The sequence below is a fragment of the Nicotiana sylvestris genome, chromosome 6, assembly GCF_000393655.2.
Source record: "Nicotiana sylvestris chromosome 6, ASM39365v2, whole genome shotgun sequence".
Classification (NCBI taxonomy): Eukaryota; Viridiplantae; Streptophyta; class Magnoliopsida; order Solanales; family Solanaceae; genus Nicotiana; species Nicotiana sylvestris.
The window spans coordinates 83,510,050-83,582,138 of record NC_091062.1 but is presented as its reverse complement, the minus strand read 5'-3'; the positions used below and the strand labels follow the sequence as shown (position 1 = coordinate 83,582,138).

General features: G+C 40.0%; 3 protein-coding genes across 3 annotated transcripts; 1 reads left to right on the top strand and 2 right to left on the bottom strand.

Annotated features, from left to right (window-relative positions):
• The first annotated feature begins 38,587 nt into the window (after positions 1-38,587).
• On the top strand, positions 38,588-39,976 carry LOC104243509 (CASP-like protein 4D2). The gene is made up of 3 exons (XM_009798704.2): positions 38,588-38,778; positions 39,281-39,416; positions 39,525-39,976. The coding sequence occupies exons 1-3, from the start codon at positions 38,633-38,635 to the stop codon at positions 39,762-39,764; spliced, it is 522 nt and encodes a 173-aa protein (XP_009797006.2). The 5' UTR covers positions 38,588-38,632; the 3' UTR covers positions 39,765-39,976.
• Positions 39,977-43,547: 3,571 nt separating this feature from the next.
• Positions 43,548-44,159, bottom strand: LOC138870863 (uncharacterized). The gene has a single exon (XM_070148702.1). It carries the CDS (start codon positions 44,157-44,159, stop codon positions 43,548-43,550), a length of 612 nt encoding a protein of 203 aa, XP_070004803.1.
• Positions 44,160-44,798: 639 nt separating this feature from the next.
• Positions 44,799-46,768, bottom strand: LOC138870861 (uncharacterized). The gene is made up of 3 exons (XM_070148701.1): positions 46,448-46,768; positions 45,893-46,330; positions 44,799-45,617 (listed from the first exon to the last, which is right to left on the bottom strand). Exons 1-3 carry the CDS (start codon positions 46,766-46,768, stop codon positions 44,799-44,801), a joined length of 1,578 nt encoding a protein of 525 aa, XP_070004802.1.
• Positions 46,769-72,089: the final 25,321 nt, after the last annotated feature.

Sequence of the window (72,089 nt, the reverse complement as noted above, 5' to 3'; positions counted from 1 at the left end):
ACTAGGGCTTGAGAAATTAGACTTTTGAATTAGGATTTGAAGGACCATTTGAGGTCGAAATTGAGAACTTTTGGTATGTATGAATTCGTGGGGTGTTAAGGAATCTAATGATGTAAAAATTTCTGAGTTTCGAGAAGTGGGCCCGGGGCTCGGGTTTTTGGTAATTTCGGGATTTGTGCCCGTTATTGATTGTTTTCGCTTGGGCTTTGTTCCCTTAGCATATTGTGATGCATTCGTTCTGATTTTTGGATATATTCGACGCGCGTGGAGGCCGATTTGAGGGGCAAAGGCATCACGAGCTAGAGATTTCACCGGTTCGAGGTGAGAAATAATTGTAAATGATATCCTGAGGGTTTGAAACCCCAGATTCGCACATCATAGCGCTATATTGAGGTGAGACACCCGCTTAATGATGAGCGTGGGGTCATTTACTATAGGGGATTGTGACTTGGTCCGTCCTGATTGATGTTTTTACCATATATTTGATTGAAACTTATTTGTTATCATCATTATTTGGACTGATTGCCATATTTGGGCTTCGAGCTAACTATTTGAACCCTCCGGGGATTGTTATCACTATTTCCTCACTGTTTTGACCCACTACTTGAACTCAGTCGTATTGTTTTCCACTGTTGTACAACTTAGCCACTTTTACTCGGTTTTGAAACTAAAATGATATATTAAATGATGTTTTGAGGCTGAGAACTATTGTTTTTACTAATGCCTGAGGGGCTTATGTGATATCTGGACTGAGTATGGCCGAGGGCCAGATGTGAGGATACTATGAGATCGGGCTGCGCGCCGCAACAGTGTTATACTGATATTGATATGAGGCTGAGGGCCTAGATTTGATGCCACGAGATGGCTTGATATTGCGCTTGGGCCATAAGGGGCCCCTCCTGGAGTTTGCACACCCCCAGTGAGCGCCGTCGATGTAAAATATGGATCGGGCTGCATGCCGCAGCGATATATGGATTGGGCTACACGCCGCAGTGGTGCTGGTACCGTTCTATGTGTTTACTTTATTTCATTTGTCTGCCATTACCTATTGTTTGTGCTACTTCATGTGATATCTATCTGATTGCCTGACATTATCTGTTAATTGAGTGTTGTGCCCGAGGGGCGGATTTCCGTGCTTAACTGTACTATTTGCTTTGCACTCATTTGCGTAACCATTGAAAAAGGTCATTTTTAAAAGAGGTTTAAACTGAGCTAAGATGTTTTTCCAAGGATTTCACAGTTTCACTGCTTTTACTCAAAGGGTTTTAGACTGCTCTATACAACATGATGGTTTGCTTTACGTGATTTCTTACTGCTCAGTTATTATTTACCTTTATTACTCACTGAGTTGGAGTACTCACTTTACTCCCTGCACCTCGTGTGCATATGCAAGTATTTGTTCACCCGGTAGCGGGTTTTGAGCTGGTTGGAGGCTAAGTTATCAGAGTTTAGTGAGGTGACTGCCAGCGTTCGCAGCACCGAATTTCTTCCTTTTGTTTATCAGTCCTATTTTATTTGTTTTCAGGCCTTGCAGTTGTATTTATACTCTAACCCATCTCTTTCTCTTTTAATCTCATGTTGCCTGTATTGTTTAGCATTTGAAATGTTTGGTTAGTATATTGAGTATGAGTGGGATATCAAGTAGGAAATTGAAGCTGTTAAGCGATTTGTTTCTTCTGTTTGGTTCAATTTTGTTTGAGAATGATTATAAGTGAAAGAGGTGCTATGATTTGAAATAGCAGTAATTTTTAGGTTGGTTTGAATGATTTGCTAGCCATTGAATGCTATGTGGCTAGGTTTGTCCTTGCATTAGTTGTTTTGATAGCCTGCTGAAAGGTTTTGATTAAGGCTTAAAGTCTAGCATGTTTGTTTGTAACCTGATATAGGAATTGGAATAATACACAAGGCCAAATAGTGCTGCTTTGAATCAAATTCAGAAAAAGTGATCATTCTTAGGCATGTGATCTAATCTTATAGCACTCCAAGCTTATTGGTTCATATAAAGGTTGTTAGATATCTGTGCTTATTCAATAGGCTTCAAGGTTTCCTTTCAGGAGATTTAATTGTTCAAACATGAAGTGTTTTGAGTTTTTCATGCATTTGTATCCTAATTAGTTCAGGTTGCCCTTGCTTATATCAATGAATGCTGTGTGATTTTAAGTTTGGATCGTGAGGAGTTTTGTTTTAAAACCCAAAGTTTTTTTGAGCTTAGAGTGGTTTGACCCTTCAGAGACTCGATCTCTGGCCAATACATACTGATTTCCATTCTTTTGTTAAATTTGGACTCAATCTGGGCCCAGAATCTCGAAAGCATTTGGAGACAGAAAATGGTAGGCCCTATTCCATGCGTTTTTGCTTGCTTCAAAATAGTCTCTCCTGTTGATGGCCATTGTTGGCCTAATTAGTATCGAATAATTGGCCCAATTCCCCGTCGATATAAATCAGCTAAGTTTGGTTTTCATGAAATTGATGCATTTCTTATGCCCTTTAATCAATTAGCCAAACCCTTTTAACTAGTGGAGGTGATCCATATTAGATAACACAAATAGCTTATAACCCTCCGAAGTTTAGTTTGAATTCCCTTTAAAAATTGAAAATCGAGGTGTGCCGTGCCAAATAACATTTCAAAAATGCATGGCCCTCATTTAATTAATATTTTCATCCTTAGAAATCGAGGCGCGCCATTTAGTGGATTTTCCATGGCCCTCACAAAGTTGAATATGCATAGTTACTTTAGGCGCGTAATTTAAATTTACCCTCCTAAACTCGGGTGTGCATTTCATGTGACCCAAATCCGAATCTTAACAACGTTAAATAAAATGTATCTCGGACTGCGGGTGCATTTTATGTGGCGTGCCTAAAGACGTGGTTTAAATGACGTTGAAATATTCCTAAAAATGAATTAAAAGCTGTTAATAGGTTAAAATCTACCATAGGCCCAAAAGTGTTTTAAAATCAGATAATGAGCCAATAATAACTGTTGAGCGACCGTGCTAGAACCACAGAACTCAGGAATGCCTAATACCTTCTCCCGGGTTAACAGAATTCCTTACCCGGATTTCTATGTTCGCAGACTGTAATACAGAGTCAATCTTTTCCTCGATTCGGGATTTGAACCGGTGACTTGGGACGCTATAAATTATCCCAAGTGGCGACTCTGAATCTTTAAATAAATAAATCCCATTTTGATTGTCCTTTAATTGGAAAAACTCCCTTATACCCTTTACGGGGGCGTAGGTAAAAAGGAGGTGTGACAGCTCTGGCGACTCTGCTAGGAACCAGAACCCAGAACTTCCGGTTCAGGGTTCAAGAATTCGAGCTTGTTAATGCAATTTTTATTTGGCTTTATTTTTGATATTACTGTATTTTATGGACTTAATATGCTAAATGTTGCTTTTACCGCTTTGATATGGTTGAACTGTATATATAAACTGCTACGAAACCCTCCCTCTTTCTGAGTCTTTTAAATCATGGAGAATGGTGCACTTCGTGTGGCTTCTCTTCTGTCTAGAGTCTTATCCCATTTTAGAACGAGGTTCAGACAAGTTGCTAAGCTGGTGAAGCTTCTGTATTCCCGGTACGCTCCCCCCCCCCGGCTCGAGTTGTCCGCTCGGATAAGCCAGGTCTAGAACAATAAACCGAGGTTTTAAACCTAGAATAACTCAGCCTCATACCGGATCCCTAGTAGGAACGTTTGATTGCATCATGTGCATTTGACTTAGGGGACTCAACACAAGGGTTGGGTCCGTCTAGGACAGGTGTACCCATAATCAAAGACCATACTGATGCATATTTTATGTGCTACTTGTGCATTTATTTGCTTTGGGTTCGCATGCTGACCAACTTTTGAATGATGAGAGAAAAGTTGGAAAAGAAAATAGCGGTATAAGGGTTGAGTGAGTTAATCACCTGTTTTGAAAAAACACCAATGTCCAAATAGTACTGAAACTCCGCCGAATTTTTTTTTTGAGAAAAATTAAATGAAAAAAAAGAGTTTTGTTTTCAAAAATAGTTTTATTTGCCAGAACTACGCCGGTTTGATTCTCACCGGATGTGGGATACGTAGGCAACCCTCATCGGGTCCAACTTTCCCTTTTTGCAAGAATAGCCCAAAAACAACAAAATTTTGATCTGTGTCACAAATAAGTCGGGTGATGCCGTTCTTGTTTAAAATAAGCCGAATGTCCCCAAAAGGGCGCCGGAAGGCTTTTTTTGCAAGAACATCCACCTTGGGTCATTTTTAACGATTAGGAGGCACAACCTTAAAATCTTTCCCCGAAGTGCTGAAAGGCCGTATTTGCGAAGCCGAGTTTGTTTTTGAAATGAATTTTTTTTTGAAAAATGGTGTTACTTTTTCTTTTTGGGTCAAAATAATCACCTTAATAAATGTGCAGGATGAGCACAAACAAAATTGAACCCTTCACAGTCCTTAATGAGATCCCCTTAAAGCTCCATATGTGGTGGAATGATCTAGGAAAAGGTAGTAGAGAAACAGTGGTAAAAGTTCTGGGAGGATTCGTCGGACTATTGAATGTCAAGCTAAGGTTGGACATAATTGAAGCTTTAATACCTTTTTGGGACCCGACTCGCAATGTGTTCCGTTTTTCTAACTTTGAGCTTACACCTACATTAGAGGAAGTTGCGGGTTATGCAGGCCTTAACGGAAACCTTAGAAGTCTATACCCATTGTCATCAAGACCGGTATCCCCCCACAGATTTCTGGATTTGCTGGGTATTAGTCGGGATATTCAGGACGGGAACTTATCTAAAGGGTATTGCAAGCTCCAGTTCTTGTATCATCGATATGGTAACCCCCGAGGTTTTGAAGAACCGAACACTGGTCTAACCCATGCCGGAAATAAAGACAAATGGGAGGCAAAGAGAGGTTTAGCTTTTATGGTAGCCTTCTTGGGTGTTGTGGTTTGTCCGCGAAAAGATGGTAATATAGAGATAGATCTTGTGCGAATGATCGATGTTGCAATCAAGAAAGCCAACAACACTGTGGTTCCTCTAATCTTATCTGAAATCTACCGAGCCTTGACTATCTGTCGGGAAGGGAGAAAGTTCTTCCAAGGCTGCAATCTGTTGTTACAATTATGGATGCAAGAACATCTCTGCCACCGGGTTGGGTATATGAATTAAGGTTTGACCGGTTTGAGCTGCATTGAAGAATTCGGAAGCCGGGTGGCAGGTATTGAATTCCTCGAAGGAACTAAAGCTTGGCTTACACATTTGAGTTCCTTGACTGCTGATAAAATTGAGTGGGCATTCGGATGGCTTCCTGTCACTGAAGCAATGTACACGTCAGCTGAAGTATGTTATATCCTCTTGATGGGCATCCGGAGCATTCAGCCTTATGCTCGCTTCAGGGTTTTGCGCCAATTAGGAAAATTTCAAACTATCCCCAATGATGAAGATTTGAGTAAATATGCCATTGAACTGGGCCCAAAAGCCGCATTTCTAGAAGGGAAAATTTGCCAGATATGGAATGAATGTAGGTTTCTTGAACCTAAGACCATGTTGCAAGATTTAGCTAGAGGTGAAGTGGACCCTAAGTACATTTTCTAGTTCAGCAAAAGATTCCAGATCCCCGAGAGGCCCGCAAAGAGACCCCATGTCCAACAATTCAATGATGGGGCACAAGTGCAATGGGACTGGTTGACCAAAGAAAATGAATACAGGGCCAAAATAAGCCAGTTAGAAAGGCGAGTCATGGAGCTTCAGTTTGAAAATAGTGTGCAAGCCGCTGCAGACAAGGGAGAAAAGAAAAAACTAGCTCATGAAAATGAGGCCCTCAAAGCTCAGATCATGAAAATAGTTGCCAGAAACCCAGAAAGAAGCCGGTCTGATAAAAGACTTATAAGCGGTCCGAAAAAGAAAGCCCTCGAGTGTCAAGAAGACCTGGAAAAATCTGAAGTTAGTCTAGCAAAAATCTGGGCAAAATGGACAAAGAAGGAAGAAGAGCGGGCACGGTTTGTGCAACGAATGAAGAGGAACTATGAAGGGACCATCACTATCCTAAGAAGAAAGATAGCCACTCTCGAGAATGAGGCAGTTAAGCAGGCTAAAGATTTCAAAGCTGATAGGGAGCACTGTTATGATCTGATGGCTCAGATGGAGGAAGGAATGCAGCAGTTGCAAAATCAACACCTTCATGACTCTCAAGTGTTAGAAGCCCGGAATCAGCAGATAGGGCGGCTGCTTCAGGAAAAAGGTAGAATTAGATAAAGGATCAAAACCATCGCTGACTACATTACCATGAAGTGCCAAGCGTGCAAGGACATGACTCGTACCACCTTTTTTGCTGCAGTGATGACTTTCATCTGCCAAGTTATGAGTGATTTGGAGCGACTGCAAGGGGATCTCACATTTAGGCCCGCGGCGAGACCGAATGATGTCCTGCGGGCACCAGTAGTATTAATGTATTCTTGATTTTACTTGAGTTTGTACCTTTCTTTTTCTGTTGGAGTCTGTTGTTTCCTTTTTGAGTCTTTTAGCTTTGAATCGTTGTAATGCAAAGAATTTCCTTTTTATGAGAAGAATTGAAAATATTTTGTTATTCATTTTTACACTTTATTGCCAGAACTACGCTCGGTCTGAGTCATACGGGGTCATGATACGTAGACAATCTCCATAGGATTCAACCACAACCAAAAGAAAAGAATAAAATGGAAAAAGAAAAAAAGAGAATAAAAGATAGGCGTGAGTAACAATAAAAGGGAAAGGTCAGGAAAAGCCAGGATGACACAAGCAACCGAGCAAATACATGATAGAAATGACTAATTTCCTAGGTGCATTGCATTCCTATGTGCGGTTGCCTATTTGTTAAAACTCTAATCACTAACAAGTTTTGTTGTTGTTTTCCAGAATTCAAGAAGTTAGTTCACCTAAGCATACTGGCAAGCCACCCATACCAAACCAGATCCAAAGGTGAAATAATCATGTCTATCCCAGATGTAGACACCAGTGTTATCGATCCTTCGAGAGAAGAAGAAGAGTTGGATGTCAATGCCATGAAAGAAGAGATGTACAAATCGAAACAACAAATGGCCGAAATGTATCAAGCCTGGGCTAAAGGACAACCACCATCAGCTTACCCGGCTAACCCTACCTTCACCCTACCCCCAGCTCAACCACAGGATCATCCTGCCCCCGATATCTCCCCGAGCTTTCCCATTTACCAACACTACCTTGGAACCACTTCTCATACACCACAATCTCCACCCCCTAAACCAATTCCATACCCTCCTCCACCAGCAACTCCTATCTTCGTAGCACCACCACCAGCTACGCTCCACAAATCTCCTAGCGAGCCAATATTCCATGCCCAGGACAATCAATACTACCTATCGGAGCCCACTTTCAAAGCTCCAGGAACCCATTCCTATACTCCTCGCTTTGACTTCCCGAAAGAAGCTGATAAATCATCCAAAAATCCTGAACAGGAAGAGATGCTCAGGAAAGTCAAAAGCTTAGAACAATCATTCAGGGACATGCGGGGATTGTGAGGTCAAGTAAGTGTGGCTTACAAGGACCTATGTCTGTTTCCGAATGTGCAATTACCGGCAGGTTTCAAGATGCCCAAGTTTGATCTATACAATGAGCACAGTGATCTAGTAGCTCACTTAAGGGGTTTTTGCAGCAAGATGAGGGGAGCTGGAGGAAAATATGAATTGTTAATGGCTTACTTCAGTCAGAGTTTGAGTGAATCAGCATTGGAATGGTATACCCGCCAAGACCATGGAAGATGGTACACATGGGATGATCTGGCGCACGCATTTGCTTGTCACTTTCAATAAAATCTTGAGATCATTGCAGATCGACTGTCCTTGACTAAATTGGAGAAGAATCATGGTGAAAGCTTCAAGGAATATGGTTTCCAATGGAGAGAGCAAGCTACAAGAGTAGACCCCCCAATGAAGGAAAATGAGATGGTGGATTACTTCCTACAGGCTTTAGAACCTACCTTCTATGGCCATCTAGTCTCAGCTGTGGGGAAGTCATTCAACGAAGTAGTGAAGATGGGAGGCATGGTAGAAGAAGGCCTCAAGTCGAATAAAATCATGAGCTATTTGGCTATCAAAGCAACTACTCAGTCTATTCAGGGAGGCATAGGAGGGATTGGGAAAAAGAAGAGAGAGGACGCGACAATGGTTGATTCAGGAACTTGGTCTAGATCCAGAGGTTCACCTTACCACTACAATCAACCTCGACCCCACCAACAAACTTATCACCACAATCCACCCCAACACTACTATCCCCCACCAGAACCTCATTTTTCCGTCCATCATGCACAAGAATACAACCAACCTCCTGCCCACACACAATGGTGTGCTCCCATTCCACAAAATACTTACCCACATCCACGAGCCTACCAAAACACTCCCGGACCATGTTTCCAGCCTAATCAAGCATTCAAGGGTGAAAGGTTGCAGAAAAAGAAAACTTTTACTCCGTTGGGAGAATCATACACTAGTTTGTTCCACAGGTTAAAACAACTGAACATGCTGAGGCTGATACAGTCCAAACTGCCAAATCCTCCTCTAAAAAATCTTGACTATACTATCAGCTGTGAGTATTGTTCTGGTACTCCAGGTCATGATACAAAGAAATGCTGGCACTTGAAAAGTGCGATACCTGAGCTCATTGATACCAATAGAATTGAAGTTCAAGCTCCCGAGGCACCCAATATCATCAGGAATCCGATGCCAGCCCATCAGGAGGCAAATATGATTGAAATAGTACATGAGGAGGGGGAACCCAAGAAGCCATCACAGACTGTCATGATGATTCGTTCTAGTGGAGTCAAGACAGTTGGACAATCAGCAGGTGAGGAGTCGGTGCTCAAATCGATCAAAACGATTGTTGGCCATCTGTGGCAATTGAGATGGGATCTTCAAGCAAGGTTGCAACGAAGCAGGAAGGGGTGAAGGTGATTGTACCAGGAGCTGCTAGCAAACCTGTCATAATTGTGGAAGGTGCCCGTGCAGATCGGGTTTTTATCAAGACAGTAACCCAGTTGCCAATAATCAATAGCAAGGTCGTTCCTTGGAATTATGAACAAGTGGTAGTGACGTATAAAAGGAAAGAAATTAAAAAAAAAAGTCTGTGAAGCCCAGGGTTTGACTCGCTCGGGAAGGTGCTTTACTCCCGAGGAGTTAAGAAGAATAAAAGATAATCAGGCGCTGGTAAAAAGGGCCGTAACTGAAGGAGAAGCAGAAGAATTCTTGAGGAAGATGAAGCTACAGGACTACTCTATCGTGGAACAATTAAGAAATATGCTTGCTCAAATTTTGCTATTGTCATTACTAATCCACTCGGATGAGCACCATCAAGCTTTAATAAAAATATTGAATGAAGCGCACGTTCCCGATAAGATCTCCATGAATCATTTGGAGAAAATAGCCAACAAAATCTTCGAAGTAAACAGAGTTACTTTCTCCGATGATGAGTTGCCCGAAGAGGGTACTGAGCATAATAGGGCCCTTTATCTGACGGTAAAGTGCGAAGATTCTATGGTTACCAGAGTTCTAGTCGACAATGGGTCTAGTGCAAACATTTTCCCTCTCTCCACGTTGAACAAGCTGAAAGTGGACAATGATAGAATTCACAAGAATAGCATTTGTGTTCGGGGGTTCGACGGCGGGGGCAAAGATTTAGTAGGCGATATAATACTAGAACTGACAATAGGTCCCGTTGAGTTCACTATGGAATTCCAAGTGTTGGACGTGGCAGTTTCTTACAATCTTTTGCTGGGGTGACCCTGGATTCATGCCGCCAAGGCAGTGCCATCTACTTTGCATCAGATGGTTAAATTTGAATGGGACAGACAGGAAATTGTGGTGCACGGTGAGGATAATATGTGTGCCCAAAATGATGCCATCATACCTTTCATCGAAGTTGAAGACGACAAAAAGCCATGGGTATATCAGGTCTTTGGCACAGTATCAGTTGAAAAGATCCTAGAGGGTAAAAGCATTCCAGTTCCTAAAGTAACAACCGCGTCAGTCATGATGGCTTCTGAGATGTTGAAAAATGGCTTCGTACCTAGTAAGGGTTTGGGTGCTTCGTTGCAGGGCATCGTACAGCCAGTATCTCTGCCCAAAAACTTGGATACCTTTGGTCTTGGGTTTATGCCCACAACTGCATATGTAAGAAGAGCCAGAAAGTTGAGGCAAAGGGCGTGGGTCCTCCCAAAGCCCATCCCGCGGCTATCCAGATCATTTGTTAGGCCTAGTGCCAGAAAGCGCCCGACAACAACGGTTCCCGGTTCATTGATTGATGTTGATGGAGATTTGGATAAGGGGTTCGAGAGGTTGTTCAGTGATGTTAACATGGTGGAAACTGGAGAAGGATCAAGTCAAGCGGATGTACAATTCATTGGACAAGTGCAAAGATCAGTAATTGGGAAACTACTCCTCTTCCTACTCGGAAGGAGCTTTGATAGTGGGCTTTGATTTTTCTTTCAGTTTATCTGGATTATTCCAGGGTTGTAATCCAGATTCTATGTTCCATCCATTTGGATGTGTTAAACCTTGTTATCTTTAAAATTCAATGAAATACAATTTCCCCTTTCTTTGTCATTCCTGATAATTTCCTTTTTATTTTTTTTCTTTTCTTTTCTGTACAGTTCTTTTTACGTTGGCTCTAATGACATGGAATGCATAAGAAATCCTCAGCCTAGTCTTAAAAATCAATCTGATTCTGAAATAATAGTTCAAGAAGTAGATTGTGACTACGAATCAGAATATGATGAGGATGAAGCCTTCGAAGAGATTAGTAAGGAGTTAATTCACTTCGAAGAAAAACCCAAACCCAACCTGAATGATACAGAAGCCGTCAATTTAGGGGACACAAATAATATCAGAGAGACTAAAATAAGTGTCCATCTCGAGCCAAAGATCCGGGAAGAGTTAATCAAAGCACTCATTGAATACAAAGATATTTTTGCGTGGTCATATGACGATATGCCAGGTTTAAGCACTGATTTAGTGGTCCACAAATTTCCCACTGATCCAACGTTTCCTCCCGTCAAGCAAAAATTGAGGAAATTCAAAACTGATATGAGTGTGAAGATTAAGGAAGAAATCACCAAGCAGTTGGATGTAAAGGTCATTCGGGTCACTCGATATCCTGTTTGGTTGGCTAATGTCGTGCCTGTGCCGAAGAAGGATGGCAAGATCAGAGTATGCGTTGATTACCGCAATCTCAATAAAGCAAGTCCGAAGGATAACTTCCCACTACCTAATATCCACATTTTGATCGATAATTGTGCCAAGTGTGAGATTGGATCTTTTGTGGATTGCTATGCTGGGTATCATCAGATTCTAATGGATGAAGAAGATGCAGAAAAGACGGCATTCATCACGCCATGGGGAACTTATTGCTATCGGGTAATGCCATTTGGTTTAAAGAACACCGGGGCAACTTACATGAGAGCGATGACTACTATGTTTCATGATATAATACAGAAGGATATTGAGGTATATGTGGATGATGTGATCATAAAATCAAAGCATCAGGCCGACCACGTTGGGGATTTGAGGAAATTCTTCTAGAGGCTTCGCAGGTACAACCTCAAGCTTAACCCTGCCAAATGTGCATTTGGTGTTCCATCCGGAATGCTGTTGGGATTCATAGTCAGCCGGCGAGGCATCGAGTTGGACCTATAAAAGATCAAAGCCATCCAAGAATTGCCACCCCGAGGAACAAGACTAAAGTGATGAGTCTGTTAGGGAGGTTGAACTACATCAGCAGGTTTATTGCTCCGCTCACGACAACTTGTGAGCCTATTTTCAAGTTGCTGAAGAAGGTTGCTGCGGTCAAGTGGACTGATGAGTGTCAAGAAGCATTTGATAAAATAAAAGGATACTTGTCAAACCCACCTGTGCTGGTTCCGCCAGAACCAGGGAGACCTCTGATTCTTTACTTGACAGTCCTGGAAAATTCATTTGGCTGTGTACTGGGGCAGCATGCCATCACCGACAGAAAGGAACAGGCCATCTACTATCTTAGCAAGAAATTCACGGCTTATGAGGTTAAGTACACTCATATGGAAAGGACATGTTGCGCCCTAACTTGGGTGACTCAGAAATTGAAACATTATTTGTCATCCTACACTACTTACCTCATTTCATGCTTAGATCCGTTGAAGTCTATCTTTCCAAAGCCTATGCCGACAGGAAGACTTGTGAAGTGGCAGATTTTGCTCACAGAGTTTGACATCATCTATATGACTCGGACTGCGATGAAAGCCTAAGAATTGGCCGATCATTTGGCCGAGAACCCGGTTGATGATGAGTACGAGCCATTGAAAACTTATTTTCCCGATGAGGAGGTGATGCATATCGATGAACTGGAGCAAAATGAAAAACCAGACTGGAAACTTTTCTTTGATGGGGCTGCCAACATGAAAGGAGTTGGAATAGGGGCTATGCTCATTTCTGAAATAGGGCATCGCTATCCTGTTACGGCTTAGCTTCGGTTCTATTGTACCAACAATATGGCTGAGTACGAGGCATGCATTTTGGGTTTAAGGCTAGCTGCAGACATGGATGTCCAGGAAGTCTTGGTCTTGGGAGACTCAGATCTTCTGGTACATCAAATTCAAGGAGAATGGGAAACACGAGATTTGAAGCTTATACCGTACCGACAATGTTTGCATGATCTTTGTCAACGGTTTAGATCAGTGGAGTCCAGGCATATTCCGAGGGTCCATAATGAGGTTGCCGATGCTTTGGCTACCCTGGCATCAATGTTACACCATCCAGACAAAGCTTATGTCGATCCTCTGCATATTCAAGTCCGAGACCAGCATACTTACTGTAACATGATAGAAGAAGAACTTGATGGCGAACCATGGTTCCACGATATCAAGGAGTGTATCAGAATGGGGATATATCTAGTGCAAGCCACGGGGAATCAAAAGAGAACAATTCGGCGGTTGGCAAGTGGGTTTTTCTTAAGTGGAGGAGTTTTGTATAAAAGAACTCCAGACCTTGGATTGTTAAGATGCATAGATGCTAGACAAGCTATGACTGTCATGTCCGAAGTACATTCGGGAGTTTGCGGACCACATATGAGCGGATATGTGCTGACGAAGAAAATTCTCCGAGCAGGTTATTATTGGCTCACCATGGAGCGAGATTGTATCAGTTTTGTACGCAAATATCATGAGTTCCAAGTACATGGATATTTGATTCATTCTGCACCATCGGAATTGCACACAATGTCGGCACCATGTCCCTTCGTTGCTTGGGGCATGGATGTCATTGGACCAATCGAGCCAACAGTATCCAATGGGCACATATTCATTCTGGTAGCCATTGATTATTTTACCAAGTGGGTTGAGGCCAAAACTTTCAAATCGGTGACCAAGAAAGCATTGGTTGATTTTGTTCACTCAAATATCATCTGTCGATTTGGAATCCCAAAGGTGATCATCATGGATAATGGTTCTATTCTTAACAGCAATTTGATGAAAGAAGTATGTCAATAGTTTAAGATTACACACCGCAATTCCACCCCATATCGTCCCAAGGCGAATGGAGCAGTCGAGGCAGCCAACAAAAACATAAAGAAGATACTTCGGAAAATGGTAGAAGGTTCCAGACAATGGCATGAAATATTACAATTTGTGTTGTTGGGTTATCGCACTACTGTCTGTACTTCAGTAGGTGCAACTCCTTATTTGTTGGTATATGGCACTGAAGCAGTAATACCTGCAAAAGTTGAAATCCCGTCCATTCGGATTGTCGCTGAGGCTGAGATTGATAATGATGAGTGGGTCAAAACCCATTTCGAGTAGTTGAACTTGATTGATGAAAAAAGATTGGCAGTAGTGTGTCATGACCAGTTATATCAAAAGATAATGGCAAGATCATACAACAAAAAGGTGCATCCCCGAAAGTTTGAAGTGGGTCAGCAAGTGCTGAAACGTATCCTTCCACATCAAGTTGAAGCGAAAGGCAAGTTCGCCCCAAATTGGCAAGGGCCATTCATTGTAACCAGAGTATTGTCCAATGGTGCTTTATGTTTAACAGATATCGAAGGAAAATGCATAGACATGGTTATCAATTCTGATGCAGTCAAAAGATATTATGTATGATTTCTTTGTTATAATTGTTGATTGTTTGTACTTGGCATTGTTTTGAAGAATGAAATGACGAGTGCAATTTGTTCTGCTATCTAAACACTTTACCCTTTATTCCCCTTTCGAGCCATATTTATTTCTTTCATCCCCTCTTTTGGAATCAATAACGAAAAAGAGAGAAAAGAAAGAAAAGAAAAAAAGAGAAAAGAAAAGAAGTGAAAAGAGAAAGTATAACAACAAGGAAATTCAGGTGTGAACTACGTTTGACCTGATTCCTGTTAAGGATACGTAGGTAGCCTCACGGCTCGGTCATATCATATCAAAATAAAAATAAAAAATCCCCAAGCAAGAAACTGGGGCAGAAGTTGTGATTGTGGTAAGAGATCAGATTCCAAAAGTTATAATTTTGACCATTTAAGTTGCTTTGAACCTTTTTTGATACCCTTTTCTTTCCAAACATATCCAAAAAGCCCACATTACCATCCAAAGAAAGACCTCCCGATCAGTCTTCGAGAGATGCCAAGTCAAGCAAGTAAAGAGAATTCATATCAGGGGCAACACTCCGGTTTAATCAAGAGATATCAAAAAATGAGAGAGTCTTATTGGTGAAAACCCTCGTGGGCACCATGAGGCAACGAAAGCTGAGAGAAAGTAAAAAATGAGAGAGTCTTATTGGTGAAAACCTTCACGAGCACCATGAGGCAACAAGGAATTGAGGAATGAACAAATGAGAGAGGTTTGTCAGTGAAAACCCTTCAGGGCACTGCAAGCCGAACAAGGTCTGTAGCTGGCGAAAAGCAAACATCGGGTTGCGGAGATCTTGGAGCACAAAGTAAAACAATTGGAAAAATGATTGGTTAAATAGACTGCGTTAATTAATCCAAAATGCATACCATGATTATTGGTGCCAGTTACTCCACTCAGATAAGTTTCTTTTTCTCTCTCCAACAGTCATCCAAATTTGGATTTTCTTCTTTATTCTTAATTCTCAAAATCGTCGCATTTCATTGTTAATTTTACTCCTCTAAAGCTCTTCCAAGGTTAACCTTATTTCAACAAATAAGAAAGAATTTCAAAGTTTACTACCAGTTTCAAAATTGCACAAAGCAAAATGCGGCTAGGACATGCCAGAGATAATATGATGAAAAGTGGGACATAGGGTGTAAGCAAAAGTTAAATCGATGGAATGGTTCAGTACTATCGTGGGAGATGTACTAGTTCAAACAGAAAGGTCAGAAATGAAGAACAACATTTGGGGATCCGGCAGTTAAGGATCAGTCAGAAGGTCAAAACAATACTTCGACCATGTTCAAGGCAGTCGATTGAAGCAAAGCATGGCAAAGAGAAAACCATACCCAGCAAGAATGCCACAACTAACCACCACGTTTTTAACAGGCAAGATTTTCTTTGATTTGAAACAGGGGCAAAGATGACATTTGTTTCAGGAAGCACCCTGTAAGGAAAGCAAGTACCATGCAGGTTTGATCACAGAATTCTCAGGACCCTCCTAGAAAATGGGAGTTAGTTTAAGATCTAAAATAATAATCAGTAGCAGAATTACAAGTGGAGCTTCGAAGTTTTGCATGCTTGAAATACATTTTGGACATTACCCCAGAGGCCTCGGAATTCAACATAATTTGGGAGACCTTCATAGCCCCGGTCTCCCGGGCTGGCCAACAAAGGGACCAAAAAGAACTCGTTTCTACTTTATTTTCAAAAAAAGAAAACACCGTCTTTTTCCACCTTTTCCCCCCAAGTAGAAACACCATCTTTTTCCACCTTTTTCCCCCAAGAAGAAACACCATCCTTTTTCCACTTTTTTCCCCCAAGTAGAAACACCATCTTTTTCCACCTTTTTCCCCAAAGAAGAAACACCATCTTTTTCCACCTTTTCCCCTAAGTAGAAACACCATCGTTTTTTCACTTTTTCCCCATGAGGACAAAGATTCTGACTTCTCTTCTTTCCCAGACTGGTGGCTATAATTTTCTACTTCCTCAACCTTTTTCCCAAGCAGAAACACCATCTTTTTTCTGCCTTTTTACCCTATGAGAACAAAGATTCTGACTTCTCTTCTTTCCTAGACTGATGATTATGATTTTCTGCTTCCTCAACCTTTTCCCCCAAGAAGAAATACCATCTTTTTCCACCTTTTCCCCCATTTAATTAGAAATTTTTAGGACCCTCCTGGATAACGGGACTTAGCTTTAATTCGAAATATTCATGAGTACAATATCTAGCATAAGCTCTACTTTGTGAAAATATAAGTTGGTTTGAATTTTTCATTTTTTAAGACAAGACTCAATTCGAAACTTCAGGACCCTCCTGAAAAATAGGACCTAGGTTAAAATCCAAAACAATCATAAGTAGTAAATATAGGACAAATGTGCACCAAAAGGAATATAAATTGGCTTTGAAGTTCGCATAAGAGTTTTCATGACCCACCTGAATAATGGGACGTAACTTTAAACATTACATTAGATAAGTAAGTATTGTTATATGAGAGTACAATTTAGCATTGAAATTGTCATTCGTAAGATAAGCTTTAATTTGAAATTTTAGGACCCTCCTGGATAATGGGATGTAGCTTTAAGACTGTTTTAAATAACAAGATTCGACGGAAATCATACCTCTAAAAAATATAATGTAGCTTTGGAAACTTGCTAAAGATTTTCAGGACCCTCATAGATAATGAGATATAGCTTGCAGATTGTTAGAGATGTTTGGTAAAAGGATTCAATTAACACTTACAGATGCACCCGGTTACCAAGCTGTGGCAGAAAATTTTCTTTTGTTTTGTCTATTTTGTTGAAAGTCAGATACCCGTCTGAAGAACAGGGAAGAGCAGCACGAATGTTAAGGACAAAAAGCAGTTCAGGATCAAGTAATCAGGAGCCCACCTAAAGAACAAGGGAAAACAAATCAAGTTTCAAGGAAGATTGGCACAAGTATTGGTAATCAGGCACCCACCTGGAGGAACAAGGGAGAACAAGCCAAAGAAAGACAGTTGCGAGAAGAAGATGGACCAAGTTTCAGAAATCAGGCGTCCACCTGGAGAAAAAGGAAAAGTAGTTAAAGATTCAGCAATCAGGCATCCACCTAGAAAACAAGAAAAGGCAGTTGAAATATCAGCAATCAGGAGACCACCTAAAGAACAAAGAATAAAGGTTGAAATATCAGCAATCAGGCGTCCACCTAGAGAACAAGGAACAACAGTTGAAGTATCAACAATCAGGCGTCCACCTGGAGAACAAGGAAAAGCAGTTGAAGATTCAGTAATCAGTCGTCCACCTAGAGAACAAGGAACAACAGTTCAAGTTTCAGCAATCAGACACCCACCTGGAGAGCAAGGGAGTACAATTCAAGTTTCAGCTTTCAAGTTCTTACTGATATTTGATAACATGATTTAGTTTACACTCACATATGTGTCCAGCTACCAAACTAGGGCAGAAAATTTTCTTTGTTTTGTCTATTTTATTGAAATCAGGAGCCCACCTGGAGAACAAGGGAATACATTTCAAGTTCAGCAATCAGGAGCCCACCTGGATAACAAGGGAACACATTTCAAGTTTCAGCAGTCAGGAGCCCACCTGGAGAACAAGGGAATACATTTCAAGTTCAGTAGTCAGGAGCCCACCTGGAGAACAAGGGAATATATTTCGAGTTTCAGCAATCAGGAGCCCTCCTAGAGAACAAGGGAATACAATTCAAATTTCTAGTAACCAGGAGCCCGCCTGGAGAATAGAGGAAAGGCAACAATAGTCAAAGGAAGACATTTAAAAGGTTCAGCAATCAGGTACCTGCCTGGAGAAAAGGGAAAGCATCTCAAAATACAAGTCAAGTCAACAACAAAGGAACTTCTAAGGAAAATACAAGTCAACGAGGCAACATCAGTCACAAGATCAAGTTTGAAAATAAATCTTTGTAAAGCATAGATTATAGCATAGTCTAGCTTCTTCATTTTGTCATGGTGTAATAAGGAGGTCAGTAGGCAGTATCAGCAGCAACAACAGTAGTGACAGTGAAATCACAGCTTCATGGTAGTCCCAACTACCAAAACTTCCCGAACTACATTGACCTGATTCCTTTATAGCCAAGGATATATAGGAAACCTTTGAAGTAGAGGTTCGGTCAAATCTTTCAAAAAATGCTTCCCACGGAGTATTCAAACGGGCAAAAATCACTTGTATCCGCTCACTTTATCTTTGCACGAAAACTCTTCATGTTTCCGGGCAAAGAGGGGCAGCTGTGAGCACGCGATTTTTGCCTCACACGAATTACTCCAAAAGACTTCCCAAAATTAGGTCTTTTCTTTAATTATGTGTTATTCTAGGAATTACTGTGCAATTTTTCTGATTGTTTGCATGTTTTTGTGTGCATGTTTAATTTTGTTAATGCATTAAAAAATACAAAAATATAGCATCTGCACTTAGAATTTGATTTTTTTACATTTTTTGGGTTAATTTAGTAAATTGTTGTTTTACAAAATGAAAAAAATCACAAAAATAACGTATTTTTGCATTTTTAGTGTTTATTGTCAAAATGTTGTGATTTTCTTCTAGTTTGGTATTTAATTATTTGTGATAAGTATTATTTAAAGTTAATTAGTATTTTTTTAAAGTTAATTTGTTTTTTTTTTATAATTTAATTTAGGATTTTAGTTTTGGAAAATAGTTTGGAAATAAATAGAAAAGGAAAAGAATTAAATAAAAGAGAAAAAATCAAATTCGGGCCAAATTCAATTTAATTCAAGAGGCCCAAATCAAATACACCCAAAACCTTGCCCATTACCCGACCCCGACCCGCTGAATTGGTGAGTCTCCAGTATTACTTCTTTTTTTTTTCTTGTTATTATTTCACTTCTGCCTCGTCTTCTTCTCTTCTTCGAGCAATTTAATTAAGTTTTAAATTAGGTTTAAAATTGTGAATTGTCCATTCGTTGTCTTTAGTTCATATTCATGTATGTCGTTAATCAATTTAATAGTTGATTTTGATTTTCAATCCAGTTGAAGGTTTTATTCTTTTATTTACTGTAAATGTGATAATTTAAAAAAAAAAACTTAGGAAGCTTCTCAATAGTGGTAAGGTAGAAATTGCATTACTGAATTAATTAAAAAGCACTAAGCTAGTATAGATAATTTAAAAAATAGAAAAGTTGAATTGATAATGGGAATGACACTAATTGAATGCCTATTTAAAGGCTGAAAATCAGAGAACAAAAGGGAGTCTGGTACTCTGAAATACATAGATTCTGAGACTCTAAAATACTGAGAAGAGGAGAGGACATTCTGGGAGACACATGCACTGAGTTCATATACACAGAAGAATACTCTGAAATAAAAAAAAAGATAGAGTACACACACACACACTAAGTTCAAAGACAAAGAGATCCAGAAATACTGAAAGAGTTAAATGAACATTCTGAGAACTCTAAAGAATAACACTGTTGCATTGAGTTACTGGTGCTTTCTGAAGTTTCCTTAGGATTGAAACAATTTCTGGATAGCTGATAGTTGAAATGAGTTGAAATCAAGTCAGGTTAAGGTCTTTTGGTTCATTTGCTTGGATTGAAATAGTTTTCCTGGATTGTTATTTTATTTTTCTAGGTTTGAAACTGGTTGAAAACTGCTGCTGATTGCCTGCTGCGATTACTGCTGATCCCTCACCTCTTATTTCCTTTCATTTCCAGGTATTTTCAGCATCATGGACATCACTTAGGTTGTAGTATGAAGTTTGGAGTTGAAATATGATTGAGAACTGATTTGTACTGAATTTTATCTCTTTCTCTTTTAATCTCATGTTGCCTGTATTGTTTAGCATTTAAAATGTTTGGTTAGTATATTGAGTATGAGTGGGATATCAAGTAGGAAATTGAAGTTGTTAAGCGATTTGTTTCTTCTGTTTGGTTCAGTTTTGTTTGAGAATGATTATAATTGAAAGAGGTGCTCTGATTTGAAATAGCAGTAATTTTTAGATTGGTTTGAATGGTTTGCTAGAGTTTGAATGCTATGTGACTATGTTTGTCCTTGCATTAGTTGTTTTGATAGCCTGCTGAAAGGTTTTGCTTAAGGCTTAAAGTCTAGCATGTTTGTTTGTAACCTGGTATAGGAATTGGAATAGTACACAAGACCAAATAGTGTTGCTTTGAATCAAATTAAGAAAAAGTGATCTTTCTTAGGCAAGTGATCTAATATTATAGCCCTCCAAGCTTTTTGGTTCACATAAAGGTTGTCAGATATCTGTGCTTATTCAATAGGCTTCAAGGTTTCCTTTCAGGAGCTTTAAGTGTTCAAACATGAAGTGTTCTGAGTTTTTCATGCATTTGTATCCTAATTAGTTCAGGTTTCCCTTGCTTATATCAATGAATGTTGTGTGATTTTAAGTTTTGATCATGAGGAGTTTTGTTTTAAAACCCAAAGTTTTTTTTGAGCTTAGAGTGGTTTGACCCTTCAGATACTCGATCTCTGGCCAATACATACTGATTTCCATTCTTTTGTTAAATTTGGACTCAATTTGGGCCCAGAATCTCGAAAGCATTTGGAGACAGAAAATGGTAGGCCCTGCTCCATGCGTTTTTGCTTGCTTCGAAATAGTCTCTCCTGTTGATGGCCATTGTTGGCCCAATTAGAATCGAATAATTGGCCCAGTTCCCCTTCGATATAAATCAGCTAAGTTTGGTTTTCATGAAATTGATGCATTTCTTATGCCCTTTAATCAATTAGCCAAACCCTTTTAACTAGTGGAGGTGATCCATATTAGATAACACAAATAGCTTATAGCCCTCCGAAGTTTAGTTTGAATTCCCTTTAAAAATTGAAAATCGAGGTGTGCCATGCCAAATAAGATTTCAAAAATGCATGACCCTCATTTAATTAATATTTTTATCCTTAGAAATCGAGGCGTGCCATTTAGTGGATTTTCCATGGCCCTCACAAAGTTGAAAATGCGTAGTTGCTTTAGGCGCGTAATTTATATTTACCTTCCTAAACTCGGGTATGTATTTCATGTGACCCAAATCCGAATCTTAACAACGTTAAATAAAATGTGTCTCGGACTGCGGGTGCATTTCATGTGGCATGGCCTAAAGACGTGTTTTAAATGACGTTGAAATCTTCCTAAAAATGAATTAAAAGCGGTTAATAATTTAAAATCTACCATAGGTCCAAAAGTGTTTTAAAATCAGATAATGAGCCAATAATAACAGTTGAGCGACTGTGCTAGAACCACGGAACTCGGGAATGCCTAATACCTTCTCCCGGGTTAACATAATTCCTTATCCGGATTTCTGTGTTCACAGACTGTAATACAGAGTCAATCTTTTCCTCGATTCGGGATTTGAACTAGTGACTTGGGACGCCATAAATTATCTCAAGTGGGGACTCTGAATCTTTAAATTAATAAATCCCATTTCGATTGTCCTTTAATTGGAAAAACTCCCTATACCCTTTACGGGGGTGTATATAAAAAGGAAGTGTGACAAGTTGTACAAAAAGGATGAGAAGATAAGAGTCCTAAAAGAAGATCTAAGCAAGGTTAAGCATGAACTAGACAAAACTTGTAAGTGGAATAAGTCCTCTGATGCACTATCATGGCTACAAGAACACCATAGTAGCAATATGAGAGGACTTGGCTATGTGAGCCCTGCACCTAAGTGGGATCCCAAAAGTAAGTACATCATACTTCCTGAGAACAAAATTTGCAAACACTATGGTAAGACTAGTCACTACAAAAGTGAATGTAATGCAAAAGAAAAGGCTAGTCAAAAGAACAAAACTTTTGTTCAAGGGAAAAATGGCTGCCAGGATGGGCTAAAAAGAATCTAATTCTCCCTTTTGCCTATAGAAAGGGACCCAAACAAGTTTGGGTTCCTAAGACTAACCCCTGATTTACCAACCGGGTGAATGGGGTTCAAGTGACTTTTGATGCAAAAGAGCTGGGTGAAATCCTTGACATCCCTTCTGAAGGGTATGATGACAACACAAGGCAAAAATGGCCGAGTTTGGACTCCCTCACTACTAGAAAGTTCTATGATGTCACAGACGTGAATGAGGCCAAGGTTGTGTATAAGAGTGAAATAAAGTCATGCCTAAAAGTTCTGTTTGAATTTGTCAACAAGTGTTTGCTGCCTAGGCAGGAAAGAAGACACATTGCTAACTACATGGATTTGGTTTTGATGGAGTGTCTTGAAAGTGGGCGGTAGATCAATTGGCCTGGATTTATGATCAAGCTACTTGATAGGGTTATCAATGGATCCAAGGCCCATGCCACTCCTTATGGTTTTATTCTTACTACTGTTCTTGCTCGTTGTAAGGTGCCACTGAAGAAATGGGAGATGGCCACAAGCAAAGACCATTTTGGAATCAATACTCTGATTGCTTGTGATTATGAGGTCAATGCCATTCCTAATGAACCTAGTTCATATAAAAAGACACTTATCAATAGCAAGGTCAGAGCTCTATTGCAGGAGAGTATGGCAAAGGATGCTGAGATAGCTAGGCTGAAGACTTGGCTGGCAGAGGTTGAATCAGAAAGAGATGCTCTCAGAACTGAGCTCACAAAGGAAAAGGAGAACAATGATGGCATTCTTCAAGACATGCTGCACCTTCTCCAAGCCAAAACCTACCCCTCCTTTTTTTCCAAGCCTTAATTTCCTTAACCTTCATTTCGTGAACCTTGTCTATACCTTTCAGTGACCCAGATTAGGGATTTTTTCTTGTTTTGCTTGTGTTTTAACTATTTTTGTTTCTTTTTGTGGATTGTGGCAGATCATATTCTCTATCAATGAATTTTGCTGCTTTTGCTCTTGTTGGTTGTTTATCTTTCCTTGATAATTTGAATATGTATAGTTGATTACTAATGATTAATCCATGAATGCATTTGTAGTTGCCCCAATGGCCATGAGTAATTTTTAATATCTGGGAATCACACTTTGTTTATGCAACTTTTTGATAATGCCAAAAAAGGAAAAAGATATTGTGCTTTATATTCTGAATAGTGATGTTTATAACCTAATGAACCTAGTCCTTGATGATAAGTGAAAAATTTCTAACTTTGCATTAATGTTGAGCTGAGTTCTGGAAGGGCCTAAGTGTATGAAAATTAAGCATAGAGTTTGTCATCATAAAAAAGGAGAATTTGTTGGCCCAAGTAAAGGTTAGTTTTGAAGACTGACAAAGGAACTCACACATGAACCAGGTCCATCCTAGTAGAGCACAGATATGGACAAACATAAGCATGTGAGATGCACGTGAAGGAGTTAAACTTATCTTGAAAGAAATAATATCTCCTGATCCTGATTGAAAAGATTGCATAGTGGATAAGGAGAAGGACTTCTTACTCAAAGAGAACACAGTTTAAGAGAAGGATGGAGTTAGAGGTTGAGATCAACTAGAACTCTTCCACCAAGGAAGAGTAGCATCAAGATTCTAGTCAATCTCTATTTACTAACTCTACAAATATCAGTGTTGTTCTCTTTTACAGGTAACACACATAAGCAGAAGTTAAACGTGAATTGAGAGCAAAATAGCAAGGCAATTTTGCAAGCAATTTGTGTGTGAATCAAGCGTGCAAACCTGAAGCTACTTGAACCCGATAGAAGAACCAGTTCCAAGTGTCTGTCTTTTATTCTAGTTTAATTGTAGTATGTGTTTTTATATTGTACCTTTTAGATTTATCTAGAAGCAATTGTATTAGGTACTCAGAGTTTTCAAGTTAGAGTTAACTTGAAGTTGTCGCAACAGTTGAGACTGTGTGCTACAACGGGATTAGAGTTAGTCCTAGGTTTACAAAAGAGTTTTTGTAAATACTGTTTTTGGCTTAGTGATTTTAGTAGAGAGTTTGGGAAAATCCTACTGGAAAGTATGTCATGGTTTTTTTCACCTTTTGAACCAGGTGTTTTTCACGTAAAATCTGTGTTTTTTAATTTCTGTACTTATTATTCCGCAATAGTAGTAGTTGGAACACATAGAAGAACGAGGTCCTTCCATAATCAGGTTAAGCGAAAAATTGGATACCACACAAATCACCCCTCTCTTGTGTGGTATTGAAGTATAAAACATCAGGTTCAAACACTTACTATTGTGGATGATTATAGTAAAGTCACATGGACACATTTACTTTCATGCAAAAGTAATTCCTTGTCCATCATTAAGGCTTTTGTTATCATGGTTTAAAATCATTTTTATTCTTCTGCTTAAACTATTAGATCTGATAATGCATATGAGTTGGGTAGTAGTTTTGAAGCTTCTTCTTTCTTCTCTGATCTTGGGATTTTGCATCAAACTACAATTCCTCATACTCCTCAACAGAACGGAGTAGTTGAAATAAAATACAAATACCTTCTCGAGACTTTTAGAGCTCTTTTATACCAATCTAAGCTTCCTTTAAAATACTGTGGGGATTGTGTTCTCACTGCCACCTATCTTATAAATAGGTTTCCATCTTATGTGTTGCAAAATTTATCTCCTTTTGAAAAACTCACTGGTTCTCCTCCTACTTATAAACACTTAAAGTTTTTTGGGTGTCTTTGTTTTGCTACTTCACCCAAACAATGAAGGGACAAATTTCAGCCAAGAGCAATTGCATGTGTATTTTTGGGGTATCCCTTGGGCAAAAAGGGATACAAACTTCTTAATCTTTGCTCTCAGTCCATTTTATATTCTAGAGATGTTGTATTTCATGAGCAGATTTTCCCTTATCATTCTACTTCTTCTACTCCTATTTTTTATTTTCTCCCAATTCCCTTTTTATTGAGACTCCCCTTGTTCAATCTTCCCCCATTCCCTCCCCACCTTGTCCAGTTCCATTTCAACCTTCAGCAGTTGTCTCCGAGTCTTCTCCTGATCTTCCTTCGCCTCATATTATTTCCTCTCCGGTTCCTTCTACTGATAGTCATTTTGCTCTTTCTCCTCCCAGTTATATGTACGCGGTGAAATCAGAAGACTTGATTTCTCGCCGACAAGACATTTCGGGAGCATGCCCCGGGACCCCGAGGGTAGGGGGTCGCAACCGAACCCTCGATCTCGGGACTCGTCGAAGCCCGACTCGGAGAAAACAAAGAACGAAGCTAGGACATAGGGGGAAGTCCTCTAGGAACATGGCTACATCTGACAGGCCCGGCCTATACCGAGCCTATGCTGAAGCATCATGTCAAGCCATCCCATCACCATACTTTGTAGCTGATCCCTACGTACTTGTAACCGAGCCTCCTCTCCTATATAAAGGGGACTCGCCCCACCTTGTAAGGGGCTGATGTTGCTCCATTTCTCCACAAGTGCAATAATATCTCTCTCTCTCTCTCTCTCTCTCTCTCTCTCTCTCTTTTCTTCTTATTGGTTCATCCTCACAGGCTCGAGACCTCTTTAGCATTTATCATTTTCTTACTTGTTCTTCACCGTATCGTTTAGTATTGGCAATATAGAGCCTTGCTTAATCATACCTCTAACTGTTATCCTATCACCGACCATCCCCGAGGTCCCATCGACCATCTCCGAGCTCGGGCAGCAGGCCCCTTTGGTTTGATTACTGCCTAGCCTTAACTCGCATTTTATCTTTATACTTCACGCTCTTAGCATTAACTGCTTTCAAAACTAGCTCGGGAATAGATCACGTATTTTTAGAGTCCCATTTATAAATTTAATTGTTGTTACCATTTTTACGGTAAATAGTTTGGCACCTACCGTGGGGCTAAAAATAATAGTGATTATTTTCTTGCTGGTTTTGTCACACAAACACACATTATCTTTCACACTTTTTCTTGCCCAAAGATCCACTCTTTCACGGAAGGACGCCCGGCTCAGCTGGTGAGATGGGAAACCGAGACTTTAAAAGCGACAGGGAAGTGGACACGACCAAACCAGAGTCCGGTGCGCCCCCGGGTTCAAACCGAGCAAAATGGAAGGATCCCCAGCATAGTGTCCATATGATTATCGAAGGAACTAAAGATCGTCAAAGACCCGTGTCCAAACGAATGAAAACATCCGCTACAGAAGAGGGACCAGCACGAAAACGCTTATCCAAAGAAACCCTTATATTCGCCGAAGAAGGCCTCGAAACCATGGGGGAACCGCATAACGATGTGCTGGTGATCTCATTTCTCTTAAACGACACAAGGATAAAGTGCATGCTTGTAGACCCAAGCAGTTCGGCTAACATAATCAGGTCAGAAGTAGTAGAACAACTGGTCTGCTCAATCAAATTGTCCCTACCGCTCGAGTCCTCCACGGTTTCAACATGGTCGGAGAAGAGACGAAAGAAGAGATCACCCTCCCGATCAACACATCTAGCACAACCCAGAGCACCGAGTTTCAGGTCATCGATGTCAACATGAGGTACAATGCCTTGCTTGGCAGGCCTTGGATACAAAACATAAGGGCAGTGCCCTCAACCTTGCATCAAGTAATAAGGTTCCCCACAAGGGAGGGCATCACGATGATATACGGAGAACATCGGGCAGCAAGGGAAATGTTCGTAGTCCACCATGAGATGCCAACCCCATACACTCGGCCTCAAACCAGTGGAGAAGCATACAGACTCTGGGAGATTACGAGGAAAATTTCTTTGCCCCCAAAGAATCAGATGCGACCAAATCAACAGTCAAAGAGCTAGAGCAGACTGTTCTGATCGAGAGCCTCCCAGATCACAAGGTATACCTGGGAACGGGGCTGACCCCCGAACTCAGGACAGAGTTTATTCAATTTCTTAGTAACAATATCGACTGTTTTGCCTGGTCCCACCTAGATATGATAGGTATCCCACCGGATATAACCTCCCACCGGCTGAGCGTTGATCCCAAATTCAAACCCGTGAAGTAGAAGAGGAGACCACAATACGAGGTAAAGCACGCCTTCATCAAAGAAGAGGTAACAAAACTTCTTAAAATTGGATCTATTAGGGAGGTAAAATATCTCGAATTGCTAGCTAACGTAGTGGTAGTACCAAAAAAGGGGAATGAGCTAAGTATGTGCGAGATTATAAAGATTCCTTCCTGCTGCCTAATATCAATCGTCTGATCGATGCCACGACCAGTCACGAGACCCTCACATTCCTTGATGCTTACTCGGGGTACAAACAGATCCAGATGAACCCCGAGGATAGGTAAAAGACGTTGTTTATCATGAAATATGGTACGTATTGCTATATAATGTGATGCCCTTCAGGCTGAAAAATACAGGAGCAACATACCAACGCCTAGTTAATAAAATGTTCGAGCAACAAATAGGTAAATCGATGGAAGTATTTATTGACGATATGCTAGTTAAATCCCTGTGTGCAGAGGACCATCTGACCCATTTGCAGGAAACTTTCAACATCCTCAGAAGATACAACATGAAGCTCAATCCCGAAAAGTATGCCTTCGGGGTGGGTTCGGGCAAATTCCTGGGTTTCATGGTCTCAAGCAGGGGGATCGAGATCAACCCCAACAAAATAAGGGCCATCGAAGAAATCGCAGTAGTGAACAATGTGAAAGCCGTCCAACGGCTAACTGGGCGGATCGCGGCCTTGGGCAGATTCATATCAAGGTCGTTGGAATAAAGCCACCACTTCTTTGCCCTACTCAAAAGATAGAGCAACTTCGAATGGACTCAAGAATGCCAACACACCCTGGAAGAACTGAAACGGTACTTGTCTAGACCACCTCTGCTGCACACGCCCAAGGAGGATGAAACATTGTACCTGTACCTGTCCATGTTCGAAATAGCGGTGACCCGTGTATTAGTCTGAGAAGATAAAGGTACGTAATTTCCTGTGTATTATGTAAGTCGAACCTTGGGGGACACCGAAACCCGGTACCCCCATTTAGAAAAATTGGCACTCGCACTAGTAAGTGCCTCGCGCAAGCTGAAGCCCTACTTTTAGTGCCACCGCATTTGCGTCCTATCGACTTATCCTCTTCGGAGCGTACTGCACAAACCTGAGCTGTCGGGTCGACTGGCCAAATGGGCCATTGAACTCGGAGGGTATGATATCGAGTATCCCTTGTCCCTGAGGTAGAGAAGGAACTTCGGAGCGTACTGCACAAATTTTGTGGCCGATTTTTCGCCATCCCTTGTCCCCGAGGTAGAGAAGGAACTTCTACTAAAATCAGGCACGTCCTCCAGGGTGTGGACCCTGTTCACGAATGGTCCCACAAACGTCAGAGGATTCAGACTCGGTATAGTCCTAAAGCCGCCCATTGGTGGCATAATACGATAGTCTATAAAAACTACAAAGCTAACTAACAATGAGGCCGAATATGAGGCTATGATTGCAGGTTTGGAATTGGCCAAAGGCTTGGGGGCCGAGGTCATCGAGGCAAAATGTGATTCGCTCCTCTTGGTAAGTCAGGTAAACGGGAGCTATGAAGCCCGGGAAGACAGGATACAAAGGTATCTAGATAAAATCCAAGTCACACTACCCCACTTCAAGGAATGGACCTTAGTCCATGTACCCCGAGAGCAGAACAGCGAGGCCGATACCTTGGCAAACCTGGGATCATCTGCTGAGGAGGAAGACTTGCTTCCTGGGGCTATTGTCCAATTAATCAAATTTGTGATAGAGGAAGGTCACGCGGAAATCAACTCCACTAGCCTGATATGGGATTGGATAAACAAATACATCGTTTATCTGAAGGACGGGAAACTGCCCGCTGATCTAAAAGAATCAAGGGACGAAAATGGGGCCCTGTATAGGAGAACGCTCGATGGACCCTTAGCGGTATGCCTAAGACCGGGCGACACAGATTACGTGCTCTGAGAGATCCACGAAGGCACCTGCAGAAACCACTCCGGGGCAGACTCCCTAGTCCGAAGGGTAATCAGAGCAAGTTACTACTAGGATCGAATGGAAAGGGACGCCAAGGAGTTCGTCCGAAGATGCGACAAATGTTAGATATTCGCCCCCATGATTCACCAACCCGGCAAACAACTACATTCCGTTTTATCACCATGGCCATTCATGAAATGGGGAATGGATATCGTCGACTTTTTGCCAATGGCACCAGGTAAAGCTAGATTCATTCTGTTTATGACTGACTACTTTTCGAAATGGGTGGAAGCGCAGGCCTTCGAAAAAATAAGAGAGAAGGAAGTCATCAACTTTATATGGGAACACGTCTTATGCCGGTTCGGGATACCATCCAAAATAACATGCGACAACGGAAGACAATTCATGGGGAGCAAGGTAACACAGTTCCTTGAGGACAACAAAATCAAAAGGATTCTTTCAACACCATATCATCCGTGTGCGAATGGCCAGGCCGAGTCCACAAATAAGACGATCATTCAAAACTTGAAGAAAAAATTAGAAAGCGCCAAGGGAAAATGGCGAGAAACGCTGCCCGAGGTACTATGGGCATATCAGACAACTCCAAAATCAAGCACAGGGGAGACACCTTTCTCTCTAGTGTATGGTGCTGAAGCACTAATACCAGTAGAGGTCGGGGAACCAAGTGCCAGATTCCGGCACGCCAGAGAAGAGTCAAATCACGAGGCCATGGCAACGGCCCTCGAGATGCTCGATGAAAGACAGGAGGCTCGCTGGTTCGAATGGCTGCCCAAAAGCAGAAAACTGAAAGATACTATAACAGGAGAACGAACCTCCGATATTTCAGAATCGAAGAGTTGGTCCTAAGAAAGGTTACTCTCAACACCCGAAACCCCAATGAAGGGAAACTAGGCCAGAATTGGGAAGGGTCGTACCGTGTCATCGAGATAGTTGGCAAAGGCTCCTATAAGTTTGGAACCATGGAAGGCGAGCAACTCCCAAGAAACTGGAATGTGCCAATGCTCAAGCGGTATTACTGTTAGGCAAACCGATCACGAAACCCCACGGGGACCCTCGAGCAAGCATCACACTCTTTTTCCACAATCGGGCTTGTACCCCGAAACAAGTCCCTTACCGATAGGATTTTCTAACAAGGAGCCGCCAGCCTATCTGGTTTCAAAATACATCCACTCCTTTTGTTTTATTTCGGATTAAGAACTAACCCTCGTGCAGGCACTCAGCCCGAGATACCGGGACACTAACACTATCAGGACGCCTCGAGACCCCCAAAGCATGCCCGTTGTACTCTTTTCCTTCGAACGAGTTTTTCATCCCAAAAAGAAGGGTTTTTACCAGCAAGATTTTTAACGAGGCAACGACTGCAAAGCTGCTTAAAGGGGAAAACTCCACAGAATTGATCGATGCTACCCTTACGGACAACTTGCAAACGGCGAGGGGCATTCCCCCTGGGAGCCACCCAATTCGAAGGAAGTAGAGAAATGCCAAAGAAAAAGTTCCTACGGGGAGACGACGTATAAGGCCAAATGGTCGATATAACCAGATCCCGCCAGAGCGGAAGCATATATTATTGTATCGGGCAATCAAAAAATATCCTTTTTCTCCCCCATGAAAAAAAGAGAAAGGCTCCTTCTCGGAGTAAAGCAACATGAAAATTGCCACACTCGAACAAAAATAGGTTGACTCAGCACAAAAATACACGTATTGCGCCAATGGATCGGAAAATATCTCCCAAAAGGGGAAAGTCACAGTATACTCTCGACAAAACTCTTCACCAAATACATCCCGAGATACTCGGAGACTTGAACAGATCAGCGCCCACACGACCCCAGCGTCGGAACTCCGGGCTCACGAAGCTCTCACAATACAAACTCCAAGTTCACGAGAAGCGGTATTCAAGCTTAAACAAACCCGATAACTCGGGAACCGTCGCCAATCACCATGCACTGGAAAATCCAAAACTATAAGACCCTAGCGGGAAACCTCAGCATAACCAGATCTATTCTACAAGCTGTAAGACCTCAATAGGCATGACAAACTGTAAGACCGCAACATGCATGAAAAATCCCGAAGTTTGGGCTATACATCGCATTTGTAAGAATCCCTAAAGGGCATACCCTCGATGTAGACGCCTAAACTATCACTAGGGATCAAAAATGGCTACGGCCAAACACATATGACTACGGTCAAACGGTTGATACAGCCAAAATAACATGACTCGAGGACGCCCGACTGTCGCTAAAAAATCGCAGGCCACTACTCCGAATATACTTCGGAAAGAACTGGTTAAAACACGCTTCCCTCCATAAGCAAAAATGATCTCCGACAATGTCGGCTCCAAAATGCAAGAGCGTCAATCAACTCAACCTACGAGCTATGAACCTTACGAGGTGCTCGAAACATCGCCGACAACGACTTGAATTCGAGGTTCCTCTGGAACCGACAACGGGTCATACAAAAATATTATAAAAAGACCTTAACAAGCAGAATCAAAGCCTACAAAAGCCCACGGGCAAAAACAGCATAAGAGCCATTGTCGCTAGCTAAGCAAGCCTACGAGCCTCATATTGAAATGTCTTTACGATCAAACAGCGTAAGAGCCATTGTCGCCAGCTAAAAAATATTGACAACTTGAGGATTAAAGTGAGCTCGAATCGCAACCCGATTCAGAGACTGGATCCAAAATAGTTAACTATGCAAAGCCTCCGAGCCACATACTAAAAGGTCTCAAACAACCAAACGGCATAAATGCCGCTATTGCCGGCCAGAGAATCATGAAAATTTATGGGTCGATTACAGCTCGAATCGCAATGCGACTTGGAGACTGGACCCAAAAGCTGCAATATGCCGAAGGGCACGACATAAATGACGCTATCGCCGGCTAGAGAATCAAGGAAATTTATGGGTCGATTACAGCTCGAATCGTAATGCAACTCGGAGACAAGACCTAGAAGCTGCGACGTGCTTAAGTTATCGGCATGAACACCACTGTCGCCAACCAAAAACTCAAGGAAATATACGGGTTGATTATAGCTCGAATCGCAGCGCGACTCGGAGACTGGACCCAAAAGCTGCAATATGCCTAAGGGCATGACATGAATGTCACTATCGCCAACAGAGTAAACCTCCGAACCAAGCGCCCATAAGGTCACTTCAATCCAAAAGCAAAAAAGTTATCATCATTCACCCACAAAGGCAGGAAAGAGCCTGAAGGTCGATTGAAGTGCGAGCCACCATGCAACTCGGGGACTAAGCGTAAGCGGCCAGGCCAGGCACAGAGGCCCCAACACCTGCTCGCATCAAGGATCGCACTAAATGACCCCCGGGTCTGTCCTATCCATTCCGGATCTATGAGGACCTCACCAAACACCGAAACCGGCCTGACCGGTCGAAAGCAACAACAAAGAAAAAGAGAGAGAAGAAATAAAGCTAAAAATTCTTTCTTATATATTACACGCGCGAAAAGGGCGCATTCTCCATCTACAGGCATGTCCTACGTATATCAGAGACAAAGCAACAAAACAGCAAGATCTACACTCTGCGCCAAAGAGCAACAACTTGTCAAATTCGCCCTCCGCAACGTCAACAAGAAGTAACCGAGCGACACGCTCGTCCTCCCTTGCTCGAGCCAGTTCCTTCGAGAGAATGGAGCCCCTTGCACCGACCTCCTCAAGTACCTTTCTCTAGGACCTGCAATGAACGTATTCCTCGATCCTCTTCTCCCGATTGAGGGCTCGCTTCAGTTCAGCTTGGGCATCAGCAACATCTTTCATACGAATCTCCATCTCACGATAAGCCCTGGTTCGGCTTAATACCGCTTCTGCCAGGGCATCGATTATCTCGGCTCTGACCTTCGAGAGATCGGATTCAAGTCTCCCAATCATGTCCGCCTAAACTTTGGCGTTGTCATGAGTCAAGTTGAGTTGAGCCTCAAAGGCAGGGACCTTGGCCGAGGTGCTCATCTCCTCTAAAGCTCGAGCCTAAACCTGAGCCCTTAGCTCATCGCAATCAACTCTGACGCGATTGACGTCGCCCTTGAGGTACTCTAAGGACTCCGACTTTTTCTGCAACTGATACGACAAAAGGGAATTAGCCTTAAGGTTAGAAGGGGGCAAATCACGCAATACAGGAAGTTACCTGCTCCATCAAATAGCTCTCACAATTTGAGCTCCGGTGCACCTCATATCGCCAACGCTACAGCTCAACTTTCTTCTCCTCGCTAAGGAGCCCGAGAGATTCGCCCTCACCCAGAATTTTCTGAAGCTTGGCCCCTTGATGAAATAGCTCAGACTTGAGCCCATCATAGGCCTGCACGAGGTAGATTTAATAGAGGAAGGAGGACACAGGATATAGGGAAACTGTACATAAAACTCACCACAAAGTGAAGCCGACGGACTTCCTCGAAGTCGGAATACACTCCTGTTGGTCCTGCCCCTGAGGCCTCGGAAGAACTGACCCCGGGCACAACATATTCTCTCAAAGGAACCATCGGTTGGGAATCAGGCACTCCGGGAGCAGCAGACTCAAGCGATGCTCTTTCCTCGGAAAAGTGAGCCCGACCAGCGCCACTTAAGGCTCTATCACACCATAGGTGTCGATTTCTCTTATCGCCATCGCCACTCGGCCTAGAAGCCGACGACTCTTTCCCCTCTTCGAAAGAACATTGCCCCGTCCTAAGGAACTGCCTGATATCTATAAACAGCACGAATGAACGGGGAAAGGGTTACCTTAGGTATACAAAGGCAGGACGAAGGCAGCATACGCACATACCTTGGTACCGTGCTCCCCATCCGGTACAGAGTACAGCTCGCCATTTACGCTCATCAAAGGATGAATAGGTCACCAGCCTCCGGACCCAGTCAGGTAGGTCATGAACCTCACTCAGCATCCACGAAGTTGCTGCAGCAAGGGAAACAACATTATCATTCAGCTAATTTTCGCTATGTGCTGAATCTGAAAAGGCACCAAAACGCCTCTCTCACGTGCATAATTCCACCCTTCGGAAAATGGAAAAAATTCCACAGGAATAATATCGGTCGTCCGGACCCGGATAAACCAACTAGCCCACTCTCGATCCTCGCCGTCCTCGTCGTAAAAAACAAAGGGCATGGACGAACGACACCTCAGAGTTAGCAGGCCTCGATGATGAAAGGGCCAATATAGCCTGACAAGGTGGTCAAGCGTAAATTCAAGCCCGACATTCTCCGCGAAGAATCTCATCATCAGCGCTGTTCGCCAAAATGATGGATGGATTTGTGCCATGGTGACCCGATACTTCAAGCAAAAATCAAGCACAACCCTGTCAAAGGGGCCAAATGCAAAAGGGTATAGGTATACGCTCAAGAACCCATCAGTGGAGTCCGCGATGCCCTGATCTGGGGCAAGTGCCTGCAGTGTCACCCCCTCACTCTAGACACAGTATCTCCTCGCCATCTCCAGGTGTTCCTCTCTTATCAAAGACACCGTCTCCAGAACGAAGTCCCTCGGTTCCTGAACACCAGGAGCAGCTCCCCCGTCACCTGCTGAATCAGCCCCAAAGTGGTTCCCATGACTATGGTGAAACTAACTGGTCAAGGCAAAGGCGCGCGCCAACGTTTTTTGCACCTAGAGAGATGAATTATCTTGTGCCAAAGCAGAAAGGTAGGTATCTAAAAGTAGTGAAGTCTTTCCAGGGAGAGGTAGCTGCATATATGCGAGAAGCAGCAACAATTCTCATGCCCGAGGCAAGCCCCGGAAAGCCAATATCCTCGATACAGATTGACGGGTATATATCCGATCCAGAGAGCATCCCCCAATGAGGAGTCAAGACTCAAGGGGTCGTTCGTATTATCTCCATGCTCGGAGCAACACTCTATGTCAAAAACCCCCGGCCCAAAGAAGTCGGACCTCGGTAAAATTTAAAACACCGACACTCAACGCAATGCAAGCACCTAGTCTCGTTATCTCCTCTTCCTGAAAAGAGGAGTAAACGCGGGAAGCTCCGATCGCGAAAGATTCACGAAAGCCCGAGAGAGCGCCCAAATACGAGTAAACTCCCCAGTGGAAGTCAACCATATTCATCCTAAAAGGGTCACCTACATCAAGGTCAATAGGGACCCCCGGGTACCCGGAGATGACCTTCATTCGGGGTAATATTCCCGAAGGTCCCTGAATTCAACGCATGATCTCCAAACAACTCGATGGTCCTCGGTAGCCCGGAGCTGTCAGAATCAACCCAAGATTGGTCCGAAGTATGACAATAGGTCGGGTAAAAGTCATGTCGATCAGCACAAGATCAGAATGAGCCCCCGCGCTCAAGTTAGATATCAGTGGACAACAAACAAGTGAAGGCATTCGAGGGGACTCGAAGGGCATGGAAGCATATAGAAGCAAAAATCAAGGAGTGCAATGAATGAGGTCGAAAAGCATGAGCCAGGGGTCGTTCATCGATGTGGCGTCGCCGAAAGAATCTCGAGGAGTCAAGTGTCAGAATCATTTCCCATCACCTTGTTATGGGAAACGTGGAGACTATTTGTACGCGGCGAAATCAGAAGACTTGATTTCTCACCGACAAGACATTTCGGGAGCATGAACCGGGACCTCGAGGGCAGGGGGTCACAACCGAATCCTCGATCTCGGGACTCATCGAAGCCCGACTCGGGGAAAACAAAGAACGAAGCCAGGATAGAGGGGGAAGTCCTCTAGACACATAGCTACATCTGACAGGCCCGACCTATCTCGAGCCTATGCTGAAGCATCATGTCAAGCCATCCCATCACCGTACTTTGTAGCTGATCCTCACGTACTTGTAACTGAGTCTTCCTTCCTATATAAAGGGGACTTACCCCACCGTGTAAGGGGCTGATGTTACTCCATTTCTCCACAAGTGCCAATAATATATATATATCTCTCTCTCTCTCTCTTTCTCTTTTCTTCTAAGTGGTTCTTCCTCGCAGGCTCGAGACCTCCTTAGCATTTATTATTTTCTTACTTGTTCTTCACCGTATCGTTTAGTATTGGCAATATAGAGCCTTTCTTAATCATACCTCTAACTGTTATCCCATCCCCAGCCATCCCCGATAGTCCGAGATCGATACCAACGCCGACCCCGAGGTCCCATCGACCATCTCCGAGCTCGGGCAGCAGGCCTCTTTGGTTTGATTACTTCCTCGCCTTAACTCGCATTTTATCTTTATACTTCACGCTCTTAGCATTAACTGCTTTAATAACTAGCTCGGGAATAGATCACATATTTTTAGATTCCCATTAATAAATTTAATTTTTGTTACCATTTTCACGGTAAACATTATATCTCTTTACCTTCTCCAGTTCCTTCACCTCCTACACCTCTTAGGAAATCTACAAGAACCTCTAATCCTCCCCTTACCTTCAAGACTATATTTGTTCTTCCATTGCTTCAACTTCTAAGGTCACCTCTTCTGAGCTTCACATGCAAGAACCTCAGTTCTATCAACAGGCTGCTTCAAATCCTGCATTGCAAGGGGCTATGCTTAAGGAATTTCAAGCCCTTGAAGCCAATCAGACTTGGGACATAGTCCCACTCCCTCAATAAAAGAACGCTATCCCTTACAAGTGGGTGTATAAGATTAAACAGAAATCTGATGGCACCATTGAAAGATACAAAGCTAGGCTTGTAATACGAGGGGATTCTCAAAAGGAGGGTATTGATTATACTGAGACATTTTCCCCTTTTATTAAGATCACTACTCTTAAATGTCTACTTACTATTGCTGCTAAAAAGGGCTAGACAGTATATCAGTTGGATGTGAATAATACTTTTCTTCATGTTGATCTTCATGAAGAAGTATATATGCATGCCCCCCTTGTTTGAGTGTTTCTGCTTCTGTCACACCTTGTTCTTCAACTCGTGCAGTCTGCAAACTTAAAAAGTCACTTTATTGTTTTGAAGCAAGTCTCTAGGAAATAGTTTGCCAAGCTTTGTGAATCCTTACTTTCTAGAGGTTATGTTCCAAAAAATGATTATTCCTTATTCACTAAGGGGTCGTTTGGTTGAATACGATTTATACCAGTATAAACTATATCAGGATAAGTTATGCTGGGATTAGTTATGTTGGGATTGTTGTTTATTCATTGTTTGGTATATTTTATTAAGAATGACAATTGCATAATTTCTAAGAAGAAAGTATAAGTTATACCAGTGCTAATTACCCCACCTTCTACAAGGTATAAGTTATCCCAGTATTAAAATTAACACCGTGATAACTTATACCTGATTTGCTAACCAAACAGAGTATTAAGGTGGTATTAAATTTTTATACCACCCATATAGCTTCTTATACCTCATACCAAACGCCCCCTAAGTGTTCTTGTGCTTCTGTTGTTGTTTTAGCTGTCCATGTTGATGACATTTTATTGGCTGGTTCTGACACTAAATTGCTAAGTTCTCAGACTCGGGTGCGGGTATCCGATGCGGGGAAAGATCCGAGTATCAGATTCGGCAAAATCTAAATTTTAAGATTCGGGGATGCGGATTCGGATATGGCTACAGGTGTGGGAATTCGGCCAATAAAAAATAGAGCTATAAATATATTGTAATTTTGAAAGATATTCTGTGAAAAACTTACATGAATATTGTAGAATTTAATATTTTATTTTCCAATATGGACATTATTCTTTCATTCTCCTAAGTTTGTTTTATTTTTTATTTTGAGAAATCAAAATCTCAATTTTCCTCCCAAATTTGTCGATGGACTCTGGTCAAAGTGTCCAAAGTCAGTTGACCAAATCCGGGATGTATCCTGCTCCCGCTCCCATTCCCGTCTCGTATCGGGACGGGGACGACGTCAAAATCGAAGAGTTCGCGCAACTTAGCTAAATTGTAAAGGAAAAAAGCAGCTGATATTTCTTTCAGGTATGAAATAATATTTTCCCCTCTCTTCGAGATTAAGGTTTTTTGTCTCACATTTCTGCTCAAATTAGTCTCATTTCTACAGTTTATCACTCTCCTCATTAAAGTTGTATAAGGACCTTCTTTGTCTCCACGTGCCTCCATCAACCCTTAGGCATGATAGTGACCATTTCTTAACAAAGACAAATACCGAAAAGGATAGGAAATTTCACCAGCAAGTATAGAATGGAATTTTCGTAATATCATCATTCATCAGTTAAATTGCTTGACAAGTTTCGGATTTTTATGTTGTTTAATTTCTTGGTAATATATAGTCGGATTTGGCAGCAATTTTTAGCCTACCGCATCGAAATTTCGTGATTTCTTGGCTTTAATGCTGCAGTAGAAAAATGTTATAATACATGAAAATGGAGAATATAGATTAGACAAAAATTGTTGAAATAAAATTGTATTATAGAAGAATTATGCAATTAAAAAAAAACTACTAATTAATTCAAGTGAAAGAGTGGACTAAAGCCTTTTATCTCCTTAAAAAATAGGCATAGGAGTATCTCCTTAAAGCTTTAACTTGAATCAAATACACACCTTATTCACTAATTATCAGATAGAGTACTTCAACATAACAAAATATTCTAATATTCATTGGAATGGATACAGTCACAGACGTGACGCCCTTTAATTTTCTGTGCTATGGGAAATAACTAATTAGCATCTAAGCTATCAGGAAATTTCATCAAGAGTGACCGTAACACGTACAAACACGAATTCAGACAAAAACACAAATATAGTGATTAATGAGTAATCGCTCAATGCTTGTATAGTTGTAGTCCAACGGTATAAAAGGATGCTCTCACTACCACTCCAAATGTGCATAGATCTTAGAGTTATTCAAAGATTAAGAAAAAAAAGAAGAATGACAACACCAAGGGCAATAGCAATCCTTGTTCTCAGAATCTTTTCAATGGTGTTGTGCGCTGCTTCTGTGCCGCTCATGATTAACAACAGTTTCACGCTTAGTGGTGGCGAAAAAACCAAATACAGTGACATTAGGGGCTATAGGTGAACTTCTGCTCCCCTTATTTTGTCTCTACTTTTTGCTTTAACCAGAATTAATGAGTAGGGTAACAAACATATATATTCTTGAGTAGTAAAAATAAAATGTTAGCATGATTCTTGTCAGGAGTTAACTTATATATACTAAGAGCGTAAAAAGTTTGTTTGCTTCAGTATATTTTGATCTATTGTAGCAGGCCAACAATCTTATAATTTTTTAGATCATACAATTAATTCCACTTTTATGCACTAAATAACTTGTAGTAATCTTTTAGGTGATTTGATACTAGTTATTGTCAGACTTATTTTACTTTGTTGTGTTAAAACATTAAAATAGCTCTTTGTAATTAGATAATAGTGTCTCTTGTTATCGAAGGATGTTGTGTGATTATAAGAGTCAGATGTTTTGAATTCGAGCTATGAGAATGAAGTCGAGAAAACTAAGCTCCCTCTCTGTTGTCGCTATACTTAAAAGAAGTAACATGTTAATCATTCTCTACTATTACAGGTATGTCGTATCAGCCGGTATGGGTGGATTTTTGTACTCATTCATTCAGCTGCCTTTCGCAATGTATTATGCCTTCACAGGTAAAAAGGTTATTAAGGGCAGGTTCCTGGGCATGTTGGATTTCTACGCAGATAAGGTCTGCTTTTTTAACCTCTTCTAACTCTATATTTTAATTCATTACACAATTAAGTAACTCATGACTGCAAATTATTTCAATTAAAGTTTTGAATGAAATTGGCTGCAGATTATAACATTCTTCTTGGCAAGTGGACTTGGTGTGGGATTTGGTGTCAGTTCTGAACTCAAACGTTACATAAATGGATTTGTGGATACTATTGAATCATCAGGGATTGATACATTCGAAGAGTTAAGGACCGAGAGCAAAAAATTCTTTGACAGGGGTACTTTAGCAACAACTCCTCTTTTGGCAGGATTTACAACCATGGCTGTTCTCACCATTATTACTTCCTTCCACCGCAAATGAAGAAACTTTTGGGTCAACAATTTAATAAATGAACCTCGAGGCCCTGTTGGTTAATTCGTGTGATGTTTAATAATTCTTTTTTTTGATGTGTTGATTTTTGGATGCAATAAATGCTTATGTGCTTGTCTCAATAAATATCAAAAGATTTGTGGAGATCTACTACTGTCTGCAATTACAACTATATATATAATGGTTTTTGCTTCTGTTGTTAATTTATTTGAGGTTCTTGAGTTTCTAGTGATGGTATGGTAATTTCTAACACAAGGAAATCAATCTTGAAAATTGGGGAAATAGTTAGAAAAATCCATCCAAAACAATTATTGCAAAAGAATGCAGGAAACATCTCATGTAGTATAATTTTGGGCCTTGGATTACATGTTACTGTTGGACTGGGAGCTTATTCAGACCCAAGTCTTCATATGAGATTTGTGATGGACAAATTTAGTAATGTTATTGAAGACAAAAGTAGGGAAACCTTTAAAGGCTATACATAATTGAACCTATTTAATTAAAATCTTTTGTTACCCGTGGTGAAGCCAAGAATTTTAACAAGATAGTTTTAAACAATGCAAGAATACTAGAGGAGGGATTCAAACCTTCAAGCTAGAGCTAATTTTTGAGCTGCCATCCCTGCTACTTTAGGAATTCCCTTATGCAAGGGAATTCAATAAATTATATATACACAAAAAAAAATTGATTTAACCCTTTTTTTTTTGCGATTTTACCCTATTATGCGTATAACTATTTGACGAATTGAACCCCTTTATTCTGGACAATTCCACCCCTGTTTGACAGTAAGTGCTAAAAAAGTAAAAGTCTGGATGATATTTAACTTTTAATACAATATGAAATAATGCATTCACATGTCATATCAATTTGCTTAATTTATAGGTTACTTTGAATTGAGAGGAACATTTGGCTCTCGAGGAGGGGACTTTAGCTTAGAGCAACGGTAAAGTTGTTTCCGTATGATTTATAGGTCACGGGTTTGGGCTGTGGAAACAACCACTAATACTTGTATTAGGATATATAGGATGTTACATTACACTTCTTGGAATACGGCCCTTCCCCATACCCTCCGTGAATGCCGAATGCTTTATGCACTGAACTGTCCTTCTTTTGGTTCCCACTGCCATGCAACCTTCTTTCTCTGCGCAGCCTTGCCCCGATCCTCCGAAATTTTGATTTTGCTAAATTTTATAACTCGTGTTATAGGTTGATGAATAGACAGAATGTAGAGCCTTATCCCTGTCGTAAGTTCGAACTCCCAAGGAATAATAAAAAGTAGAAATCTAGTCTCAACGTAAATTTATGGATAGAGGAGGTAAAGTTTAAGACTTTCTTCTGCATGTATATATTCTCGATGAATTTACTTATGTTTCAAGATTATATATACCATATGAACAAAAAAGAAATACTACGAATTGTTAGTTACATTAAAATGTGATCTCGTTTTATTTCTAGCTACGAGTTTGTAAATTATTTTTGGGAACAAAATGACATATGACGTACACGGCTATTCTTGAGAACAACATTACTTTGATAATGTAATTTTTTTTTGCACTAAACCGTGTATCTATCTATATCTATTTCTAGCTACGAGTTTGTAAATTATTTTTGGGAACAAAATGACATATGACGTACACGGCTATTCTTAAGAACAACATTACTTTGATAATGTAATTTTTTTTGCACTAAACCGTGTATCTATCTATCTATCTATCTTTATTAAAAGCACAAAGGCCCTTAGCGAAATGTCGTTCGCCTTTTTTACCGGTTAAATATAGACTTTATATTGGACAAAATCGTAATTTAGTTATTTTCCTAAATTTTATGACTTTGAAAACAGCTAAAATGTTATTAAAGCTTTTCTTATTTGAATTACATAGAAAATCCTAATGTTTAGGACATTCAAAAAATATTTTTTTTGGAGAAATAGGATATTTCGTAGGAGTATTAGGTATCTTTTCGTTCATTTGCTTATAGGGCACTTCGAATTCTAAGGAAAAGTTTCGTATATTATTACTATTAAATAAAAGTGAGAGGTTTATATTTAGTATTTTTGAATTAGTGAATGTATATTTCAAATATTATAAAAAAAAGTACGTAAAGATAAAAATATTATTCGAGTGGGAAAGGAGTTAAAAAATAATCTATATTTCATATATTATTATAAAAGTACGAAGCCCCAATGAAAAAAAATAAAATTATTCCCTTTTAATAGTTAGAACAAATAATTAAGTCTTTGGATTAATTACTCCCTCAATTTAGTTTATATAAAAAAAAATTATTTTTCGAAATTCAAACAACCAAAATTTTAAATATTTTTTTCATCATATTGACACGAGAAGAATTACAACCTATAGTATTTCTTGTATAGTTTTTGACTCTTTAAATTACAACTTTAAAATGTCGAGTTTATCCAATCCATTTAGCTTCAAAAATTATTCAATTAACTCTCAAAAAGTAAAAAGGAGAGAGTAATTAGCAAAATAATTCAATTTAATTCCTCTTTAAAATCATCATATAAGTAAAAAAATTAAATTGATAAAAGTCTTAAGATACGTAAATTTATTTCTATAGGAAGAGTATTGATGGTGAAAAAAAAAAGTAGAGCAAAAATGATTATGTTTTAGTTATAATTGTTATTTATTTTTTGTACTAGACCTAATAAATTAATAATAATTTTTGTAGGACATACACATATGTCCTAAGAAATTACAATATGTATACATGAGACATGACTTTTTTATTTATTGATGTAGCTAAATTAGATTAATATTTATATTTTTTAGGAACTTAGATTTTTTTTCGTTAATTTTTTTCAATAACTCAAATAAATTATTTAATATAGTTAACTAATTTTTAAAAATTATATATTTATGATATAAAATACATGCGCAAAGCGCGTACCCTAAGACTAGTTAACTAAAATTCATGAAAAGCATATTAGTTCATCTATACTCATCTCCATAGTTCGATCGCGCGATGATCTCATTATAAACATTTTTTCTTACAAATTTATTGTGACCGCTTTTTTGAAGCTTATGTCGATGAAAATTACTTTGCGCAAGAGGGCTCTAGCTGTTGTTGAGCCCAAAACTCTTGATAATACTTAGGGGTGGTAACTTGAGCCCAAACTCATCTAACCCGTCCAACTCGTCCAATTAATGAGTTGAGCTACAAATATTTTAGCTCGTGAGTCTATTTGGGTTGAGCTAGTCAAGTTAACCCATTATTTTTTATAGCCCATTCTGACCCATGAAGTAGCCCGAATACAACCCATGAAACTCACTCAAAAGAAAGGGATCTCAACCCTATTGAAATCTTGTCTAGAAATTATTTAGTTGCCCCATCATTAGTTTCTGTATCTAAGTTTAAAAATGAGAATCAAGGTATTTAAGTTTTAATGTAAATATGAATAATTTTGTAACGGAGGTATGGTGAAATTTACTTATTTAGAAATAACATAAAAGATATTTTTCAACTTATAAATTTTAAATACTAATTTTTTTTGGTAATTAAATTTCTTTATTTACCAAGTAAATATATACAAGTAGATCAAAACAAACTATAGCACAATTTGGACAGATGGCCCCAAACCTGTATCTTCATCTCCTCTAATACTTCTATCCCTATACTTTGTTATGCTATACACAGATTTAAGGGTAAAAATTCAACACAGTCATCTTCTGCCGTAATCTAACACATGAGGTGCTACGCCAACCTCCTGGATGATGTGCCTAACTATACTCGTCATTGGTTTACTCTTTCCTTGAACATTCACATATTCCTCTCTATCCATATAGCGTAGATAGTAGCTGCAAGTGCCATCCTGTAAATTTGTACTTCAGTAGATTTCCCTTTCCCCTGTTTCTTTGCCCATTCCTTTTCTATTTGCCATGCCATCGGTTGCCTCACCAAGCCTTGCCACTGCAAAATCTTCTTCCATATAGTAGCGAATACTATGCATTCAAAAAATAGATGTTCAATGGTCTCCGACATTGCTTTACAAAGCATACACCTTAAGTCCCCAATCTGCATCCACTGTGCTAATATGTCTTGCATGAGCAGTCTGTTGTTTAGAGCCAAGTACAGTATGAAAATCCATCTAGGTGATCCTTGGTTATTGCATATGAGTCGTCTCCATTCCACCTTTTGAAACTCCCCTATCAATTTATTGTAAATAACCTCCATAGAGAATTGTTGCATGCATTTGACATTATCCTCCATATAACCTGCATCAATATAAATTTCTTTAACCTTCAATATCTTCTTCACCAACCATGAAGCTTGTGTTGCTCGTGCATCCCAAATAGATCCATCCTTTATATAGTAAATGTGTATCCACTGGACCCATAGCTTGTCTTTCTTTTGACATAGATTCCACAACATTTTATAAATAGCAGCCTTGTTCTAAGTTCTCACATCCAAGAAATTGAACCTCTTGTTGTCTTGGGATAACAGAGCTTGTCCCATGCTATTAACGTTTTCTTTGTCATGTCTACACTCCCTGTCTAAAGAAACTTCTTACATATTGATTCAATTGCCTTCACCACTTTTTGTGGCAGAATGAATACCTGAGACCAAAACACTTGTACCGAAAATAGGACAGATTTGATTAACTGAACTCTACCAGCATAACATAGTAGTTTTGAAGTCTATGAGGTGACTCTGCCCATAATCCTATCAAGAAGTGGCTTATATTGTAAAATTATTTTCCTTTTAGTACTCAGAGGGACCCCTAGGTACCTAAAAGGCATTTCTCATTTTGCAAACCCCAGCACTTGTATTATATTGTTCTGCTCCTCTTCATGCACTCCTCCAAAATAAATGGAGCTTTTTTCTATGTTTGCCTCTAGACCAGATGCTTTGGAGAACTATTGAAAGCAGTTAAACACCATCTTTATAGACACTATATCTCCTCTGCTGAATAATAAGAGGTCATCTGCAAAGCTCAACTGTATAATGTCCAGTCTTTCACACTTATGGTGATAATTGAAATCAGGTTACCTCTTTAGAGTCTTTAAGATTCTAGTGAGGTACTCCATTGCTAGCATAAATAGGAAGGGCGACATTGGGTCCCCTTGCCTCAAATCTTTTTTTTGCAAGAAAAGAGGCAGTAGGGTACCCATTTATGATAACTGAATATGAAACTGACCTTATACATGCCATCACCCATTGTACAAATTGAACAGGAAAGTGAAGATGAGTGAGGATCTGTTCTATAAAGCACCACTCAACTGAGTCGTAGGCCTTTCTCATATCTATCTTCAACATGCACCTAGGTGATACCCCTTTCCTTCCATATCCCTTCACTAATTCATGACTCAGTATTATATTGTCAGTGATTACTCTTCCTGGTACAAAAGTTGACTGACCCGGATCAACAATATCATTCATACCCTCTTGCATTCTATGTGTCAGTATTTTTGAGATGATATTGTACAATATCGTACAACAAGATATGGGCCTAAACTCAGGGATTCTCGCTAGATTTTGTACCTTAGGGACTAGTGTTATGGTAGTGCAGTTGATGGTTCTACACATGACCCCTGTGTCAAAGAATTCCAATACTGCTTTAGTAAAATCTTGTCCTACGACCGGCCAGGCTTTTTTAAAGAAACATGCATTGAAGCCATCACACCCAGGTGCTTTAATGTCATCTATGTCTTTGAGATCTTGGACAACTTCATCTGAAGTTACAGGTGCAATGAGGCCTAATTGCTGTTGTCTATTCAGTGTTCTTCCTTCCTGCATAATCATGGAATTTACAGCTGGTAATTGGCTAGCAGCAGACCCCAGTAGCTTGCCATAGAAATCCAGAATTTCTCTTTTTATGCCTTCTTGATCCTGCACTATGTCCCGCTCAGCATTTATTAGACTATTGATCTATTTTTGTGCCATTCTATTCTTCATGTTAGCAAAGAAAAAAGCATTATTTGAGTAACCTAGTTTTAATCACTATATTCGAGCATTCTGACGGAATATGCTTTCCCCAATATTCCTCCATTTCTCTAGCTCTGCTTTAATTGCTCCTTCCTGATCAAACAATGTATGCCAGGTACCCTTATTTGAGTTTGCAGGTCTGCTAATTATTGTCTTAGCATACTCACTTTCTCACTTACCCCATTAAAATCCCGATTCAATTTCTTCATCTCCTGTTTCACTACTTTCAGCTTCTGCCATATTTTATTCATACCATTTTCATTAGTCCTTTGGTTCCAAGCTGCTTCCATTACCTTAATGAAGTTCTCATGATCAACTAGATAATTAAGGAATCGAAAAGGCCTGGGTCCTGCTTGTAGCTCTTCTTCCAGCTTGATACATAGGGGAGAGTGGTCTAAGAAATGTGGATCCATGATGTTGGCCTCCAAGTGATGATTTTTGATACACCATTCTGAGTTTACCAGTACTCTATCAATCTTGCTATAGACATGTTTATTTGTCCAAGTATACTCTCTTCCTACTGATTTCATTTCAGTCACTCCAGTATAAAAGAGAAAGTCACTAAAATCTTTAGTTTCTATCTCAGTGATAGGGTTACCATACTTCCTATCTTCAACCTGTAGAACTACATTGTAATCACCCATGGCAAGCCAAGGGTCCTATTGTGATCTTTATATATTCCTTATGCCATCCCACATCCCTCTCCTATCTTCTATTGTGTGCAAACCACATACAGCTGTAAACTGGAACTCCATGCCCAAGTTACACACTTTAACTTTACCATGAATAAATTGTTCTGCAGTCTGCTCTACATCAAAATTAACTACATTTTGATCCCACCCTATCCAAATTTTGCCTCTTCTATTATGGTTGTAATTGTGACACCAGCTCCATCCAGTCACTATCTTCTTTAGAATTGCTATAGCATTACTTTCTTTGACTCTATGTTCTATTATTGCTAGTATTAATATATTATTATTCTTTATAAACATCTTCATCTCCTTTTGCTTGTAGGTTTTATTAAGACCGCTAACATTCCATGTAGCTAGTTTCATGTGGGAATAAACAGATGCATATCACTTTCATCTCCCCATTGTCTTCCTCCACTTATTCTTGTGTTGCTTATCATCCCTTCTCTTTCTGGTATTGTATTATGTCTACTTAGAGGATCAAAACCATTTACCACTTCCACAGGTTTCTCTCGTTCAGCAAGTATAGTAGGAGCTGTTGTTCCTTCACCCGAGTTGCTCCTCTACCTTTTGTTATAACTCCCCTTTGTAGATGACTTGTTTCGAACTATTTGCCATTGGCCTCCTTGTGATTGATCATCTTCAGGATTAACTTCTTTTCTTTTTCCTTCCACCTCATTTTGCTTTTCTTCAATCTGTTTCCCTTTTCCCTTTGAGCTTCTGATGCATACTGCCCCTCATTCCCTTGAATGTTTCCTATTCATCACACCCATTGTTGTTTTGGTTTTGTAGCTTCATCTCTTTGCTTTCCTACAGGTGACTTCTTATTCTGAGATAGAGTGCATGAATGCCCAGCCTGTAAGCATGTATGACGATATTTCGGTACCCAGTCGTATACTATCTCTTGGTTATAAACTCCTCCCGTTGGATCTTTGACCTTAATAGTCTTTGGTAAGGACCTAGTAACATCCATTTCCACTAGTAATCGAGCATATGAGATTCTTTCCACCTTTGTTGTGCATTCATTTGCATAGACAGGTACTCCAAGTCCACTTCCAATTCTGCTTAGTGTCTCCCTTTCCCAGCAACTCAGAGGCAAGTTTGGCAGTTTCATCCATAGAGGGATCATATACAAACTTCACTATGGGAATTGAATGTGGGTGCCCAGGATTTGATAATAATTGACTTGCTATTTATCGTATATGGCCCAGAACATAGAACAACATCCTTATCTTTTATACTATTGAATCGAACAACGAAGTAACCATCGTTATGGTAGAATACCTTTGGCTTTGACACAAAGTTCCATGTTGAAGCAATAAATCTTTCTAGGGCCCCAATAGTCGGATCCTCTCCCACAACATATAGAATTAGGGCTTATCTCCATTTTGCACTGCCTCTCTCAATTTCCTCTTCATTAAGCTCAACAATCTTCACTTCATCTTGTATAATTGGAGCAATATATGTGAGATTCATCCCCCTTGCTGCCATTTTGTTTCAATTAAAGAGTGTTGCCCACTCCCTCTGCTCCCCTATCTTCATATTAGGAATCTGATCTGGTGCTTTCATTGCATCATTTTGTACTCCACCAGGATCAATCAACATACCAATTTCTTCTTCTTCAGTTGATAAGCTCCTTTTGCTCGAACCTTCACCTCTTGGTATCACAATTTGAAATTCTCCTCCTTTAGATCCTATTTTCGGTTGAGTGCTTAAGGTTTTTCCTTGGATTACCACCTCCGCACATGTAGATGTGTGCATTGGCGTAATCTGCTATTGTTCCGACACCGGCGCTGCTCCTCGATTACCCGCAATTGGTATACCATTCGGTGTATTCAGTCCATTACTGTTTCTTTCTAATTTCTCTATGCTACGCACTCCCAGAGCTTCCTTAATTACCTTCGCTGCATGTCTAGCAGCAACTCTGGTAGCCTTTGGCCTCCCTCTAGGCATCTCCGACCACTGCGCACGTTAGCTCACCTATCGTACGCCGAGAGAGAAATTTCTAGAGAAATAATTTTTTTTAAAATATATTTGTTATTTAAGAAAATATATTTTGATTCTCAAAATACTAATAGCATATTTTTTTTGAAAGGAGGAAGTACTTAAGTGGGGAGCAGGGCTTCTTGTGTTACATTGTAAAGAACAAATAATAACTACATAAATAAATATAAATCAATATTTGTACAGAAAATTATCTAGGTTGTTTTCCTCTTAAATATTTAACCAATAAAGTTTTCTGAAAATTTCGTGTAGCCGGAAGGCTCTTTTCTTAATGATGATGAATTGCTTATGGAACAATTCCGACATAAAAAAAAATCAACTAGCCATATCTTTAGCTCGCACAAAAATTTTCTTCAAAAGATTTTCTGAAACATTATCTTCTTTTTTTTTCAACTGCTATTTTCTTTGCTTTTTCTTCTTCTTTCGTATACACTTTTAAATATTTATCTAGTTTTAGAAAGTTGTAAAAGCTTATGAATAATTGAGTATAAGACTAATCCATATATATATTTCTTAGCTAAAAATAAAACTAGATATATAGCAATTCATCGTCAGCGCATGAAATGAATAAATTATGAAGAAGCTAAGAAAGTAGGGAACATATAGGTGTATAAAAGGTAAAAGATTTTGTTTATGCAAGATGATGATGGTTCTAAAACATGGGTTGTGCTATGACCTATTGTTTAACCCATCTTGACCCAGACCATCTTAGCCCAAGTACACTTTGGGTTGGGTTAGACAATGACCCATTTATTGACTCAACCCATCTTCACCCGCCCAAATTCAACCCAACCCGCCCATTTGCCACGAAGAACTTACAATTTCATATCTTCGGCAGGTTTTGATCTATTGTAAATTATTGTAAAAATAAATGGGTTTCATTTCTTGTAGTAATTAAAGTGATATACACATAGGGGAAATATGGAACTAAACAAATACAACACTTCTAGGTTATTAAGATAGGGCTCCAAACGTATACGCAGCACCTTAACCTGTAGTCTTTTGCTTCTAATTAAATAAAAATATTTCTCAATTAGGTGAATTTGGGTAATGTTAATCTGTAAAGTACTGACAAGAGGGGTTGCTCTGATGGTAAGCAACCCCCACTTCCAACCGACAGGTTGTGAGTTCGAGTCTCCCCAAGAGCAAGGTGGGAAATTCTTGGAGGGAAGGATGCTGGGTTTCTATTTGGAAACAGTCTCTCTACCTTAGGGTAGGGGTAAGGTCTGCGTATACACTACCCTCCCCAGACCCCACTAAGTGGGATTATACTGGGTTGTTGTTGTTGTTGTTAATCTGTAAAGTGAACAGCCCTTTAGGCTTTGTTTGGAAAGCCATGTGTAATTACTAAAGTAGTAATTACACACCCTAATAATTATACATTATAGTAATTACAAATACATGTTTATTTATCACAACGTAATTACAATGTAATTCTCATTGTTATGTTTGGTTGGACAAATATAATTACATAGTTAAAAAAAATTCAGATTGACACGGGAATAAATTTTACTGTATGACAAACATATATATAAATAATAAATATATAAAAGTTTAATTAACTAAAAGGCATGTCAAATCAATATTTTTCTCTAAAAATATATTAAATAATTATAACTTGGTAAATAATATAATAAAAATAATCGGTATCTTATAAATAAATAATATTGCTACTTAAATTAATTACTTGAGTTAGTTAACGAATTTAATTTTTCACCAACTCATGTGAGTATAAGAAAGTTAGGCATGAGCTTAGAAAATAATTTTTATGGTATTTATACTAATGATTAGAAAATAAAATTAGTAAATATAAAAATTAAATTTTAATGCGTGAAATATATATATATATATTTATTATTTAACACACACACACACCCATAAAGTATATATATATATATATACTTTAATTATTTATACTTAATGAATAGAAAATAAAGCCAATAAACTAGAAAAATTATTTTTATCAACTAAGAAAAATAAAGAACAACAAAAAAGAAAGAATCAAAATATGAGAAGTTGTTGTAACGACTTGACCGGTTGTTTTGGGCTTTAGCACTTTGTTCGGCAGTTTGAGGCATGGAGTAGCTTCAAATGACGCATTATGACTTGCATATATGGTTGATCTTGTTTTCGAGAGGTTCAGAGTTGATTTGAAAAAGTAATATTATATTCGGAAGCTTTAAATTGGAAGAGTTGACCAAGCTTTGTTTTTGAGCAAATGTTCTCAGATTGGTGTTATGATGGTTCCAATGTTTGTATGATACTTTTGGACTTAGGCATATATCCAGATTTGGATTCGGAGGTTCCAATGACGTTTTGGCTCTAATTGTCGGAAGTTGAAAGTTTGTAGGCTTGGGAAGTTCATAGTTTTATCTGAGAGTTGACTTTGATGATATTAGACTTGAATTATAGTTTCGGGACTTGGAATAGGTTCGTTTTGTCATTTGAAACCTATGTGAAAAGTTTGATATTGAGAATTATTTAAGTTCTTGAAGGCATGCAACTTGAGTTTTGATGTTTGATTCTTAGTTGTGGATGTTATTTTGATAATTTGAGCTTACGACCGAGTTTGTATGAGGTTTATATACTTGCATGGATGTTTATTATGGGGACCGATGGGCTCGAGTGAGTTTCGAATTAGGTTTGGGTTGAATTTTGAAGTTGGGAGATTGTTGGTGCTGCGGATTTCACATTTGCAATGTTCTGTACGGGCTGTTGGTCTCATTTGCGATATATGGCTGGGAAGGCCAGTTTCGCATTTACGAAGCTTGTTTCAAAATTGTGATATCCGCTTTTGCGACGGGAGCTTCACATTTGTGATGGTTGATCACATTTGCGGGGTTCTTAGTCGCTTTTGCGACGTCTGCTTCTCAAGGGCTCTGTCCTCTTTTCCGAGCCTTTTTCCACATTCATAAGGGTTGCATTTGCAATACTTGCAGTTGGTTATTATAAGGCATTTCAGGATTTTTGGTCATTCTTCCATATTTTGAACCCTAGACTTGGGATAGGCGATTTTGGCTTGGAGATTTTCACTCTAAGCTTTATGGTAAGTGATTTATACACATTCTTAGTATTATTTCAAGAATCTTCATGGATTATTAATAGCCAAAACATGGAATTTTTGGGGATATTTTTTTTGGGGGGGGGGGGGGGAAGAGGGAAGGGGGAGGGTTTGCTACAACTTAAGAGAGTATATTTTAGGGATTTGAGTACCGATTTGGACTCAATTTTGGAAACTAATTTTATATTTGGACTCGGCAGGTTATGGGTCATTAATTTTTTTTATTGATTTTGGATTTCGGGCATGAGGTTCCAGGGTTTGCTTTTGTTATTTTTGGAAATTTCTATAGATAAAAGCTTTATTGATTGGGACTGCTTCCTATAGTGTTGTTGACTTCCTTAGATGATATTTGGCTTCGTTTTGCGCGACTAGAGGGCTAGAGTGAGGTTTTGATGCGATTTGAGGTTAAAAACTAGCCTGTATGAGGTAAGTATCTTGCCTAGGCTTGGATTGAGGGCATTTTTCTCGTTGGCTATGATGTTTATTATATGTTGGGGTGATGTATATGCGAGAAGACGAGTGTATATGCGTGCACCGTGGTTATTCATGATCTTGGTAGATCTTAGGCTATTATATGCCTTGTCTTGCTATCCTGCTTCTTTGATACCGTATTTTCTACACCTGTATGACTACGTGATCTATTATCCATGCTACGAATCATGTCTAGGATATCTACTTATCTATTTGAGACATGATAGGGCTATTTTTGCTATGCTGAGCTATTTGCCTTAGCCATAGGCATATTGAGACTTGAGGAGATTGATGATTGATGTTGGGCCATAGGGCCATATTGAGCGGATTAATGACTGATCTTGGGCCGTAGAGTCATGTTGATATCGATTGTGAGGTGATGTTTGCATCCAGGCCCCATATTGAGCTGAGTGCCATTGATTGTTGAGTGTTGATATTTATTTCAAGGGATCGCTGTGTCAGGCCCCATATTCGGCTAAGTGATATTGGTTGTTGACTTTTTATCTGATCAGCACTTGGGCTATGATCCGTCCCTCCGGAGTTATGTAATAATCTTGTGAGCACAAACACTTGATATGTGCTTAGTGAGGGCTTATGCCATGCAACCCTACAATGTTGTGTGTGTGTGTGTGTGTATGTATGAGACGATTCAGGGGCATTGTTACCAGGCACTATGAGTATGATTGAGGGGTACTTGTGCCAGACACTATGATGTGCTGAGATTTTGTATACTTGATGATTAAACTGTGATGTTATTGCTTTTGGCATGTATACTTATAATACAACCATAGACTTGTATTTTTCTCATGCCAATTGGTACTTGATGTCTCAATTTGATGTTTAGAGCTTGGAATTGCAGTTGAATTTGATAAATCTATGTTTAGGCAATTTCGGTGGCAAAGTTGATGGCCTTAACTGATATACATGAAAAGCATGGTTATTTCTCCTCATATTATGATAAGGTTGTACTTGATATTAGTTAAGCTGTTATTCCTTTTTTCTTATTGTTATGCTGTTATTGTTTTTTGGCTAAATGAGAATTGGACCTTTCCAAGCTCATCACGGCTTTCAGCCCAAGGTTAGACTTGCAAGTTATTAAGTAAATAGGGTCGGTTGTACTCATACTACATTCTATACTTCTTGTACAGGTCTATGTATTGCTGATCGTCATAGTTTCCAGTGAGCCATATCCGGACTAGATAGAGATTTTGAGGTAGCGTTGTTTTTCCATTCGCAATCCTTGAAGTCCCCTCTTGTATACCATGTTATTACTGTTCATTCTTCCAAACAATATTATATTTTATTTAGACACTGTATTTAGTATTCTACTGAGCTCATGCACGCGCTAACACTAGAGTTTTGGGGTGGATTAAGTTGTATTGATATTATGACATTATTTATTTATGTTATTCTGCTATTTGAGACTATTTCTTATTATTGTTGAAGCTTATTCCCGCATATTTATTATTGGTTTACCTAGCAAGTGGTGTTAAGTGTCATCACGGCTATGATGAGATTTTGGGCCGTGACAAGTCGGTATAAGAGTACTAGATTCATATAGGTCTAATGAGTCATGAGCAATCCTAGGAGAGTCTTGCGGATAGGTATGGAGACGCATGTACTTATCTTCGAGAGGCTATAGGGCTTTAGGAAACTTTCCCTTTCTTGATTCTTGTAATGACCCGAATGACCATTTTTAGCATTTGCAATTCGCTTGATGTTTGAGGGCACGAGTATATCCGCATGATGTATTATGACTTGTGTGAATTGTCGGTTTTGGTTTTCAAGTTATTCAGAATCGATTTGGAAGAATGAACTTCAAGATTTAAGCTTTTTAATGGAAGAGTTAACCAAAATTGACTTTTTAGCATTTGACCTTGGATTGGAGTATTGATGGTTCCGTTAGGTCCGGATGATGATTTTTGACTCAGGCATATGCCCGGATTTGCATTTAGATATTTCTAGAAGGATTCGGCACTAATTGGCGAAAGTTGGGAATTTGAAGGTTTGGAAAATTCATAGGTTTAACCGGAAGTTGACTTTTAGGATATCTGATTCGAATTGTAGTTTTGGGAATTGGAATAGCTTTGATATTTCATATGGAACTTGCATGCAAAATTTGACGTCATTTGGAGTTAATTTGATATGGTTCAGACGCTTGGTAGTTATTCTAGAAGTTTATTGTGATCTTCATGCTTTTTGGCATCCGATTCGTGCCTTTAAAGGCTATTGTGATGTTTCGATCACGCGAGTGAGTTCGTGTTGTGTTTTTTGGACTAGTGTGAGTGGTTGGTTTGGAGCCTCGGGGGCTCGGGTGAGTTTCAGATTAGTTTCGAAATAAGTTTTATGACTTTTTGAGTGATGGTACTGGTGTCATCACATTTGCGATGTTTTTGTCAAATGCGACTATCGCAATTGCAAAGTGGCCTTCACATTTGCGAAGAAGTCCCTCACTTTTGGAAGAGTGGCTGTTCGCTTTTGCGAGGATTCCTGCCGTTTTTGCGAGGCAACTATCTTCGTATTTGTGAAGAATTGGGTCGCAAATACGACCTTAGCAGGAAGTCTCCTTGTTCGCTTTTGCAACGAATTGTTTTCTTTTGCGTGCGAACCCCATGTCGCAAATGCGACATCTGCAACCTGTATATAGCTGGGTAATTCCGAGACTTAGCTTCATTTTGTTATATTTTGAACCCTAGCTTCGATGGGAGGTGATTTTGTGGAGGGATTTTCATACCAAACCATTGAATAAGTACGTCTAATCAATTTTCAATTATATTACATGATTATACATTAGATTTGACATCAAATTCACGAGAATCTAGGAGAAAATTTGGGGATTTTGTCAAAGTTTTGAAAAATAAAAATTTGAGATTTCTGAGTCAAATAGGACTCGAATTTGGAAACAAAACAGGTATATGAACTTATAGCTCTATGGGTAGTCAAGACCTACTCTTTGACCCGAGTTTTGATTGGGCGAGCCCGGGGTTGAATTTTGTTGACTTTTTAGAAATTGTATAAAGGTCACAACTTTATTAATTAAAAATATTTTCTCTTGCATTGTGTTAAGCATTTAAGTCGTCTTTGGCTAGATTGAGCCGAGCGGATGTGAATTTGTAAAAGGAAAAAGCTAAATTGAATATTGAGTTAGCCAAATTGATGTAAGTGTCTTGCCTAACTTTATTGAAGGCCGGAACTTTTTCCACTATTTGAAATTATTTGCTACATGCGGGGGTGATACATATATGAGGTGACGTGCATATATGCATGTTCTAGGATTAGTCATGCTCAGAGGTAAATTATGCTATAAATTGTGCCTTGTAGAATTACGTGACCTTCTTGCTTCATCTCTTGCTTGACTCCTAGATACTAAGAATATAGAATTAAATGTTAGAAACCAATATTTAGTTTATCCTAACTTGATTAAAAATTGACGGAATTCTGAGAAACATTAATGCGTCTAATTCGGTCATATTAATGTTTAATCATTAATGCATTGCTACGGCCGATATTCTTGAGATATTAGATTCTATAAACGTGTTGTAGATCATTCCTGAGATTTGTTGAAATACTTGAATAATAAGGTTCTTAGAGTTTATCGAACTATTGTTGACTTGAAAGTTGTGATTTGGGTTCATTTGGAATATTCATTTAAACACTCTCCTTGACATTTTTTATGCTTCCTACCTTGTTTGTCATTGATATACATATGCTTGGTAAGGAAGAATGTAAATCATGAAGGGTGATGCCGTGCCATTATATATATTATCATGTGAGGGAGAGTGTAAAGCACGAAGGATGATGCCGTGCCATTCCATTTGAGTGTAAAGCATGAAGGGTGATGTCGTGGCATTCCATTTGAGAGTAAAGCATTAAAGGTGATGCCGTGCCATGTCATGTGAGTGTAAAGCATGAAGGTTCCATTTGAGAGTAAAGCACGAAGGGTGATGTTGTGCCATGTTATGTGAGTAAAAGCACGAAGGATGATGCCATGCCATTTCATTTATATTATCATGCTTATTATGACGAATTCAAGGCATGATGGGTGTTTTCGGGCAGGCGGGGATGAGGGACATGCATTATGTTGTGATATCTTTTCCTAGTGTATACGTTCATGCCTTTACATTGAGATGTTATTGTCGTACTTATGGTTCTTATGTGTCTTGTTGTTATTTCCCTGTCCTTGTTCTCTATATCAATTGTTGTTGTGTTGCCCATGCCTTCTACTTGCTTAACTTGCAAATACCATGCCTACTTCCTGCTGTTATAATTACATCCGTATCGTATCTATTTTGTTGCACTTTAGTACAAACCTTCTACTATGTTATTATTCATACCTATACTTATTAACTTATAAGGATCATGTGTTCCCTTCTTATTTGTTATATCAATATCTACGCCTCCACCATGCTAGTTAGTTGATGTTTATATTCCTTTTTCCTAATTATTGTCATTACTCCTATTCCTTATGCCTAGTCAATTACTGTTGCCCATATGTATATCCTCATTCATTATTACTACTTCTGTATTTCCTACTTTGTCATTACTGTTATCAGCATTTCTGCCATCCGGTTTGTACTGTTATAGCATATTTGGTGAGGATGAGATAAATGTACAAAGGGTGTTGCTATGCAATTGACTTGATACCTGAGTACATTTCTCACGTTATGAAAGTTGTGGAGTGACTATTATGGTTCATTAGTTTTCGCTCTAAGGAAACGATTGGTCGAGATATTGGAAAATTTTAAATTGTGATCTCTTCTAGTACTAAGTTATTGCTTCGCATATTCATTTAGTGTACTCTTTGCTATTATATCGTAGTATAGTTCTATTGCTAGTTTACGGTAGATGTTTTATCAGTGAGTATCTTTTAACTAAAAAGCCTCGTCACCACCTCCATAAGGTGAGACAAGATACTTACTGGGTACATGGGGTCGGTTGTACTCATACTACACTTCTGCACCTTGCGTGCTGATTTTTGGAGCGACGCTTTTGGTGATGTCGGAGCTAACTTTGAAAATGTTCGTGCATTCTGGATATAGCTGTCACTTGTACTTGGTAGCTTTAGATTTTGCTAATCTGTTTATGTAACTTTCAAACAGATCGTGTAATTATTTGTACCAGCTTTGTAAATTCCAAGTCATAGAAGCTCATGATTCGTACTACCTGTCCTTGGGTTAATATGTAAACGTTTAGATAATTCTTCACTGTTTTCCAATAAATCTCATTTGGATTGTATTAACTATTAGTTGGCTTACCTATCGGGTCGAGTTAGGTGCTATCACGACTAGTGAATTTTGGGTTGTGACAAGTTGGTATCAGAGCACTAGGTTCGTAGGTTCTGCGAGTCATGGGAAAGTGTCTAGTAGAGTCTTAGGGATCGGTGTGAGGACGTCTATATCTATCTTCGGGAGGCTACAGGGCATTTAGGAAATTTAGCTTTCTTCTTTCCTCATCGCGCAGCCTTGTTTCAGCTTGAAACCTACGATTTTGATTTTTTCCCATTCGTTCATATGTGATGTGGACCACTCAGTATTTGTTATGCGCCGATGATTTGTGATGCTGCAGATGGATTATGAATGACTGTGGATGCTTGATTATCATCGCGATATACCTTCTGGCCCAGGCTTTTCGCACCTGCGGTCCAGTACTCGCTCCTGCACAACCGCTTCTGTGGTCCTAAGCACCGCTTTTGCGGTCATCACTTAAACGTTCAATTTTCGCATCTGCAATGCACAACCCGCACCTGCGCCATCGCAAGTGTGGTTCCTCAACCGCTTCTGCGGTTTCTGCCTTCCTTGGCTCCTTTTGCTTCTGCGACTGGTCTTCCGCATCTTCGGGGGTCGCACCTATGGCCTCCCAACCACAGATGCGGTTATGACAGTAGTCCTACAACTTCAGCTGCCATTTCCTATGTCCTATCATTCCGTCAACCATCCGAAATCACCCCGAGGCACCCGAGACCTCAACCAAAAGCACAAACAAGTCACATACCACCATTAAAACTTATACCAATCTTCAAAAACACCTCAAAGAACATCGAATCAACTAAAATACATCGGATTCAAGCGTAAGTTTCCGAAATCTTCCGAATTATGCTTTTGATCAAAAAGTCTACCAAACCAAGTTTGAATGACCTAAACTTTTGCACACACCTTCCAAATGACATAATGGATCTACTACAACTTCCGAAATTGCATTCTGACCCCTATATCCAAATCTCACCTACCAACCGGAAAACGCCAAAATTTCAACTTCGCCAATTCAAGCCTAAAACACATTCCGATCATGCTCCTAAGTCCCAAATCACCTCTCGAATCTATCTAAACCATCAAAACTCACATCCGAGCCCTTTAACACATAAGTCAAAACACATTAATTCCTTTTCGAATTAATGCTCCTAGGATTGCTTACTCGAGATAGGAATTAATGCTTACTCGAGATAGAAGACATTAAGCCTCTTCGAAAAGGGTAAATGCGTCGTTAAGATCGGCGACGTCATCAACCCCGGTAAAGCAATCCTAGAAGGGATCCTCTTCACTAGGGACTCTGCCTAAGTCAGGCATCTGCAGATCCCGAGCCTCCCTTATGGCCTCCTCAGAATAAGCAGGTGTCGCGCCCCCTTTTTCTCACGAAATTGGGCTTGTGACATTTGGGAGGACAATTTGTTCCCTTTTGGGAATTGGGTTTTGGAACTTGAAGAGTCGCCACCTAATGATTAAGTGCATTAGGACACTAAGAAAGATTTGAGTTTGAAGAACCAGAGTTTGGGTAAGGGCTAGAAATTATCTCGAGGGGAAGGTGTTAGGCACCCCTCAAGATCCACTAGTATGGTTCCCGACCATGTTACAATTGTGACTTCACATAATCAAATACACAATTAAGGGCTCAAGTAAAAAGGGGTTCACATATTATTGCAAGCAAATTGAAAGTCTGAAGAGAATAAAGAAAGCAGAAATTTTAAGGAAATAGTTCGGACAATAAAAACAAGTTAAAAGAAAGGGGGTCCTAGGTTTACAAACAATATGGATCACATCAATGAAATACCCGGTAATCACTTCTCAAAAGAGGGGTTACACGTGGTATTAGCGCACCAGTCATCATATCCATATATACCCTTTCCTACCCCGTTAAGGTATTAAGCGCGGAATAGTATCGTTACTTATTGCATGCTAGTACCCGCCCCAATCCTATCAGCCCCGGAGGCATTTGAGACTACTAGTCCTAAAGGGAAGGGAGATTTGGCTTTTCAGAGTTTTAAAAGGATAAAATTCTAGGGAGACAATCAAAACATATAAGGCATGTATGGGAGAACACATAACATTTAAAGGGCTCAAATAGGCCTCCTCATTTCAAGAAACAAATTGGCTAGCATGACTTACAAGTACTGGTTATGGTCTGAATTAAATTAAAGCGTAGGATAGGCTGATTCATCACATATTTCTCAGATGAGGAGATCGAATTAGCCTTCCCTGGCAGTTAATTACTTATTTACAGGCTTGCCTAGGTGAAACTTATAGGCATGGTATCTAACAATGCTTACTCCGATTTTAAAGAAGGCTTACTGATTCTATAAAAACATAAGATCTGCAGATATTAGACAACATTGCAACTGATTTTAATCTCGTAGATGAAAAAAGCGAATCAGATTCAAAGGGTTACTCCTATAGGCATGATTTTCTAAGCGTTGTCGATTTTAAGACGATTATACAAGTGTAGGGAGTCCTATAGACATGGTATCTAGAAGGAAATTGAAAATCGTTTTAACCTATGAACGTTTGCCTAATGATAGATAAAAATGCAGAAGTGCAAGACACCTATAGTCATGATTTCTATATGCAGAAGTGTAGAAACTTATAAGCAGGATTTCTACATGATGTGCATGAGTGCAGAAAACTTATAGGCAGGAATTCTACATGATATGTGTAAGTGCAGAAAACTTATAGGAAGGATTTCTACATGATATGCGTAAGTGCAGAGCTTGTAAATAGTAACGCCTATGAGCATGCTGTCTACCCTTTACATACATAAGTGACCCTCCCCTTTTCACTAGAACCCCATAATTATTAAAACATATTACAGACCAGAATGAGTCAAGAAAAAGTAAAATTACATCAGAATTTTAAGCTACAACCAAGGAGCCTAATTCAGACTCAAGGTCTAACAATATGAGATGAACCAACTTCCAGGATCAGGTTTCCAAAGCCTTCTCTTATTTGGGATGTGTCAAAGTTCCTCAAGACCTCAAATGGACTCCGGGCAGTGCTTACAACCCAAATATATTGCAGAATTAAGATAGTGCAGTGTGGAAGAGCCAACCCTCAAATGTCCAAGTTAGAGGGAACTCAAGGTCCCAAAGCAAGACTCATAAGAGAGGGGCGGAACTTAGAATCTAAGAGGGAGTGCAAGTGAATAGAGGGGGAATTAGGGAGAGCCATGGTAGGCTGGTGGTCATACCCAGCAATTAGGAGTGCTGGCACACCCCTGGCTAGTCTGTTAGCCAAATTTTGAGAGTTGGGATCTATTGAGGATCAAGTTCAGACCTAAGTAGCAATTTGGATGCTGTCAGGCCATGAACCTTAACTCAAACACATAGAAGGGAGTAGGGGTATGTGGAATTCACAACAAACATGTACATTAGATGAAAAGAAAGAGTAGCATATTCAATACAGAACATGAACAGCAAAGTAGACAAGAGTGTAGCAACTGTAAAGTAAACACATAGGGATGGTGCTGAAATCAAAATTAAGACATACCAGTTTCAGGGAAACAAATAAGTGAAAGCTAAAGTCTTGTAAACCAAGTTGCAAGCAAACAGTACAAAAGATCTCAGAAGAGAGTTGAGTATTGAAATTGAGAGGTGTGTGTGTAATGTATTGTATTCGAAGTGTTGAACTGAAGGTTCAAGGTGTGTAAGTGCAGAAGGGTCGTGCCCCTTTTATAGTGCAGAAGGAAAGTAAGAAAAGGTAAGAAAATAGGTCTGCAATCAATCACACAAAATCTCCCTTTAGTTAAGGGATTCTGATTTCAAATGGGTAGAAGACAATTAAGGAAAGAATTGGATTAAAATCTTTTCCAAAGTAACACAAGAAGGGTAAATACACAAGGTTTATTTAAGGTAAAAGTCCAATGGTGCACGGTTTGTGAAAAAATAAGGAAAGGGAATCACTCACACAACCAGTAAAAAAAATCAAAATTGCAGACTTTGTTCGAATGAACCAAATCAGGAAAAGGTACAGAAGGTTCAATTAGAGAAAATCAGTAACAATCAATCAAACCCTATTAAAAGGAATTCAAAATCAATCAATAGTTGGCATAACCCTTTTGAAAGAAGAATTTCTCATATATTTATGTGAATACCAGAGGGGATTGTCAAATTACTTAGAAAAGAGTCTAACATAGAAAGGTTCAGAATCATAGGCAAAGGGACACAAGTCTAGTTTGCCGGCTCACAATGAGTCTGAGAGTCCAGGGCCACAAAGTGGAACCCTAACTCGCACACAAAAGATCAAAATTGCCAGGAAATCCCCAAATCTTAGGGTTCCAAATTAAGTCAGCCGATAGAGATGAGAAGGCAAGCCACTCGATAGAGGCTCAGGAGTCTTTTCCAAAGACTTATGAGAAACAAACAAACATGATACACAGTCAAGAGCATGAAAAACACGTTTTGAGAAAAACTCAGAACTTAAACAGGTTCTTAGGTAAAAACAGATGAATCATGCTTAGTAAGAACATAAACATAGTCCAGTAAAGCAAACAACATCAAAGAACTCACATTAAACACATATAGTAGAAGAGTAAGGAAAACATAACACGGATTAACATGCGAGTACAGGAGAAAAGAAAGTAGAAGAACAGTACAGGCATAGTAAAAGAAGTCATACGAGCATAACAAAGACAAACACACATAAAGAAAAAACAGAAAGAATCACAAAGATATTTTGAAGAAACCTTTTAGAAACCCTAAATCGAAATTAAACGATTTTGAAAAGAGAATTTGGGGAAAAAGTTCAGTAGACCACAGACATATTCCAGATCTAAGAAAATAAGCAAGTAAAGAACCTCAGAGAGCTTAGGGTTTCAGAGAAACCCTAGAAATGAGAAAGGGTTGGAAGAAGGTCCGATCTTGAGTCGGATAAGTTAGAATCAGGCTCCTAATGCTTGAATATGCCGTAGCATGGCCGGAGAAGCCATAGAACTGTAGATTTGAGAGGATCTGAAGGAGAACCATCGAGGTCAGGCCTCGAAGCTTCGAACAACCATGGTTTGATGGTGGGGGGGGGGAGTACCAACCATCCATGGCCTGAGAAGCCATGGATTCCGGTGAAAATATGGTAGAATAAGGTGGGAGATGGCTAGGGTTTCAGAGAGCTTGAGAGTGTTTTGAGAGACGAAGGTTTTCAAGGCGGCGGGTCAGGTGAGAATGAGGGAGATTAGGGTAGTCGTTTAGGTTTAATTAGGAAAGGGCGAGTCTTGGCCGTTGATCTTGAGTGATCAACGATCTAGATTTAAGTGGTAGGTGGGGAACGGGTTGGGTCGTTTGTAATTGGGTCGTAGGTTGGATCCAAATTGAAACTGGGCCAGTCCGGTTGGGGTTAGGATTGCGTCAATTTAAGGGCTAAAATTGAAATGAAATGGGGTTGTAATTGAAATGAAATGGGACTGTAATTGAAATGAAATGGGGCTAAATGTTAAATAGCCAATTTTCCCTTTTATTTTATAAAAAATAGTAAAAATGATTTTAAAAGCAAATTGAAAGTACTGGGCCAACAAATAATATATAAACATCAATTTAAAATACTGGAACTAATTTTGCAATTATAAAATGCTATTAATCTTAAAATAGGCTATAATTGCAATTATATGCAATTTAGTCATTTAAATACCAAATAAATTTGTAAAAATATACAAAAATTATCTTAACTATATTTTGGTATAAATATGGGAATAAAGTAAATTATTCACCAAAATTGATGATTTTGGGAATAATTATGGATTTTGTACTGCTAAAATGGATAGTAAATTGATTTAAAAACTCTTCAAAAGATTGAAAAAATACTAAAACACTTGGGTAAGCTTATGTATGCATGTACATGCTATTTTGAAATTATTTTGTATAAAAAATACATAGGGAAGAATTGGGTATCAACATGTGCCCCTCTTTATCCGGGAAGGATGAAAGAGTTGCCGGGTAAAGATATGATGGTCAATTTTGATCGAATGAAACGATTTGAAGAATTTTTACCGAGCTCTGGTTCCTGAGCTGCCTACATATCCCTGGTCTTACAGGAATCAGGCCATATGTAGTTCAGGATCCATTGGCGGAATATACCGATGGAGATTTCGAAAAGCGGACGCGATGTTCGGGTTGAGAAGGATGGTCGGAGTCTGATAAGCTGCGGGAACTGGAACGAGATCACCCCTGCTAAGACGGCCGTTACTAGCCGGTTTACCTTCAAATGAGCATATATTGTGCATAAATTTAAACGTGATGCAAGTTCCCATTGGACCATGAATGTTGTCTTCGGACGGTTAGGATGACGTCCTCGGACTATGACATCCTGGGACATGAAGCGTATGATAAAGGATTCACAGGCTATGAAATGATGTTCTCGGGCTATGAGAATGATGCCACCGAACTATGATGCCTTTGAATAATGATATGCAAAAGATAAAATGGAGTCCTCAGGCCATGTCATGGCGTTCTCGGGCTATGCAAATGGTGCCTCCGAACAATGACGCCTTTGGACAATTTGGCGATCTTTCAGCCCATGAAATGCAGAAGGTGGTGATATTTCAGCCGATGCAAGATGTAAATAAAAGGTGGCGATATTTCAGCCGATGCAAGACGTAAATAAAAGGTGGCGATATTTCAGCCATGCAAGAGTGATAAAGTGGCAATATTCAGCCATGCAGGATGGGGACAGAGTTTAGTCTCGGAAGGCAGAAAGGTAGCCTTATGCAATGCAGAGAGATGCAGATGGAGACAGAGCTTAGTCTCGGAAGGCAGAAAGGTAGCCTTATGCAATGTAGAGAAATGCATATGAAGACAATGCTTAGTCTCGAAAGGTAGAAAGGTAACCTTATGCAATGCAGAGAAATGCAGATGGAGATAGAGCTTAACCTCGGAAGGCAGAAGGTAGCCTTATGCAATGCAAGAATGTAGATGGAGACAGAGCTTAGTCTTGGAAGGCAGAAAGGTAGCCTTATGCAATGCAGGAAATGCAGATGGAGACAATGCTTAGTCTCGGAAGGCAGAAAGGTAGCCTTATGCAATGTAGGAAAATGTAGATGGAGGTAGAGCTTAACCTTGGAAGGCAGAAAGGTGGCCTTATGCAATGCAGGAATGCAAATGGAGACAGAGATTAGTCTCGAAAGGCAGAAAGGTAGCCTTATGCAATGCAGGGAAATGCAGATGGAGACAATGCTTAGTCTCGGAAGGCAGAAAGGTAGCCTTATGCAAGGAGTAAAAGGGCAAAAATGATGATAGAATTTTCTTAGCTGATAGCGGATCGAGATATTGCGACCGCTAGGGATATTGTGTCTGCTGGGAGCACTGTGTGTGGATAGCAGCTGTGAGTAAGTGCAACGGTTCTGAGAGTTATATTCCTGAGAAATGTGAGTCTCGTGAGTGTATAGTATATTTGATGATTTTGCAACTCAAGTGCCTACATTCAAAGAAAAACCGTGAGTTTTGTAAAGAGTGGAGGTTAGTTCGTATTCCGATGGCTCTGCTTGACCTGCTCGGCTCTATTCCGATGATATTGGGCGTATCATTGGAGTAGCATTGCTCAACGAAGCAACTTTGGTAATAGACATGCATGATTTAGTAAAGACATGTAACAATAAATACATAATTAAGAATAGTTTTCTTTAGATGAACCGATGACTACGAAGTGGTCTAAGATACTGCAACTTCTCTCGCTCCGGAATTTTGAGGGTCCTCCTCCAAATTCTGCCTCAGTTTACTGGGCTGCTGCTACTGATGGCTGCTTGCGTCGAATGGCTGAAATCACTTCGGAAATGAAAATTTTATTGAATTATGACCGAACCCATATGGCTGCCTACATATCCCCTCTTAAATGGGAATCAGGTCAGGCATAGTTCAAATTACATCATATGAGGAAAGCATAAAAGTTACACATAGTATCGCTTCACTGCATCTGAATTGATCGGCTTCGGCCAAACTTCACCATCCATTTCTGCAAGTATGAGGGCTTCTCCGGTGAGGACCTGGTGAACCATGTGTGGACCCTTCCAGTTGGGAGAGAACTTCCCTTTGGCTTCCTCTTGATGTGGGAAAATCTTCTTTAACACCAGCTGCCCTGGTGTAAACTGTCTCGGCTTGACTCTTTTGTTGAAGGCTCTGGACATTCTATTCTGATAGGGCTGACCATGGCAAACCACATTCATTCTATTTCCGTCTATAAGAGCTAGTTGCTCGTAGCGACTCTCTACCCATTCTGCATCGTCAAGTTTGACTTCCTGTATGATTCTTAAGGAGGGAATTTCTACCTTGGCGGGAATGACTGCTTCTGTACCATAAACCAACATATAGGGAGTTTCCTCGGTTGATGTGTGGACTGTGGGTGCGGTATCCCAACAAGGCAAATGATAACTTCTCATGCCACTGCTTATGCTTTTCTATCATCTTCCTTAGTATCTTCTTGATATTCTAATCGGCAGCTTCTACAGCTCCATTCATCTGAGGTCTGTAAGTTGTAGAATTCTTGTGTTTGATCTTGAATGTTTCACACATGGCTTTCATCAGGTCGCTGTTGAGATTGGAACCATTAGCAGTGATGATTGACTCCGGAATTCTGAACCGACAAACAATGCGGTCACGGATAAAATTTTCTACCACTTTCTTAGTCACTGCTTTGTACGATACTGCTTCAACCTATTTGGTAAAATAATCAATTGCCACTAGAATGAACCTGTGCCCGTTTAATGTGGCAGGCTCGATAGGTCCGATAATATACATTCCCCAAGCGGCGAACGGCCATGGCGAGCTTGTTGTAGTAAGCTAGTTTGGAGGCACCTTTATCATGTCTGCATGTATCTGACAGCGATGGCATTTTGGGACATACTAGATGCAGTCCGTTTCTATAGTCATCAAAAAATAACCAGCTCAGAGTATTTTCTTGGCTAAGACAAAGTTGTTCATATGCGGACCGCAGGTCCCTGCATGAATTTCCTCCAGTAGCCTGGATGCTTCCTTTGCGTCGACACACCTTAGTAACCCTAAATCAGGAGTCCTCCTATACTGGATTCCTTCGCTATGAAAGAAGTTGTTAGATAATCTCCGAAGTGTGCATTTCTGCGTAGGATTTGCAAGTTCTGAATATTCTCCTTTCGTCAAATATTCCTTGATATCATGAAACCAAGGTTCTCCATCTGCTTCTTCTTCTACATGAGTGCAGTAAGCTAGCTGATCATAGATCTTTATCGGAATAGGATCAATGAAGTTCTTGTCTAGGTGCTGTATCATGGACGATAGGGTAGCCAATGCATCGACAAACTCATTCTGAACTCTGGGAACATGTTGGAACTCTGTCTTTGTGAACCTTTTCCTCAATTCCTGTACATGATGCAAATAAGGGAGTATCTTGGAGTTCTTGGTTGCCCATTCTTCTCGGACCTGATGTATAAACAGGTCCGAATCTACGATCACTAGCAATTCCTAAATGTTCATCTCAATGGACATCTTGAGCACTAAGATATAGGCTTCGTACTCGGTCTTGTTGTTGGTGCACGAGAACCTGAGCTTGGCAGACACCGGATAATGTTGGCCGGTTTTTGATACTAGGACCGCTCCTATGCCAATTCCTGTGAAGTTTGCTGCTCCGTCGAAAAATATTCTCCAACCATCATAGGATTCTGCAATATATTCTCCTATGAAAGATACCTTTTCATCAGGAAAATACGTCTTTAGAGGCTCGTATTCTCCATCCACGGGATTTTCAGCAAGATGGTCTGCTAGTGCTTGTCCTTTGATTGCCTTCTGAGTCATGTAAACAATGTCGAATTCACTCAGCAGTATTTGCCACTTGGCTAGCTTGCCAGTGGGCATGGACTTCTGAAAGATGTACTTCAAAGGATCCATTCTTGATATGAGGTAAGTGGTATAGGCACAGAAATAGTGTCTCAACTTCTGAGCTACCCAAGTCAGAGCATAACAGGTGCGTTCCAATAGAGAATATCGGGCCTCGTACGGGGTGAACTTCTTGCTGAGATAATAGATGGCCTGCTCCTTTCTTCCCGTTTCATCATGCTACCCCAGAACACAACCGAAAGCTCCATCCAATACTGCAAGGTAGAGTAATAGGGGTCTACCTGGCTCGGGCGGGGCCAAAACTGGCGGCGTTGTCAGGTATTCCTTGATTCTATCAAAGGCTTTCTGACAATCATCAGTCCATTTGGTAGCGGCGTCCTTCTTCAACATCTTAAAGATTAGCTCACAAATGACAGTGGATTGAGCTATGAACCGGCTAATGTAGTTAAGTCTTCCCAAGAAACTCATAACCTCTTTCTTGTTCTTCGGTGGTGGCAATTCTTGGATGGATTTGACCTTTGACGGATCCAGTTCTATTCCTCGATGACTCACAATAAACCCAAGTAGTTTTTCGGCAGGAACCCCGAATGCACATTTGGCGGGATTTAGCTTCAAGTTGTACCTTCTTAGTCTGTTGAAGAACTTCCTCAGATCTTCCATGTGGTCATTGGCTCTCTTGGATTTGATGATGACGTCATATACATATACCTCGATCTCTTTGTGTATCATGTCATAGAAAACAGCAGTCATGGCCCTCATGTAGGTGGCCCCAACGTTCTTTAACCCGAACAACATCATCTTGTAACAATACATCCCCCATGGCGTAATGAAAGCCATTTTCTCCACGTCTTCCTCATCCATCCATATCTGATGATACCTAGCAAAACAATCAACGAACGACTGCAGTTCATGTTTGGCATAGTTGTCAATTAGAATGTGTATGTTCGGCAAGGGGAAGTCGTCTTTCGGACTTGCCCGATTGAGATCCCGGTAGTCGACACAGACTCTAACCTTCCCATCCTTCTTCGGCACTGGCACAATATTGGCTAACCATGTTGGATACTTTACTACCTTGAGAACCTTGGCTTTGACTTGCTTGGTGACTTCTTCCTTGATTTTCAAACTCATGTCAGGTTTGAACTTCCTGAGCTTCTGTTTTACTGGTGGACATGTCGGATCGGTTGGCAGTTTGTGAGCTACAATAGATGTACTGAAACCAGTCATGTCATCATAAGACCAGGCGAATATGTCCTCATATTCCCTTAGAAATTCCATGTACTCTTTCTTTTCTGATGGTGACAGATGAACACTGATTCGTGTTTCTTTGACATTTTCTACATCTCCCAGGTTGACAATCTCAATTTTGTCCAGGTTAGACTTAGGTCTGTTCTCAAAATCCTCAACCTCTTCTGGTATATCATCTTTTTTTGAGTCTATATCCGTTTGTTGCGTTGTCTCGTTGCATGTCACAATCGTCGGTTCATCAAGATAAGTAATAGTAATGCTATGTAAATAAAGTAAACGATAAAAAGTAATAAGTGCAAGATTTCTAAGAAACTGAAATAATTTCATAATTATTTTGAACATTGGAGCTCTTATTTCAATATTAAAAATGCGGCAAGAAAGTCAATTAGCAAAAAATAAAGATAATGCATGGTGCTTTGTTCAACCTTGCTACCCCGAAGCTTTCCGGGCCCTGGTGGTTCTGGAGGACCAATTGTTGAGGCATGCTCCTTGGCTCACAGCTTGTATAGAAGGGCCTTCCTCCCCCTCCTCCTCAAAAATGACACAATAGTCCATATTATCATCTTCCAAAAACAAATTCCTCATCGCCACCAGTGCTTCCTCTTCTCTCGACCCATATATGACATTGGCTGGCTGGAAAGTCTGCTCCAAGTGAGGTATCGGATGCTCCAGTGGGTAGTAGGGACTGCGCCATGGTGGCGACCAGTGGTTGAATTCCTCCAAAGTGTATTCATATCCCAAACCGAAAGTGGTACCGTGTTTCTTCAACTTGATAGGCTTGGCGATTCCTTGGAGATTCTTGCCAAGTCCCTTGCCAGTTTCGTATCCACACCAATTCAGTATACTTTCAATTTTGTTATCCCACCATTTGTCCTTGTCTACGGCGTTGACTCGCTCAATGTGATGGTAGGTTTCTCCGCCTATCTTCCTTCTTCCTCCGATTGTTGGGATGGTCTAGCGACTGTATATGGGATTGCTACCGTCGCCGTGAATAATTACCTCTTGGTGATTCCACTCGAATTTCACTGCTTGATGTAGGGTTGATGCTACAGCCCCAACGACATGGATCCAGGGCCGTCCCAATATCAAGTTGTAAGATGATGGGACGTCTATCACTTGAAAATCAATATCGAACCAAGTCGGTCCCATTTGCAGACACAAACTGATTTCCCCAATAGTGGACCTTTGGGATCCATCGAAAGCTTTAACATTGATGGCTCCATCCTTGATCTCATGTAGGCTCTTTCCCAATGTTCTGAGAGTCACCAATGGACAAATATTGAGGCTGGAGCCTCCGCCAATCAGGATTTTGGTGATGAAATGATCTTCGCACTGCATAGTGATGTGCAAGGCCTTGTTGTGTCTTAGCCCTTCAGGTGGCATCTCATCTTCGTGGAAAGTGATTTTGTGACTCTCCAATACTTGCCCCACCATGTTTGCCATTTCTCCTCCAGTTATGTTGATGGGTACATATGCCTCGCTCAGCACCTTCAATAAGGCGTTCTTATGTGCGTCAGAACTTTGTAGCAAAGCCAAGATAGAGATCTGGGCCGTCGTTTTGTTCAACTGACCAATAACTAAATTCTCTTTGGCTTGTATCTTCCTCCATAGATCATCATGCCCAGTCTCAGTGATGGTTGGTCGTCCAGAGGCCTGCTTATTGGACTTTGCTAGATGTTCTGGGGTATAAACCCTGCCGATTCTTGTCATACCCTATGCTATAATTGCTTCTCCAGATTTGGTTTTCCCTTTCCTTCTCGCCTCGGCGGTGTAATCCCATGGTATGGCCTTCATATAGAATGGTGCTATGGATTTCATGGCCACCGAGATGAGTACCTTTGCCTTGGATGGTAACACAGCCACATCGAAAGGTACAAGTGTCTTTGGAGGCCCAAACTCGACCTCAATAGGTCCTGGCATCTTTGCAGAAGAAGGTGCTTCGAACTTAAGTGGTATGGACATGTCTACTTCAGCGTTTTCAGAAGGCTGGATCTGGACCACAATCGGATTAAGTGTGACCGTTGGTTCCTTTGGCTCGTCACATTTAATGATCAATCCGATTGACCCTTTGGGGTCCCAATTGTCTTCTATCTCAATCATGTGAATGCCTCCACCCTTGTGGTCAGGCAGAGAGTTGTTGCAGACATTCGGAGCTGGCTCCTTTTCTATGATGCTCTTGTTATCAATCAAAGCTTCGATCTTATCCTTCAAAGAGTGGCACTCATCAATGGTATGCCCCTTCATGCCGGAATGGTATGCACAGATTTTGTTTGTGTTGACGCATTGGGAGGGGTTTTTGGGGTTTACGGCAGGGATAGGGGTGATGTAACTGTCACACCTCCTTTTTACCTACACCCCCACAGAGGCATAAAGGAGTTTTTCCACTTAAAGGATAATCAGAACAGGATTTATTATTGAGATTCAGAGTCGCCACTTGGGAGATTAATGGTGTCCCAAGTCACCGGTTAAATCCCGAACCGAGGAAAATATGACTCTGTTAATAGTCCGCGAACCAGAAATTCGAGTAAGGAATTCTGTTAACCTGGGAGAAGGTATTAGGCATTCCCGGATTCCGTGGTTTTAGCACGGTCGCTCAACTACCGTATTTGATTTTATCTGACTTCAAAACATGCTCCAGCTTATGTGCTGTTTATTCGCTTTAAAACCACTTTTATTATTATATTTATTTTAAAAGGATTACAACGTCGTGAAAATGCATCTCGAACCACGTCGCAATCAATGCACCCGTGGTGGTCAACACATTTAAACTCCGTTGAGATTTGGATTTGGGTCGCATAAATGCGCACCCGAGTTTAGGAATGTAATTTCATTAAAATTGCGCCTAAAGAGTCTAACGCGTTATTATTTGGGGAAGGTCGTGAAATTCGCTAAACGACCCTCCCGAATTCTAAGTATTTTCATATAATATTTATTGAGGGCCCCGCATTTTGTATTTTTTTTTGGCGAGGCTCGTCTCATCATTTTATTAAAAGGCCAACCTAAAAGTGACTATGATTTTCTATTTGTTTGCCCCTAAAAAATTTCCCTAATTAATTAAGAACTGAATTATACCAAGCTAAACTATACATTGAATTTTAAAACAGATCCAAATCTACGCACTAAACGGGCCTATTTGAAAGCTGCAGTGAATGGGAATCGTTCCCAGCTTTGGAAAGGGGAGCTACTTGGGCCTATGGGGAGTAAAACAGGCCCAATTAGCTGTAGCCCCCCCATACCAATATCGAATCCTGGCGTGGGCAAAACAATCCAAACAGGCTAAGAGGCCAGGAACAAAGTGTTATTAACCCAAAACCTTCTGATTTCTATAGCTAAGTTGCCCAGAACCAAAATTGAATTAACTAGGACCAAAAGGAAATATCCATCAAGATTAGTCTAATAGTTTACTCAAATCAGGTAGATACAGTAAACTAACTATGAATCATGCTTTTCTGGTTCCAGTTTGACATTCAAATTCATGCAACGTTTAATTAATAATAGTGAGGCTAGACAAGGCTACATAATTCCAAAACTAGTGTTAACCTAAATATCTGAACATTAACAGGGCTCAAGCAACGATATAGACACCATGAACGATTTTTATATATCTCAAATTAGCTAAGAGACCACCCTCATCACACATATGCTTAAGACTTTAACACACTACTGGATTCAATGCCTGCCTACTAGTTTCTACTCAATGTTGTTAATATAAGTGAAATCCATGAACTTCTAAACCATTTTCCATTTTAGCCTGCTTTTAATTCCGGAATTATACCACACAAAATGAAATTAAATCAATACTATAATAGTTCTATCAGTTCAGTTATACACCATAAAACCAAAATAAGTTTAAA

Coding starts and splice junctions, on each gene's coding strand:
- LOC104243509 (XM_009798704.2), top strand. CDS start 38,633: ATGACAACACCAAGGGCAATAGCAATCCTTGTTCTCAGAATCTTTTCA. Junction 38,779..39,280: donor AGTGACATTAGGGGCTATAG/GTGAACTTCTGC, acceptor CTACTATTACAG/GTATGTCGTATCAGCCGGTA. Junction 39,417..39,524: donor TGGATTTCTACGCAGATAAG/GTCTGCTTTTTT, acceptor AATTGGCTGCAG/ATTATAACATTCTTCTTGGC.
- LOC138870863 (XM_070148702.1), bottom strand. CDS start 44,159: ATGTTGTGGAATCTATGTCAAAAGAAAGACAAGCTATGGGTCCAGTGG.
- LOC138870861 (XM_070148701.1), bottom strand. CDS start 46,768: ATGAAACTAGCTACATGGAATGTTAGCGGTCTTAATAAAACCTACAAG. Junction 46,331..46,447: donor TGGAGTTCCAGTTTACAGCT/GTATGTGGTTTG, acceptor GTAGTTCTACAG/GTTGAAGATAGGAAGTATGG. Junction 45,618..45,892: donor TGAATCGGGATTTTAATGGG/GTAAGTGAGAAA, acceptor GACATAGTGCAG/GATCAAGAAGGCATAAAAAG.